Source organism: Dreissena polymorpha, chromosome 10, assembly GCF_020536995.1.
Source record: "Dreissena polymorpha isolate Duluth1 chromosome 10, UMN_Dpol_1.0, whole genome shotgun sequence".
In the NCBI taxonomy this organism is placed as follows: Eukaryota; Metazoa; Mollusca; class Bivalvia; order Myida; family Dreissenidae; genus Dreissena; species Dreissena polymorpha.
In genome coordinates this window covers 53,698,553-53,770,641 of record NC_068364.1, presented here as the reverse complement: position 1 = coordinate 53,770,641, position 72,089 = coordinate 53,698,553, and the positions used below count along the sequence as shown (strand labels likewise).

The 72,089-nt window shown below is 33.4% G+C and overlaps 1 protein-coding gene across 9 annotated transcripts; it reads right to left on the bottom strand.

Annotated features, from left to right (window-relative positions):
• Window positions 1–14,172: 14,172 nt before the first annotated feature.
• On the bottom strand, window positions 14,173–47,523 carry LOC127848059 (neurogenic locus notch homolog protein 2-like). 9 transcript variants are annotated; one of them, XM_052380346.1, is made up of 17 exons: window positions 47,415–47,522; window positions 47,142–47,174; window positions 46,964–46,984; window positions 45,449–45,532; window positions 41,534–41,704; window positions 40,508–40,570; window positions 39,094–39,180; window positions 26,090–26,338; window positions 25,308–25,559; window positions 22,887–23,045; window positions 22,056–22,418; window positions 20,204–20,284; window positions 19,713–19,823; window positions 17,837–17,947; window positions 16,139–16,171; window positions 15,170–15,302; window positions 14,173–14,445 (listed from the first exon to the last, which is right to left on the bottom strand). In XM_052380346.1, exons 1-17 carry the CDS (start codon window positions 47,428–47,430, stop codon window positions 14,256–14,258), a joined length of 2,157 nt encoding a protein of 718 aa, XP_052236306.1. In that variant the 5' UTR covers window positions 47,431–47,522; the 3' UTR covers window positions 14,173–14,255. The 9 variants fall into 9 exon arrangements, with proteins under 9 accessions (XP_052236306.1, XP_052236308.1, XP_052236309.1 ...); XM_052380348.1 differs by having other exon boundaries at window positions 40,508–40,567; XM_052380349.1 differs by having other exon boundaries at window positions 41,534–41,698.
• Window positions 47,524–72,089: the final 24,566 nt, after the last annotated feature.

Here is a 72,089-nt window from a genome sequence, read left to right as displayed (position 1 = left end):
ATTCATGTGTATTTAGGAATTTGCATGAGTATTCAGTTTAAACATATTTTATTCAAACGAGAATGCATATACATATATACGAGCATACAACAATTGTTTACAAACAAGTTTGATTTGGATAAGAACGGAAGACTACGTCTTATTGAGTTCTTCTCCATAAAGGTTATTTTAGTTGCATGTTTTAAGCGAACATAATTAGTTTACTAATAAGTCGAATAAAAATGGAATAAGTGCGATAAGAGGAGAAAATAGTAGAGTAGATAAGGAGAAGACTTAGTTAGAGAAAGTGAGTAATAGAGACGTTCTGAGGCAAAACTATGTTTCAAATCGTTTGCTATTGATGATATATGTGTGTACTGCATCAGCAATTTTGGTATTAGTTGTATAGTCCAGAATGCTATCTCCATATAATATCGTTTGGACAGAGGGGACAGAATACATTGATATGGTGTTCATGAGTCCTGCACGGATATTACTATAGAGCTGACATTCAAGGAAATAGTGAGAAGGTGACTCTCTTTGTCCGCATCACGAGTATTTACTAAGGATGCAACAGGTTAACTGGTTATCCTACCGATACGACCAGTTAACCGGTAACATTTTTGGGAAAAGGTTAACCTGAGAAACTAATGTAAATACATTTTTTCTTGGAATATGTTTTTCTTTTTTTTAATGCAACTCGTACGATTTTACGTTTTGCGCGGCAAGCTGCCAATTTGCGCTGGCGACTAGTAAGAACAACATGCCGCACCGTCGATGGTAGTAAATAACGTGTCAACAAACAAGCAAATAAAGTAACAAGAAACCGTCGGAGACGGGTGATGCTCCCCAAAGTTTTTTTTGTCACAATATTGCACTATATATTCAGATAAAAGGAAACGTCTTTAGGTCACAGTAGTTTGGGGGACAATATTTTTTTATAGAAAATTTCAAAGGGCCATAACTCTGTGAAAAATCATCCGACCAGAACCCGCTGATATTATGCACATCTCCTCTTGGTAGTGAAGCTTCCCATAAAGTTTCATTGAATTTAGGTCATTAGTTGCTGAGAAATAGCCCGGACAAAAATTGCGCACGGATGGACAGACGAAGCGGTGACTATATGCTCCCCGCAAAATAAATGTTGGGGGAGCATAATAAAGCAGTACCTTTGTGGTAACAAACAGGGGGTACCTTTTGATAATTGGAACGTGTTTTTTTAACTCGCGAACATTTAACTAGCGAACTGCGGGGAGTGGGAGCTATAAGCGAAGACGCAATTGATACTTTTATCGAACTTGCAATGACATTCAAGTAAATGAATTTATATGTGTAAATAAAGTATTTATCAGTAATAGTTTGATACAAAATTGCATTCGTAGTTAAAATCTTGTCGAATTTACTTGTTTTTGTTTTATCAGAAATTAAAATGATTGTTAGTAATTTACGTTATCCACGATGCCACCACTACCGTCTGAGGCAAGTTTTGTTTAAGAAAGCAAATAATTAAACTAATTTAATAAAAACATATTTTTAATAAAATGAAACTAGAATAAACCAAGAAACACACCATTTGTGAGCGATACGACGCGAACGTTATGTAAGCAGCCCAAATATAAGTTAATAACACGTGAACATGAACATAATGTTATTCTGTATTTTTTACTCATCATATTCTTTTACGCAGGAAAAAAATAGATAGCAAACATTAACAAAGTTATTAAAATAAATGTGTATTTTATAAAGAAACAGACATGTTATCAACGTCAAAGACTTAAATTACTTTCGCTTCTATATTTAAAGAATACAGGAATGAGCGGTATGAAATTGTTTATGTATACATGTACTTTGACAATTTAACTGCTTAAGGTGTTTTTGTTAACCGGTTACTGCAAAAGGTTAACCGGTTAATGATTTGTGTAACCTCTTGCATCCCTAATATTTACACAAATACACATCTTATCTGGACCAACTAAGTAAAATAACTTCTTTAGTTCAAATTACAATAGCTCTGCCAAAAGCTCATATTAAAGTCACCTTTAAAAATCCACATTTGCACAAGAAAGCACCAATGTAATGTGTAATAATCAATTTATCTACCAGTTTTGATTATTTATCATTATAATTATTGGATTTCTTTAAAAACTATTTTTCAAGAAAATTTGATATAAATGTGCAGAACCTGATCCCGCCGCATCCTGCAAGAGCGGTGCGTGTGATCAGCCATGATGATGTCAGCTTTTTGACCGATTCCTTCATATCTAACCCTATTGTGCAGATTGTAACGCTGGTTGGAATGGTGGGCTTAGAAGATGACACCAGTAATTTTGGATCGTGAAGGTGGAAGCAAGGTTGAAGTCCTGGGTGGCATGACATTTTAAGTGTGCGTCTGTTAATAAGGAATGGCTGGAAATTTGAGAGCAATTCACTCTCTGTGGAAATATTATGCAGACATAACATTCGAATTTGGGTCTGTAAATAAAAAAAAAATGCGAGGGATTTGCTTATTAGTTGAAGTGTTATGAATTTTGGTATGCAGGCATAACTTCTTGAGTTTGGGTTTTAAAATAAGGAAGAATTGGAAACTTGAGAGCAGTGCACTTTCTGTTGAAATGTTTTTTCATTTTGATATGCCAGAGTAACATTTGAGTTTGTGTCTGTAAATAAGAAATTATTCGAAATGCAAGAGATTTGCTTATTAGTTGAAGTGTTATGCATTTTGTTACGCTGGCATAACATTTTTAGTTTGGCTCTGTAAATAAGAAATGATTTTAAATTTGAAAGCAATCCACTTTCTGTTGAAAAAATTATTTATTTTCTTACGCTGGCATAACATTTAAAGTTGTGTTCTGTAAATAAGAAATCATTTGAAATGCAAGTAATTCACTTTTGAGTTGAAATGTTTGGAATTTTGTTATGCTGGCATAATATTTTAAGTTTTGGTCTGTAAATAAGAATCATTACAAATGCAAGCGATTCACTTTTGAGATGAAATGTTTAGAATTGTGTTACGCTGGCATAACATTTTAAGTTTTGGTATGTAAATATAATCATTAGAAATGAAATCGATTCACTTTTGAGATGAAATGTTTGGAAATTTGTTACGCTGGCATAACATTTTTAGTTTGGCTCTGTAAATAAGGTATGATTGGAAACTCTAGACCAATGCACTTTCTGTTGAAATATTATTTATTTTGTTACGCTTGCATAACATTTAAAGTTTTGGTATGTAAATAAGAAATGACTCGAAATGCAAGTGATTCACTTTGGAGTTGAAATGTTGGAATTGTGTTACGCTGGCGTAAACTTTTTAGTTTTGGTCTGTAAATAAGTTTCATTTGAAATGCAAGCGATTCACTTTGGAGTTGAAATGTTTGGAATTTTGTTACTCTGGCATAACATTTTAAGTTTTTGTATGTAAATAAGAAATGATATGAAATGCAAGTGATACACTTTGGAATTGAAATGTTTGGAATTTTGTTACGCTGGCATAACATTTTGAGTGTTGGTCTGTAAATAAGAAATGATTTTAAATGCAAGCGATTCACTTTGGAGTTGAAACGTTTAGAATTTTGTTACGCTGGCATAACATTTAAAGTTTCGGTCTGAAAATAAGAAATCATTTGAAATGCAAGTGATTAACTTTCGAGGTGAAATATTCGGAATTTTGTTACGCTGGCATAACATTTTAAGTTTTAGTCTGTGAATAAGAAATGATATGAAATGCAAGTGATTCACTTTGTAGTTGAAATGTTGGAATTTTGTTATGCTGGCATAACATTTTAAGTTTTGGTCTGTAAATAAGAATCATTTGAAATGCAAGAGATTCTCTCTGGAGTTGAAATGTTTGGAATTTTGTTACGCTGGCATAACATTTTACATTTTGGTCTGTAAATAATAAATGATATGAAATGCAAGTGATTCGCTTTGGAGTTGAAATGTTTGGAATTGTGTTACGCTGGCATAACATTTACAGTTTTGATCTGTAAAAAAGATATCATTCGCTGGCATAACATTTTAAGTTTTGTTCTGTAAATAAGAAATGATTTTAAATGCAAGCGATTCACTTTTGAGTTGAAATGTGATGAATTTTGTTAAGCTGGCGTTACATACTTTTCATTTTCAATAAATTAGCATGTCGAAATTATCACAAAAAATGGATTTTTTAAATATAAAAAACCAGTTAAACACCCCTTTAAATTGGGATTCGTGGACATTGCCTTTTTAAACTAGACACAGTTAAATATGATTTGGAATCTCTATTAAGACTGATAGCGATTTTCAGAGGCACGATAACCTGACCTACTTTCGCTTTCACATTTCACTCATTAAAGAAGTGCTACCCACAATTCCTTTCGCGTAAGTACACAGGTCAGTAAGACCGGTGTGTACACAATGCAATACATATGGTGAACATACACATAAGCGTGGAGCATTCAGTTCCCGACCACCCGTCTTTACACGCTCATGACACGCTAATCTTGCAATGAGGTCCGACCCAATCGTTGTAACAGACGCATTGGTGGTTGTGCTGTTCGCCGTGGATACAAGGCGATTCATTTCAAATGGCGCCATTCCAGCCCTGGTCGCACTCGCAATACTAAGCGTGCGGATGATAATGGCCATGGACGCAGATATTTTGATCACATTTTGCACCATCCCAGCCGGAATCGCATTCGCAAGAGTTGGTTTTGTCAAAAGTACCATGGTAACAAAGTGATTTGTCGCATTTTTACAGTTCCAGCCTGACTGGCAATCACAGTTATTTGATTTAGAATGAAAAGTGCAAAAGTCGCAAACTTACATGTCGCATTTTGTACCTGTCCATTTAGAGTTACATTCGCAGTACTTCGCATGGACGTGATAATGACCTTTGACGCACAGGGATTCGTTACATCGGATACCGTACAAGCCATCCGGGAACTTGCAATATTCGTTGTGAGATTGATATGTTCCGATGACGCAATAGTGCTCGTCGCAGTTAGGACCTGTCTACCCTGCATTACACTGTATTGGTTGCACCGTCAAAACGCCAATGGTCGCAATTTTGAATAAGCAAACACACATTATGATCCGATTTTCGACTTTAAACGTACACCTAGTTTAAAAAGTACAATACACGTTTTAAAACTAATACGCGATTGTGGAATAAATACAGCAATTTATATAGCATACATTTAGACAATTACGCTACTCCTAACAATAATAAGTATCATATTAGACAGTTACTATGTTTTGCAAAATATCATATATTAATTATAATGTTTTACCGTTTGCACCTGCAGCCGTCATGGTTACAGTAGACAATAAAGGAACGGAAACTGAACTGCAAAAAATAATCGTTTAATCATAGCATTACAATAACAGAGATTAATTAAACATGTACTATAAATATACAAAGCGGATGAGTTTTGATAATGAATATCTCGTTACATTTTGATCGGTTTAACGATTAGATCAATGGACATTGTATTAGGTTTTGAAGTACTTTGCAATACACTCCTCGTAATTATATGAGTTTCTCAAGGCTTTTTTAAAGTTTAAAATGGTCAATATTAAAATATGTTACATGACATCAAAGTTAACCTATAACTTCAATGCGCACTTATAGTGTATATGTCTTACCCACAACACCATTCATGTTGATTGCACTTTCAGTATTTGACTGACAGTACGTAAGGCATTTGAACTTATATATTATTACGTTGCCGATAATCAATTCTATCTATATTCGTTCAGTACATGTTGTTATTACGGCAAAACAAACAGTGTTAGTTGCATGTAACATTATCAGATAACAGAGTCTATGTTACGTGTGCATCGTCTATCGCCATGATTACAATGGGTAGATAAATCACCATCTTAAACAATTATAATGAGCTCTATCTCAGCAAGATGACACGCCGTGTATAACAGCGTCAAATGTGTGTACTTTCTTATTGTTGCTTGATGTTCATCTTGTTTAATCTGAAATGTATGTTTTCTTATTTGCAAAATTAATACACTAAAATGAAGAAAAAGGTAGAATAAATTAAATACCTTACCATTAACATTTATTTTCTCGGAACGGATGTAAGGCTCAACGTTTATGTTTTTTCTTGTATACCTGTAATCAAAATTATATTAGTTTTATTTAAATTACAACTTAACTTCTTTTTTCTATCTTGAAACTTAATTGTCAACTTCGAGCCATCAAATACTGATTGAATTTAATACATATCGGCATCTTTAACGGTCATCATTTCTATGGCGTTCGTTTCACATTCAACACTTCTATTACAAATTAAAAATAAACTTGTCGTGGCAATTGTATAGTACCCTATGTAACCTGAAACAAATAGTATTACATTAACCGTAGCTTATATTTGAATAACCCGTATCGTGTTTGGCTTAGTTAAATTTCAAATCTTTACTGTTCTCACAGCCTTGCACTTTATGACTTAAACATAGAACATCACATAATTTAAAGGACACTTGTCATGGAACTGGGTTCGACACACGGTCACAGATTCCACGATCAGAGTAATCCCACTTATCAATGCTAAGAGGGTAAACTTTGCATTTAATATACCATGCATGACACATTAAAAATACTACGCACATACGATGCATATAAAGCGTTCGTTTGATGATGTTAAGGGTCTTTTAAATAAAGCCATCACAATAATTATACAAACACGCAAACAATTCATGTTGAGCATGCGCACGGCTCTAGTACTAAAAGTGTTTGAACTCATCAAGAATTGTTTTGCGCGCTTTTTAAAACAGGATAACATTTATAGCATGTAATCTACACTTACGTATGCGCATTTGTAAAATGATTCGTCACAGCATATACGTCGATGACAGAAACCGGAAGTTTGAATATCAAGTCGCGAAATTTGAAGATAAACTAAAAGTAACGACTTTGTTCTGAATCAGGTTAACAGTAAGGTTAGAGAGCTAGAGAAACAGAGAAATAATTTACAAGACGAAATTGTGTATTTACAATAATAGCCCATGAGGAACAATTTGGTGTTCGGTTGCATACCGGAAACACGCAACGGCACGTTTGAAGATGCGGAAATCACGATACGGACACTCTTTCAAAAGAAAATGCAGCTTGCCAGGAAAGAGGCAGCCTCAATTCATTTTGAGCGTGTGCACCGGTCATCTAGGTCGCAGACGCTTGGAAAAACTATAAACATTATTAGCAAGTGTGCTTTCTTTAAAGAGAGGGAAAATGTGAAGAAGAGATGAAATGAACTGGAAGGCACGGGTTATCGTGTTTTTGAACAATTCCCTCAGGAAGTCTTGCAAAAAAGGCAATTGGTGCCAAAAAAGGAAGGAGGCGAGGCGGCTGGGTAAACGGGCTTACCTGACCAACGACACCCTCTACATAGACGGAACTCCGGTGCGAGCGTAGGAGCACGACGGTGGTGATGTTAAGATCCCTTCATGGAATATTTACGGACTTACGGATTGTAAAACGTAATGTTCTAATTGTGTTAATATTTTAAGCAATCACAATGTTAGTTTCCTGTATGAATCATAGACAAATAGTAATAGCGATATAACTTTAAGTGGATATTTACCTTTTAACTTTAAAAAAAATATAAATACATATAAAAGCTCGAATAAATAGTGGTGGCATTGTTTTGTATAGTTAATCTGAATTATCTGAGGGTATTGAAATTGTAACAAATCACTATGTTACAATAATTTGGCTTAAACTTTACCACACTTTGTTTAATATCTCAAACGATATGTATATATTTGCAACCTATTTATGGGGTAGGAGTCTCCAGTTTGCAATATACTTAACGTTGATCTCTTTGAAATTTTAGAAAACGATATTACTTACTATTCTTCACTTGGTAAAATTTTTGTTGTAGGCGACCTAAATCGCAGAGTTGGAAATAAATATGATTGCTCAAGACATAATAAACACTTTATATGATGACGATGATTATTGCCCTTAATTAGGTCCTCAGTAGATAATGTACTTGATATATGTAAAGCTACATGCTTACGCATTATTAAAGGCAGAATTGGCAATAGCTGTAAGCATACTTTTTATTCTCATAACGGTACGTATTTCATTGATTATTTGTTGACAAAAGAAATCAGCTTTTCAACTATATCGGATTTTGCCGTCATGATTTGAACGAATTTAGTGATCACGCCCCGTAAGATATCGCCTTGCTGTGTAATACTGTACCATCAGAGTATAAGTCCTACACTGATGTCAATTATAAATGGGACGATGTTTTACGCGAGCAATTTCGCTCAGGGATTATGTCTATGCTACCTAATAAACCTAGTTTAATATTATTGTGCAACATATAGGTTGTTCATGTCGAGCATCAATCAATGACGTTTTTGAATAGTTTTACTGATACCATTCGAAATGTTGCTGATCCGTTATTTTCGAAAATCCGTGTTTATTGAACAAACCATAGTTTATATGTAAATACCTATATAAAGCATGCGGAATGGTTAGATCGCGAGTGCGTTATGCACGAAATTTGTACCACGCCGCTTTACGTGTTTTTAACTCGTGTAAAACAGATATAATAAGAAATTGTTTATGTTCATATAAGACATACTATGCATATTTAATTCGCAAGAAGAAATCCTGTCGTTTAAGACACAAAATGTTGAAAATTGAAAATTTAAGGAAGCACAAAGTAAGGGCCTTTAGGCGATTTTTCAAATACACAAATAGCGACATAAATAGTAAAATATCTTCAGAAGAATTTAAAAGGTTTTTTAAGATTCTTAGTAACAATATGTCTGATTTTTGTAATACTGAAGCAGAAGATTTCTGTTTAAATAATGATTTATACCAAGAAAATTACGCATTTCCTGAACTTAACGTAACTATATATGTTGAAGAAGTTAAGTATGCAATTAAACATTTAAAGTGTAATAAATCATCTGGCAGTGATTGTATTTTGAATGATTATTTTATTGAATGTGGTGATATTCGATTTGCCCATTTGTGTGACTTATTTAACGGTATCATGATATCGGACTTTTTTCCCGATAAGTAGACAGAAGGGGTTAAATCCCTTTGCTTAAAAAGGGTATTGTAAATGATGTCATTAACGATAGAAGGATAACTCTAGTAAGTTGTTTTTCAAAAAAAAATCACGATTTTAAATTAGCGCATCGAAACTTTTTGCGATGAAAATACTATTATTTCCACTGCGGAGAATCATGTGATCACAAAAGTACATCGTACGCACAAAATGGCGGAAAAAGCTCTCGCTTAATGACGAAAATCAAGGTATTCTCATATTTTATAATATCAAAATAAATGATAATTATTCGCAGAGTACCCGCTTAGTCGCCTTATGTACTCTGGTAATTGTCTTTTTTTAGATTTCTAAAAGTTTCTCAAACAGTCAGGAACAATAAACAATTAAAATTGCACATCGTCTGAACATACTTTTGTGATCACGTGATTCCCCGCAGTGATTTCGGATGCGCAGTTCGGACTTCGGATATTCGAATGTTGATGCGATTTTTATACTGATATCAATTGTTCAAAATTCAAATGAAAATAAACGTTTGTATGATATAAACGTCGATATGTTAAAATGTTTTGATAGTATATTCTGAAATGCATTATGGTTGAAAATATTTAAGTCTTGTATTTAAGGCAATTTGCTTAGAAAAGTTAAGAATATGTATGCACATGTCAAGTCTCATGTTAAATCATGTTCATCTTATTCTGATTATTTTAGTTATGCTATTGGACTGAGGCAAAAGTAGTTGATGTCGCCGAGTTTGTTTTCTTTATTTGTTGAATACCTTGAACATAGATTGCACTTCCTGAAAATTTAATGTAAAAATGCAAAAACAAAAATAATGTTTTTTCGGAAGAGGAAGTAAAACATAACGAAAAATGGACATACAATGGTAATAATATTGAAGTTGTTGACAACTTTAATTATTTAGGCACGGTGTTTAATTATATTATACATTTTAAACTGCCACAGGAACATTTGGTTGGTAAAGCCCTTAAAGCCATGAATACATTATTGTTTAACTGCAACGAATTTGACATAAAACAAAAAAATATTTTGCCAGTTGTTTGACGCGTTTGTTAGTTCCATATTAAATTATGCTTCAGCAGTATCGGGCTTCACGAAGTCAGCACGCATACATATACAATTTGCAAACAATTGCTACTAGTGAAAAAAACATGTAATGTTGTTGTAGATGGACAATTAGGAAGATATCAATTGTAGGTAGACAGATTTATTAAAATTGTTAAATATTGGTTTAAGGTTCTTAACAACGAGAATATCATAATGCAAATTGTGTACAAACAAGCCTTGAGAAATTGTTATAAAGGTTATACAAACTAGGTCTCAAATGTAAAGAACATGTTAAATAATTTTGGATTTAGTAATGTTTTTGAAATTCCAAGCATTGTATAAGTTAATAGTTTTATAAGCGAGTTGAAATGTAGACTTGTTTACAATTTTAAACGGGAGTGGTACTGTAAAATAAATAATAGCTCTGTTTTAATGATGTGCAACGTTATTTAAAGCTGTTTGGATTATGAAGCAAATGTAGACTTTTTGTAAGATTAAGAGTCTCTGCGCATCCGTTGAGAATCAACGAAATGAACGTTGTTGTTTATGTTGAAATGCCTTGGATGTAGAAGATTAATATCATTTTAAATGTATATGTCATTGTTATACTGCTTTACTAAAAATATATAAACCGTATATATTATGTTAACCCATATATATATATATATATATATATATATATATATATATATATATATATATATATATATATATATATATATATATATATATATAAATTCTAAAAGTTATAAGTTTTATGCGAAAAATAAGTTGTTTATAATTTATGTAAATATATCAAAGAAGCTCTTGTTATAAGAAATACGATTCAAAATAAAACTGGTCAATACATTTCATTATCGCCTTTATAGTGTATAAGTATTTGTATTCGCAAATGTGTATTCTATGTTATTTAATATTATGTTGTTTTACTAATTTGCGTAACCGAAAATAATTTGCATTCTTTAGTATGTTTTTAGTGTGAAGACGATGTACTTGTGTATAAGTCTAAATAAACTGTCTGTATGTCTGTCTGTCTGTCTTTCATGCTTGTTTATCTCTTTCCAACATCGCCTAATTAAGGCCAGTTTAAAATGTCCAGATATAGTACACCGGTTTGTGACCAGATGGATGATTAACAAGATGACGTATAGAAGAACAATTATTTCAACATTAAGTGCGAATGCAATCGCTATCGTGTACAATGAAGACGTACCATAACTAGTAGTACGGTAGATGTATGTATAGCTTACATATGAGTTAGTTGTAACCAGCTTTATGATTTAACAAAAAGAGATATCAAAATACACGAACACTAACGATCACATTTAATTCAACAATGGCCCCAAAAAAACGAATCGAGCTTCAACTAATTTGTATATTAAGCGTTTGACTCGGTTCAAGACAGTTACTGCTGTCATATTGGCAGATCGTTTAATTGTGTGCTAAACTAAGTTTACATTGGTTTGTTCGCCAATTTACATCAGGTACAAACAAACACCGTTTAAATACAAAGGGATATGTATTGCAATCAAAAATAGATTAACTTCAAATGAATGTGCTAATGTGCAGATAATATGCCGTAAATACTGCTTAGCATTAGTACCAATTATTTTCTTTAAGTTCACTTTGATAAGAATAACATAAATAATTAACGTGTACTACTTTAGTATATACTTAAGTATATATTGTCAACAGTCGCTGAGTCGCTGCTTCCGTTGCAATCTCGCCTTTATGGTGACGTCAGTGACGTCGCACTGACGAGAACACTGTCCGAAATATTGGCATTAGGTACGAATACAGAGCAGAACTGTTCGATAAGATCGACGAAGGACTGTTTACCATAGAAGCCATCGCCGTTTTGTAGACCTCACATTCAATAGTCATGTGCCGAGGTTGATGGTCGCCGGATATACCGTTGGTCTGCATGATTGAGAAAACGCGTTTTTGCACTTAAACACATCTTTGAAGAAAACACACTATTAAAGCTAGTATGCGCACATGCGTTTTAAATATAAATTAAACTATTAAGGCATCTCGATTTAAACTTTAAAATCTACTTGAGGCACCAAGACCGCTGTTTCCGGTGCATTCTTACTTTCATGTTGACGCATTGAAATCACTTTGCATTCAGCTATCGGATAGTTTTCTTCAGTAGTTAGGGTCACAAGAAATTTCAAGAAATGTATCAGAGATATACACAAAACTTACATTAAAAATGGCCAATAATAATGAATATATAGCTGCGCTATTCTAGAATGATCCGAATTTCACTAACTGAAATTATGGCCTCTGAATGAAAAATTGGCGTTAAGTTATTGCCTTATTCGGATGCCTGTATTTCGGACACTCGTTTTCGGATATGTTATTTTAAATATGTATTGTGGGTTGTTAAGCTCGATTATGTTATATTGACGTATTATGTCACATTTATTTTTATATTGTATTCGACGATGCACGCTGAAAACAAGTAGTATGAAGACTATAATAAGGAAATAGTATTGCCTTACTCAAACATCAATTTGAATTTGCCAAGGAGTACTAAATGTCGATGGAAACCATGGTTTATGTAGGTTCAAAGTTAAAAAATATTTATTGCAGTATATGTCTACTTAGTATTATTTAATAATAACACAAATCCTTATTCAGTGTTCAACTGGTTCCTTATTCCTTATTCAAAACGAATAAGGAACTTGCATTTTCATACGAACAAAAAAAATTAAAATGAACCAAAGAGACCCAATAAATCAATGAAAATCATTGTAAATGTAGGTTGGCTATTAAAAAACATTAATTGCAGTTCATTTTAATATAATGTTTAGTATGAAATCGCCAGTTCCTTATTCGATTTGAATAAAACAGTAACCAGTTCCTCATTCCGTGTTCAATACGAATAAGGAACTCAGTTATCATTAAATGAAACATTATAAGGTTCTCCTTTGAGCCAAATCCTATGTCAATGTCATGTAACTTGTTAATGTGTTACTTTGTCATCAAAAATAAGTTTAAACCAAATGAGACATAGAAGATATGTACTGCACTTTTTGTTTTTGATACCCAACCTACATTAACGATGATTTTAATTGATTTACTGGTCTGTTTGGTTCATTGTAATAGTTTGTATGAAAGTGCCAGTTGCTTATTCGATTTTAATAAGGAATAAGGAACCAGTTCCTTATTTTGTATTCACACAAAATAAGGTACTAGGTTATCATTACTCAAAACTTAATAAAAAAATATTGCTATTAGTATTTTAAATATACAACCAATATTTAAATAATATAGTATATGTTGTTAACTTTGGATCAATTTCATTATTGTTAAAGTAAGCCAATGCCGGTTCCTATTTGGCTTGAATACGGAATACGGAACTGGTTCCTTATTCCTTATTTAGCCGCTGAAAAGGAACTGGATTATAAATAAAGACAAACATGTTTGAATGTACAAGATTGCACTTGCATATCACATACATGTAAAATAATAGTATGTGCTGGAGGTTTCGTGATGTGATGTTAGTATTCGAATGAGAAAATATCGGTTTGGTTTTAACAATAAATCCTATGCAATCGCGAAGAAGAAACATACATATGTAACTTAATACATAAAGTTAAATAATTTGAGTTATTTTGTTTTGATTTACTTCAGAAATATTTGCATTATTTTTCATTAAAACCCTATATCAAATATGTTACGCGTGAATAAGGAATACGGAACAGTTCCTTATTCCTTATTCGAATAAGGAATAACGAAATAGGAATAAAAAACAAACTTACTCTCTATTACATTTTTATGTGTGTTTGTAACACTTTTCTTTGATGTATATCAAGAGCAAATAATAATTACCGGTATGTACAAATTAGAATAGCAATAAAACTACGGATCTTAAAATACCCAACTATTTTCTGGTTCATCAAAATCCAATTTTGAAATAAGAGAATCGTAAGATTGTATTCAATGATCAACTAATTCTTTTTCTGCATACCATACCAGCTGAGTTAGAAGTAACGAAATCTTAACCGTTACAATAATAAATATTTTAAATTAACCCTCACCCAACACTCTTAAATCAGTCTTCAATGCTTAAATGCTGAACAAGACAAACAACACATAACAAACATAACATATCATTCTATGCTTTGAACAGGCAAACGATAAACATAAGCAACATTCGAGAACAAATTAGTTGCTTGTCTATTTCTTTGGATGCGTGTAGAGGGTGTCTTGGGCAGGCTTGATATCCATGTTACAGTTGTCTGTGGTGCAGCAGTAGGTACAGTGGATGTCCTTCATCGTGTTCTCGTTTGGTTTGTATTCCTGACAGTCTGGATCATCACTTGTGCTGTGCCACCAGTCGTTCTCACACTCGTCATAAGTGCCACATCTACAACATTGAAAACATCAATAACATAATTATCTGCAAAATGATAATTTCCCTTATATATTTCATATGGACAAAGATGTGTTCGACGAGTAACGTCATTGAACCGTGTGATGAATTGGTTTTCTATATGAATGCATATTATTAAAAATCATACTTCGAAACTATTTAAGCTGTGTAGTTGTAAATCAACCTCAAACTCTAGGAAATCTTTTGATCATTACTACAATGTCGTTTATATAAGGCAAGTGACCAATTGCTACACAATCAGACACAGGACAAACAAAACATGTCACACACAATCACAATCTGATAAAAAGCAGATCGAAGCGTTGGGACAATTAAGGCAAAACATATTTGTGGGGGTTTAAAATCGGTTTGTGGGTGCCCAAATCTACCAATGTGAACAGATTACAAACACGTTAATCCTTAATTTATTTTGATGTTCAGTTACTTAAAAGTATTTTTATCTAATGTAGGTGTCGATCCACAAAACGGACTAGGTTATTTTAGAGGGTTAAATGACTGCCCGTCTTTCAAACCATTTTGGACAATCTGCGTCGTTTGTGACTATTGATGCAGTAGTGGGAAATAATCAATATGAACAAGGTACCAAGAAGGTTTTATTAAAAGTATACAATACTGACTAGGTTATAGCAGAGGGTAATATAAATTGCCTTCTGTCGTGAACATAATTGCATTTTTAGCAGAGCGTTTTATTACTTGCCTTCTGTCAATCCATTTAGAGCCGTCTTCATTGTTTGTGACTTCATTGATGCAGTAGGAGTCAGGACACGTCTCCAATTTAGTGAGGACAAAGCACAGCTGCGGGTTGACCTTACACACTGTGCACTGGATAGCTGAAACATGATAGGTTAGTCATAGTTCATAGCATGAATAGTCATAATTGATACAATTAATAAGGAATATTTACACATTTACATATACGTGAAGTAATATTTTATGTATTATTCTAACATGACAATTGCTGATCTACATACAGGAACACAATTACATAATTTGAGCAATAATACTTCCCGCAAAAAAAACAACAGAACTTTCAAGCATTAGCACTGCATAATCATATATGGTTCTCATTTACACTGCGCAAGCATTGTTCAAATCATTTGCGATCCGAAATAATTGTCGCATTGTCGTTATTAAGATATACCAATTAGCAACTTTTTGTAATTCTGAGATTGTTTTACAACTCCAGCTCACGCCCTTCTGTTTTTTTGTATTTTTGCACTAGAACTTAATCGTTATTTATAAACCAATTGACGACATAAAATCAAAACATTTTTCTTTAACTTCATCTACAAACTGTTTCTCGTTTTCGTCATGGTAACTGACAGATATATGTGGTAAATAGTCTGCTAATCAAATTGAAATAATGACAGTTCATGTATCTCCATACAGACATACTTTAATTTCAATTCGTGTACACAAATACGATCAAAGTAATGCACCACCAGTGTTAGTGAACAAAGCACCAATAGTAAAATTTCTTTTGACCATTTTCGATTATAAAAACGTGCATGTGGATCGAAAGGCCATCCTTTGGTTTAATAATTGCTACATTAAATATAGGCTAAAACCCTTTTGATGAGGAACGAAATATCTGCACTGTCAGCTTTCTATACACCGCTAATTGAATATAACAATTCATCAAATGGCAAACTATGTTAAGACGTACGTTGTGGAGCCGCTGTTGGTCGGACGGCAGTGCCTGGAAAACATAAACGAGGATATCCTGATGAGTCAATGAGTGAACATGATTCAGTAAACCATTATACAAAGTGTATTTGCTGATGTGATGCCGATTGTATTCATGAGAAAATAATAAACAATTAAATACCATTGGTGCGATAAGTTTTACGAGTAAAAAGCGTAACGTTAAACTAAGACAGTTACAAGCAAGTAAACAACGGGCTGTTCAATGCTACTGGTTCGATGGTGTTAACAAGTAAACAACGTTCAATACCATTCCACTTGTGCGATAGTGTTTAACGATGCAACAAGCAGCATGTTATCGCTACTGGTACGATGGTTTTAACACGTTAACAACGTACAGTACACGTGCTGCTAGTGAAATAATGTTAGCGATAAAATAGATGCAGTTCCATGTTTCTGGTGTGATGGTGTAAAAACTTAAACAATGTTCAGTTCCTTACTACTAAATAAGACATGATGGTCATGAGTAAACACCATACAGTTCCAAACTACAACGACTGGTGCAATGTTGTAAATGATTTAACAAAGAACAGTTCACTCGTACTAGTTCGATCTTTTTAATTATTTAGTGAACACGGTACAATTCCATTCTACTAGTGTGGTGATTTTAATGAGAAACCAATACATAATTCCACCCAACTGGTTAAATAGTGTTAATTAGTAAACAACGCTCAGTTTCATGCTATGGTACATTAGTGTTTATTGTCAAGGTACAGTTCCAAAGACTGGTGCGAATATGTTAATTTCTTTCCATTCTACCGGTGCGACATTGTTAAGTTTTCATGATACAGTTCCATACTACTGGTGTTCTTGTGGTAAAGAGTAACAGTTTTAATCAGAAAAAGTTTATAAGTAAAATCGTAAAGTTTAAGCATACTGGCTTTGGTGTCGATGAGTAAACAAATACAATAACATGCTGGTAGTGCGGTAATGCTAGCAAGCAAACAATGTTCAGCTCCATGCTACGTGTGCGAAAGTTTTAATGAGTATACAGCCTACCGTTCCATACTACTGATTCGATGGTATTTATGAGTAAACAACCTATAGTTTCGTACTACTGATGCACAACTGATGCAATTGTATAAATAAGCAAACAGCCCACAGTTCAATTATGGCTATCCGATCGTAGAATTGAGTAAACAGACTCCAGTTCCATTCTAGTGATGCAATGGTGTTAATGAGTAAACAACGTACATGTCCATATCAGTGATGCGGTAATGCAAATGAGTAAACAGCATACAGTTCAATGCTAAACAAGGCGCAGTTGCATATTTCTCCTGCGATCATATGATTTAGTAAATAACGGTAAATGCAATATAAGTGATGGAATGTGGTGTTGTATTAAAATCAACTGAAGCAATTGTGTAAATGAGTAAGGAATGTAAAGTTCCATACTACTGATACGGAGGTCTTGATGAGTTAATATAATGTTCAAGAGTAAACACGGTGCAATTCCATATCATCGATGCGAATTTGTTTATAAGTTTATAAGTAAACATTCTACAATCAAAACCACTTGTATAATGGTGTAAATGATTTAAAATAGTACAGTTCTATTCTACTAGTGTGGTTTAATAAGTAAACAACGCAATGCTCGATGAAACTGGTTTGATTTCAACTTTAAATTTGGCTCTGCAAAATGAGTATTCATTTAAATGACCTGTAGTCGTTTCCGATTGACCGCTGAATCCTGTTGTAATAGTTGTTGGTGGTAATGTTGAAGTCGCGGGTTGGCTACTCATAGTTGAACTTGTAACAGTTGATAAACTCCCTGTAAAGTGAAAGTTTCTTTTGTTTTCAGAGTGATAAACAACTGGTTTAGTGGCAAAAGACAAAACATATTTTTACGTAAAGTATTTTGCGTATTTTAAAATATTTGCTAAATAATTTTACTTGAAACCACATATGCGACAAACAGAAAAAGACTAACGAAATGATGGCTTTGTTATGTCCCATTCAAACGTTGTATGTGTGGATATGAATAAATAATGGCTCAACGCTGTGTTAACTTGTGCGGTCTAGGGGGTAAAAATTGGTTTCGGCTCAATTATTGTCATGGTTAATACATTTTCAATGATTAGACATGACCGAGGAAGGAACAGTCAATGGACTGTACATGTGAGATCACTTGTAGGTGTTTGCTATGTGACGATGGCGTTGCTTAAACCTGTTGTAGAAGTTGCTATAGATGATGTTGTACTGTTGGGTGGACTACTCGTAGTTGAAATCATACTAGTTGACGAATAATCTGTGAAGTGTGTACTGTTTGAGAGTGATGAACAAGAGTTTTAGTGGCAAGAGACAAACAAACGTGAACTCGTGTTACTTTAGTAATACGATTATTTGTTCAGATTAATGGTACTTTTAAACTCAGATAACCCAGCTTAAAGACCAAACAAAACGGCGGTTCCTTTATGACCTCTTCCAAATATTTGATTGTGGGATTTCTAATTAATAATGGCTCGACGCATGGTTACTTTTCCGGCAAAAGGGGTACTCTTTAAGTGCGGCTGAATTTTCAAGCAAAGTTAATACATATTTTCATGGAAAAAACTTACCTAGATAAAAAGAGTTAAAGTGCTGTACCATTCTACTAGTGTGACAATATAAACGAGTAAATAAAGCGCATGTCCATGCTTCTTGTGCAACGGACTTAACTTGTTGATGAGTAAACAAATACGATAACATGTTGGTAGTGCGATAATGCTAGGAAGAAAAACAACGTTCAGCTCCATGCTACTGGTGCGATGGTTTTAATGAGTATACAGCCTACCGTTCCATACTACTGATTCGATGGTATTTCTGAGTAAACAACCTACAGTTTTGTACTACTGATGCACAACTGATGCAATAGTATATATAAGCAAACATCCCACAGTTCCATATTGGTTATCCGATCGTAAAATTGAGTAAACCACCCTCAGTTCCATTCTAGCGATGACATGGTATTAATGATTAAACAACGTACATATCCATACCAATGATGCGGTAATGCAAATGAGTAAACAACATACAGTTCAATGCTATTAGGGCGATAATGTTAACGAGTAAACAAGGCGAAGCTGCATATTTCTCCTGCAATCATAGGATTTAGTAAACAACGGTATGTTCAATACAGTGATGAAATGTGATGTACTATTAAATTCAACACAAAGTTCAATGCAACTGGTGCAATTGTGTAAATGAGTAAGGAATGTAAAGTTCCATACTACTGATTCGACGGTCTACATTAGTAAATATAATGTTAAAACGTAAACAAAATGCACTTCCATACTTTCGATACAAATTTGTTTATGATTAAACATCCTACAATCAAAATCACTTGTATAATGGTGTAAATGATCTAATATAGTACAGTTCTATTGTACTAGTGTGATTTTGTTAATAAGTAAATAACGCACAGTTCGATGAAACTGGTTTGATTTAAACGTTATTCTATGCTCTGCAAAATGAGTATTTATTTAAATAAGTATGCTTTCAAAGACTGTTGTTAACATAAATATGTACTGCGCTTCAAAATATTCTTGCATTATCACCTGTAGTCGTTTCCGATAGGCCGATATATCCTCTTGTAGTAGTTGTTGGTGGAAATGTTGAAGTCGTGGGTGGACTACTCATAGTTGAACTTCTAACAGTTGATAAAATCCCTGTAAAGTGAGAGCTTTATTGTTTTCAGAGTGATTAATAAGTGGTTAAGTGGCAAAAGACAAACACTATTTTTACGTCAAATATGTATTTGCTTAAGAATTTTACTTGAAACCACATATGCGACAAACAGAAAAAACTAACGAAATGATGGCTTCGTTATGACCCATTCAAACGTTGTTTGTGTGGATACGACTAGATAATGGCTCAACGTTGTGTTAACTTGTGCGGTCTAGTGGGTAAAAATTGGCTTCGGCTCAATTCTTATCATTGTAAATACATTTTCAATGATTAGACATGACCGAGGAAGGAACAGTCAATGGACTGTACTAGTGCCGATTTTTTGTAGGTGTTTGCGATGTGACGATTGCGTTGCTTAAACCTGTTGTAGAAGTTGCTATAGATGGTGTTGACCTGTTGGGTGGAGTACTCGTAGTTGAAATCGTACCAGTTGACGAATATCCTGTAAAGTGTAAAGTGTGGTCTGTTTTCAGAGTGATGAACAAGAGTTTTAGTGGCAAGAGACAACAAACGTGAACTCGTGTTACTTTAGTAATACGATTATTTGTTCAGATTAATTGTTCTTTTAAACTCAAAAGACCAACTTACAGACCAAACACAACGGTTGTTCCGTTATGGCCCCTTTCAAATCTTTGATTGTTGGATTTGTAATTAAACATGGCTCGACGCATGGTTTATATTGCGGCAAAGGGGGTAAACTTAAAGTGCGGCTGAATTTTCAAGCATAGTTAATACATATGTTTATGGATAACCCTTACCTAGAAAGATATAGTCAATGAGCTGTACCATTCTACTAGTGTGACAATATTAACGAGTAAACAAAGCGCATTTCCATGCTAACGCTAACGAATACATATATATCTATACTACTAACGCGATTGTGTTTATGACTTAACATTGTAAAGTTCCATGACAGTGGTGTTAATGACTTAACAGTGTGCGATTCCAAACAAATGATGCGATGGTGTTAATGACTTTACAGAGTGTATTTCCCTACTACTGATGCATTGGTTTTAATCACTAATCATAGTACAGTTCCGTGCTACTATTGCAATTGTGTTTATAACATAGCATTCTACAGTTACATACTGCTAGTGCGATGGTGTTCATGACCCAATATTGTAAAGTCACTTACAATTGACGCGATGGTGTTAATCACTCAACACTGTTAAGTTACATACAACTGATGCGATGGTGTTCATGACGCAACATTGTTAAGTCACATACAACTGCTGCGATGGTGGTAATGGCCTCACATTGTACAATCCATAATTTTGGTATGATGGTGTTAATAAGTAAACATTGTACAACTCCATTATGTTGATGCGACGCTGTTTATGACTAAATATTACACAGGTCCGTGCTACTAGTGCGATCGTGTTTATGAGTTAACAAACAAACTGCAATTTGATCGTCAGTATACAATGTTTGATAAAGATTCAGGACAATTTATTTCGAACATATTATATTAAATAACATAACAGCGAATGACATGTTACAAATTTATAACAACAGACTAACGATGTGTATGGTTAAACGAATTCGAGCGTTGATGCGTATATCAAATTGAATTATAGATCACCATTAATTTATAAAATGCTAGAAAACGCCCATTGTAACATACTTAATCCGAATATCGCATCTGATATAGCTTTTGTTTATTCCAAAATTAGTCCATTACAAACACAAACAGTAGACGTTGTTGCATTGTTGACTGGGCTACTCGTAAATGAAAATATATAAGTTGGAGAACTACCTGTAAAGTAAGAATTATTACTGTCTCTATGGTGATTAACAGGCGATTTAGTGACAAGAGAAAAACGTTAACTCGGTGCAGTGTTTTTAGTTATGAGCATAATTTGCTCTAGATGATTTGTAATTTTAATCAACTGACAACCCAACCAAAATGGTGGTTCCGTTATGGCCCCTTCAAATTTTGTTTGCGGGGAAACAAATACATTATATTTAGATATCTGGATAATTTTATCGGCGTATGTGTTGAAATATTTGACCAACGCTTAATTTTTAAAGATAAAATATGACCGGGAAAGAAGAGTCCAAGAACTATCCTTAAAATAATCATTAATTGTTTTAATATTGCGGTATGGCTCTTTACGAATGTGTTAAACACGGATAATCAAATCAATCTTAAAGATATTTAATCATGCAAACCATTATTTTCAGTATGCCTCGCATGTATCACATCTAATCACCTGCAGTAACTTGTGTTGTTGATGTTGGTATTTGAGTAGCTGTTGTTGTGGTCACTGATACTGCTGATGTAATTGTTGGCGTAAGTCCTGTCTTCGAAGCAATTGTAGTGTTTGGTGTTATTGCTTCTGTCATGTTTGGTTCAATGATTCCTGGTGACCCTGCTGATGATGTAACTGTTGATGTTGTTGTTGTTGTGCAGTGATCAGGTATACACGTTTGGTCCACTTCTATTTCAGACCCACAGTATCTACCACCGCAGTAAGGCATGGGGTTATTACACTGACGAACTCTCACCCTGTATGCGTCCAAACAAATGCCACTGCACACCGACCAGACTGTCCAAGAACCGATGCCGCCATTGACTTAAACCCAATCCATTTAGATATGAAACACTGTTAAGCCATTTAATCGATTTAACGTTTAATACATGATAAAAAATCAATGTCATTCCTCCATGAAACCAATTTGGTTTTCAACGTTTTTTCATTACATATTAGAAAACGACAATGACACCGAAATAGTACAAATGGGCTTTCGAAAATAAGTATAGTGTGCATGAAGCCGAATACATATTAGGGTGTTTTATTATGAGTAACGGTGGCCTCGACCATTACCCGACTTACCCCAAATGCAATCACAAAACAAATATTTATGCGCAACACTCATCAACCAAGACAACACCTCGATTTAAACTCAAATTATTGCGTGTAGACCGGATTCTTGTTCTCTAACGTTGACAATGACCAGACTGGTCCCCAAAACATGTTAAAATGGCATTGGATCAGACTTTCATGGACATCTTATACTCGGTACAAAGTATGTTTAGGTACCTGGACAGCAGTCCGTTTCCACGCTATGTCCGGTACAATTGGCGCCACCAAACTGTTGAGAAGGTTTGGAACAGGTGCGTGTTCTAGACTTGGTCGTGTTAACAAGAGAGTCAGCAGGACAGTCGGACCAGGCAGACCAGTCGGACCAACCACCATCCACTGAAAAGCAAATGATTTACCATGACACTGTGGTTATACTTTTTGTTGATACTAATCAATGGAAGCATACATACAGCCTACAAGGTAAAATGTGACGCAGCCCTCATATTGTGATGTCTTGAAACCAGAATTAATCTTAGCATCGGACTAAATTGTATGGTATTGAAGGAAAAACAACGCCTGTATTGTGATAGAAATATTGCATTGATTCTTATATTTTGTATATAGATAATAATCTGAAATGTTTAACAAAATATATTTTTCTATCAGTAAAGGGCGGGAAACCGACTGCACCGACTATGTTTAAATAATTATTGATACAATTGTATTGGTTACTTCTTCTGGCACAATTGGATAAAAATCAATTTTATTTATTATAGAATCATACATTTATTGTATGATGTGTGTAATTCGAATTATCAACTAGATGTATTGTTTTGTTGTTTACACTTCCGTTTTCATTATTCACGCGTAACATATTTGATATAGGGTTTAAAAGAAAAATAATGCAAAACTTTCTAAATCAAAAATAAATAACTCGAATACATTTACTTTATGTATTACGTAACATATTAATGTTTATTTTGCGCTTGCATATGATTTATTGTTTCAATTTGGACCGGAATTTTCTAGTTCGTTTTGATTTATAACTTCACATAAACAAAACCTAGAGCATTTAACAATATGTTGACTTTATGTGATGTAAAAGAGCAATCAGGTACATTGAAACATGTTTGTTTTTATTTATAGTACAGGTCTTATTTGCGGCTAAATAAGGAAAAAGTTACCAGTTGCTAATTTTTTATTCAAGCCAAATATGGAACTGACAGTTTCTTACTTTAACATCAATGAAATTGATCCAAAGTGAACCAAACACACACACATACATACATATTATATATATATATATATATATATATATATATATATATATATATATATATATATATATATATATATACATATATATTGTATATTTAAATCCTTTTGCAATACTTTCTTCTTAGTTTTAAGTGATGATTATCCAGTTCCTTATTCAGTTTGAATAGAAATAAGGAACTGGTTCCTTATTCCTTATTCAGATCGAATAAAAAACTTGAATTTTCTTTCTATAAATTATACATCAAAATGACCCAACGGGACAAATAGTTCTACGAAAATCATTGATGTTGTTATCATAGTTTGTGTTGTAGTTGTTGTGACTAAAAAAATTCTGGGAACAAATATCAAGAAAAAAAGACTTATCTGTATCGTTCCATATATACATATATAACGAGACCTTTATCATTAACATTGATTATATATCAAAATTAATATTGTTTAAGTAAAAAAATAATCATAGAATACGTGTAACGGAGGCGTGCATGTTAATATTAAGATATCGTTCAAGTAAATTATAAATAAGACTCAATCATTTGTCACAGCTTGAACCCGGCCAGTCACTGTCGCAGTCAGGGAGGAAAGGATCATGAAGGCATTGTTGACCATTATTGCAACTTATTGGACATTGTTCGCCATCAAAGCCAGTTTAACATAAACAGCTTTTTGGATTTTTTTCATTTGGGCTGCCATACTTGCAGTTGATTTCGCAATGTATGCCACGCCATCCATGGTTGTGTACACTTTGGTAAATATATAATATTTTACAAACTAAAATTATAAATTCGGATGAAAATATGGCCCTTTCACGATTTGACATGTTCCAAAGAACTGTTTGAAGATGACAATTACAAGAGGGCTTGACCTTTTAAGATACAAGCGGTGCACGTGTGTTATATTTACTTTGGCAGGGAGTTGATCAACTTTGTAATAACCCACAACACGTTTTTCGAAAACAAAGTGTGTTCCGAGCCATCCTGAATTTCAGGGACAGCCATTTTAGTATGGATGATTATGTTAACCATTTCAACAAGCAAAATAACATCTTTTTCATGTCAATTCCTGATAACATTATCAGCGTTAGGTGTGTGAGTGACTCTGATTGTCGCTAGTATATTGCACAGTGAGCTCAAGATTTTCCAAGGTTACATATCATTCTAATGTCCAGGTTTGTTTAAATAACAAACATAACAAAACTGATCATATTTCTCTTTTCCTGACATCTAGAAACTAAATTTGTAAGTCTCATCGGAATAAATATTACAGTAAAACCGTTTTAACTTAGTTTGCCTGTCCGTTTTCAAGCAGGAAAAATCAACATATTGATATTTTTAGGAAATAATTTCAAATTATAAGAAGTTCAATATAAAACGAAACAAATACCCATATAATCACAATGATCCCCAGTCCACCCCGAGTCACATTGGCATTTTTGGTGGTCAGACTGATTATAGATGCCATGGTTACAGTCGATGTCACACAGTAATCCTGCCCATCTGGGTTGACAATGGCAACTTGTGGGGTCACTAGTACTCTGGGTGCCATTGTTTTGACAGTGTTTTTCACAGTTTGCGCCAGCATAGTGCACTTTGCAAGCACATTTGTGGCCGTCCAAATGCCCATGGGTGCCACAATCTGTAAGTATTGTGATACACATGTAGACGTCTTAATTAATTCACACAAGATGTATATGCGTGCATTTTAATTCTTTATTATAATATACGCAACTGTATGAAACATACACCATGGTATACAAGTGAAAACACGTAGACGTGTGATAACGAAAAAAAAAATCAATATATATTGCCTCTTTTTATAACTTAGCATTTAGTAATTTAAAAAGACTTAATGTCTGTAATATATTTTTTTCTTTAAAAAAACTATCGAAATGTAATCATTTAATTATACCACGATATGAACACATATAAATGTATTTAATTACTCCACTATTAATTATGGCTTGCATGAAATGCAGCATAATGTCAAATGTTATCACAATGTAAAATCATTTTCATCTATTGAACAGATATTTAAGTGTGCGCATGTGGGGTGCATGTTACGGGATGGCGAACGTGTATTGAGAAGAAATGCAATATGCAGCTATGTGGCGTATGTGTTTGTTACATTTAAATAGAATATACGGCATGTTTGTACTTTTTACACACCAGGCTGGTCACAGCTTATTCCCGTCCATCCGTTGTTACACCGACAGCCATTGTGTTCGGTATGATCCTGTGCTCCATTGGTGCAGTGGATGTCACACGTTATGCCAGCCCATTGGAGTCCACAATGGCATCTCAAAGGGTATTTTGGACTCTGTATTCCGTGATTCTTGCAATGGATTTCGCAATGCGCTCCAGTCAAGCCATTGGGGCAAACACATTGGCTTCCGTTCCAGTTTCCGTTGCCGCAACCTGTATTTACTACGTTTTCTGAGCGTGCTTGTGTGAATTATCGCCGAATCACGAAATGTTGGTGTTTTGATAGCAAGTGCATGTTTTATTCATTCTTTACTGTTTTGGACTTGACAATTAATCTCATATTTATTTATAATTAAATAATTAAAGTAAGAAATATACTAAAGTGATTGACATAATGGACGATCTGCACTTGTATTATTACCCAATTTGTATACGACAATATGCAAAATTGAACATATACAATATTATTTTTGTATTGTCTATCTGACACTCGCCAATCGTGTAGCTCTTGTGTTTGTATAACTATTATACTACATACACAACTATAAAAATATGGCCGAAGTTGGATGCTATTAGCCGAGTTGTTGTCTCTGTTGAGAGAAAATAAGTCGAACAGGTAGTCAGGGTAAAATATAACATATCATGTTTGTCCTTTATTAAACGTGTAATCGAAATTAGTACGACTTCATTTTTTTGCCCTACTCCCACCGGATACATATGTCAACAAGGTTTTACTGGAATGCACATCTTGACCAGATCAGAAAAAACTACACACAGTACAGGTCATTTAAAACAAATGGTAATCTGGTATATCACGAGCAAGTCCGTCAATTTTATTAATTGACATCCAAACAAACACTAAATTTCACATTAAACAATTCTATTTTGGTCAATAAGCGGACACACTTATTGCTTCAATCGATGTACAAAACGTCAATTTATTATTCAATTACTGGAAAAGTTTATGTTTGCACGCATATAATTCATATAAGGTACTTCCGTTGTTTTTTTTTCAAATTAAACACAGTGTTGTATTCCATAATATTTTTATTTAAAATTGTAATATTAAATATGAATTGACTTGTAAAGGCATAGTGTATCACGCACATATGAAACGCAGCTGCAAACACAGGCAACTAGATTAATTAATCGAAATTAATTTCAGCTCTAGTCTCTACGAAAGTCAGTAATCTTTCTAATGCAGTCATAATGGTTTCAAAATATAAAAACATATAAACACTAGTTTCAACAGCAACTAGAAGCTCTGCCTCATGAGATTCATTCAACGATAATAATCAGATTTCAATGCAGAATTAAGCCATCGCCAGAGCGTTAAGGGCAATACTTGCCATCTTTTCTTACAGACAAGATTCCATCGTGAAACCTTATGAAAACAAAACATTAATAATGTGGGTCCATATATATATATATATATATATATATATATATATATATATATATATATATATATATATGTGTGTGTGTGTGTGTGTGTGTCATGGCATTACACGCTTACTTTATATATTAAACAATATTAGATAATTGTTGGATAATCGATGATTGAATTTTTATGCAGAACATGTGGACACATGACAGTATGTATTATTGTCCACATAACTGTATTACATAATTGTAAAACATTATTTAAAGTAGAAATATTGTTTTTATAACCAAACATGCTATGCTATAAATAAATATATTATAAAACGATTGAAATTGCCAAGAAAAATGACAAACAATATGTTGATTCTAAAAAACGATGATTTTGTTTTCCGTAAACCACTTTGGTTTTTCCGCTATCCATTAAGGTTGTGACGTCAGCCTGACACAACGAGCATTGTTACAACCCGTTTTGCAATAAACCCGTTTTGCAATAAAATTATTGCAAAACGGGTTGGAGTGTCTTATTGCAATTTTTTTTTAAACAACCCGTTTTGCAATAAACCCGTTTTGCAATAAAATTATTGCAAAACGGGTTGGAGTGTTTTATTGCATTTTTTTTAACAACCCGTTTTGCAATAAACCCGTTTTGCAATAAAATCACCACACATTTATTTGCAATAATTTCATTGCAAAACGGGTTGGAGTGTCTTATTGCAATGAGAATTTTGTATAACAACCCGTTTTGCAATAAACCCGTTTTGCAATAAAATCATCACTCTTGTATTTATTCAAATGGATTGGAATAGTTAAAAGTGATGTTCAAATTTTGTATTTAAATAATATTGTTTTAAAATAGACAAAACTGTGAGTTAAAACTTAAAATTAAAAAGCATGGAAGGTGGTGAATTTCGAGATTTAATACGATAAAACAAAACAGAATGTGTGTCGAAACGTGTTGAAGTGTCTTCATGCAACGTCAGTTGTGAGTTACAAACCGTTTCGCAATACAATCATCACATATATACTATTTGTTTCAAATTGATTTGAAACGGCATAAAGTAAGTTTAAAATGTCGCCTGCAAGGTAAATATGATAAAACTAGGCTGAATGTATATATTTATGAAGTGATTTTCACCAATTGGGGAATTAAATTAAGACAACCCAGAAGTGCAATAATTTTATTGCAAAACGGGTTGGAGTGTTTTATTGCAATTTGTAATTTGTATAACAACCCGTTTTGCAATAAACCCGTTTTGCAATAATTTTATTGTAAATCGGGTTGGAGCGTCTTATTGCAATTTGAATTTTTTATAACAACCCGTTTTGCAATAAACCCGTTTTGCAATAATACAATGACACGTGTATTAATTAATTCAAATTGATTGTAAACATTAAAAAGGAAATTTAAAATATCGTTTTTTTTTTATTTCCAAATATGGACAAAACTGTTAGTTTCCACTAAAAAGTAAAAAGCATTGAAGGCGATGCATTTCGAGATTGAATGCGATAAAACAATACAAAATGTAAATAGAAAGTGTTTCAACCTATTTAGTACTGAAGTGAAGATAACGCCGAAATGCAATAATTTACTGAAAACACGTGTTGAAGTGTCTTCATGCAATGTGAGTTGTGTGTAACAAACCGTTTCGCAATAAAATCATCACATATATACTATTTGTTTCAAATTGATTTGAAACGGTATGAAGGAAGTTTAAAATGTCGTCTGCAAGGTTAATATGATAAAACTAAGCCGAATGTATATATGAAGTGATTTTCACCAATTGGGGAATTAAATGAAGACAACCCAGAAGTGCAATAATTTTATTGCAAAACGGGTTGGAGTGTTTTATTGCAATTTGTAATTTGTATAACAACCCGTTTTGCAATAAACCCGTTTTGCAATAATTTTATTGCAAAACGGGTTGGAGCGTCTTATTGCAATTTGATTTTTTTATAACAACCCGTTTTGCAATAAACCCGTTTTGCAATAATATTATTGCAAAACGGGTTGGAGTGTCTTATTGCAATTTTTTTTTTACAACCCGTTTTGCAATAAACCCGTTTTGCAAACAAATTATTGCAAAACGGGTTGGAGTGTTTTATTGCATTTTTTTTAACAACCCGTTTTGCAATAAACCCGTTTTGCAATAAAATCACCACACATTTATTTGCAAAAATTTATTGTAAAACGGGCTGGAGTGTCTTATTGCAATTTGTAATTTGTATAACAACCCGTTTTGCTATAAAATCATCACACATGTATTATTTAATTCAAATTATTTTGAAACTCTGAAATGAACATTTCAAATGTCGTATGTACGGATTTAAGTTAAACACATATTAAGACCAGGTTGTAAGATTTGCCCAAATAATAAAATACATGGCAAGATATTAAATGCAGCAGAAAATATGATAAAACAACACAATATTTTTATAGAAAATGATTTCCAAAAAAATGGGAATTATGCGAAGAAAACCCATAATTCAATTTGTTTATTGTAGTGTGTTTTTGCAATGTGATTTTTTTTTATAACAACGCGGTTTTCAGGAATATCATTACATATATACTAATTGATTCAAATTGATCAGAAAATGTATTCAGGAAGTTCCAAATGTATACGGACACTGTGAATGAACAAAAACTGTAACGAGGCCCCAAAAGTCAACGTCAGTAGGCGTTTTACGAAGGATAACAGCCACACCAGGTAGGTTTTTGTCAATATCTCTGCTGATTGTCCTCTGGTTTTCATACGACCTGGTGCAGGCAATAAAGCATGCATAAAGCTTGCGATCGGTATATCACGTGTGGTGTGTGTTGCTTTGGTTTTCGAGAACACTTCGACACAAATTTTCATTGTAGAAGCAAACGTATTTAAACACACAAAGAGTCGGTGTTTACAAAAATAAACGATCACATAACTATCTATTTGTTACCGGACGAACATATATTACCGAGTTTTTCGAAAATATGTTTCGGATAATAAATATACGTTTAAAGAGTAGAATCTAATATGGCAAACGTCAGTAGTACATTTTAGAATGGCAAACGTCAGTAGCCAAACAATGCAAACGGCAGTAGACGAATATATATGCAGGCGGTCCTTCCACCTTTTAGACACACCCATAAATATGTTAACTAATATAATGACATTTACTTTAACAAGTATTATATTTCTGTTCAAAACAGTAAGATTTAGAAGCTTGATAGTATTTATTACCACGCACACATAAGAACTGCAACTGTGTTGTATAAATAAATACGTACGAAAAGTGAAACAGTTCCTTTGGAATTGGACGTTTATGAACGAATATGGTAAATGATATGGTGCGAGCGCGACACGCGTGTGTGTGTTGTTCATGTTAATTTCCCAAGAGCAATCGTCAGCTGAATAGTAAATGTATGTATACATTACATTTTACTTGCGACTTTTTGAAGTTTAAAATCTTATTATTCATTTCGAATTGCTAATTGTAACACGAAATAATTACCCCGTAAAAGTTATATTCTTAAAAGCTATTTAAGGTCTATATCTTCGAATACTGTGTTTACATTATACATTAGCTGTGTAAAAATTCCTAACATGATGCATACCGTTTGTGTTTAGTCGGTATATTTAACATGTAATTCAGTTATGTCACATGTGTGTCGTTTTTGTGGGGATGCCCTCAAAACCAAGTGGGGGTTAAAACTGCACGAGGACAGGCACCTCGGCTTGTCAAAATATTCATGATGTGAGAAGCAATTAAGAAGAAAAGAGGATCTCACCAGAAACATGTGAGTATTTGTTAAAGCCCCATTACTGCTCAAAATCAACGAACATTTCGTACAAATTTTCGGAAAATAAAGTTAAACAATTTAAAATCAGTGTTCCTTCTAGCAATTGCCGAAATTTCCACGCCCGATGTGGTCTGGTAACATAGATTTCTGTAGATACAAAATGCCCGTTTTTATGTTTTTGTGGCACAATTAATTCCATTTTAATTTCCCGCAAATATATCTATTCATGCGACACACGAACACTAAAATGGTACCACGTTAGTGTTCATGTGTCGTTTGAATAGATACCGTAAAATGGAAATAATTATGCAAAAAAAAACAACAACAACGAGCATTTTGTATCTACAAACATCTAAGTTACCTACAGAATCCGGATAGTGCCATCTACAATCTCGCCCTTCTTTCATCAAGGGCGACACACGACACTCGAAGCGATACACGATATTTTGCACGACACACGATATTTTGCGCGATACTCAAAGCGACACACGGTATTTTGCGCCACACACGATATTTTGCGCGATACACGAAGCGACACGCGATATTTACCACGATATATCGCCTTTTGGGCAACCTACACAAGGGTGATATTTAGTGGTACATTCTCGCGCGTCGCTTCGTGTATCGCGCAAAATATCGTGTGTCGCGCAAAATATCGTGTGTCGCTTTGAGTATCGCGCAAAATATCTTGTGTCGCGCAAAATATCGTGTATCGCTTCGTGTGTCGTTTGTCGCCCTTGATGAAAGAAGGGCGAGATTATAGATGGCACTATCCGGATTCCGTAGTTACCAGACCACATCTGGCGTTGAAAATTTGGCAATTGCTATAAGGAACTATGATTTTTAATTGTTAACCTTTATTTTGAGAAATATTGTACGAAATTTTAATTGATTTTGAGTAGTAATGGGGCTTTAAGTAAACGACAAAATGCATTAACTGACATTTTTAATAAGTATCGGAACATATTCATGTTCACACCAATTCATTTATAATGTCATTAACGGGACTCTGTCACTTCTCTGAAATGAAGAATATAATATTAGTAAATAATAAATTTGTATAATGAGACTATTTCGTGTGAAAAGTATCAAGGCATTTTAAGATGAAATAGTTAACACTATTATTCTGTTGGTAAATTTATACTGTTTTATATTATGTATACGATTAACAGTAGCGCAGAAATCGGTATTTGATATTTCTTCATTTGAGCTCGAATTCGTGAGCTTGATCCCCGCTTTTGGTTTAAATTAACATATCGGCTGGAAGACGATCACTCCGTCCACTTTATCACGTGATATTGCGGTCAGAAAACAGACAAGCTAACACCGAAGTGACGTATATTCTCAGAGATTACGCGACATTCTGGATGATTGTAATAAAAATGTTATCCCTTATAACAGTGGTTTAATTGTTTTGTATCATTTATTGCTTTGAAAATGCACATTTTTTTTTTAAATAACATTAGCTATATATAATGGGTATTTCAGTAAGTTAAACACGCTCATAGACGCTTGCGCTGGTACCGAAATCCCCCCATGTTACTAGGTTTAATGGTGGTATTATTAATAAATAACACCTATGCAATTGTATTTACCGATGTTATTTACGAAAAATATAAACAGAACATTGTATGCACATGCATCTGACACGAACAAGCGTTTTATAACTGGGATTTCGGCCGCGTTTTTTTTGCTGTGAGTGAAAAATAATTTATTTATTGGATATTAATTGGATATTAATTTTATGTTTTGGATTTTCATTTATAAATATACACTTTTTGTATACTTTTTGCCATTAGGAATATAACCCAATTACCAATCTACAATAATGAAAATGCCCACGAAATCCCTGTCTATGATTATCACATGGGTTGAAACATTGTACTCAGACCAAGGCACAGTAGAAGTGCTCTCACTATAGTTTGACAACTTAAAGCCGTCAGTTATTATTTACAAACATAAAATTATACATGTGAAGATTTCCCTGACCTTCTAGCCCATGTGCGTCTCTCCTGTTTCAGCCTTCCATCACCAGATATATATCATGCATGTTCAATGTGAATCTAAATTTAGTTTTAGTGCAGATTCGTTCATACGACACAAAGACACATTTTTTTTACGGATCATTTTAATTTCCTCCAACGATATCTATCATACGACACACGAACACTAACTCCGATCCTAATAAAAACACAGTTCCGCTCGGCTTAGAGGACTGGGACAGCCATGTAAAATATCGAATATAATATAATTTTTTTATAAACAACTGTAAGCAAGATGAGTTGCAGATAATTGGTCAGTTACCACATTTTCACTAACTCTGTTGACCTGTTAATTCTTTTCAGCTCAATTCAACAGTGAAAAATGCGTCTAATATCACTTTAAACTGAGAATTTATATAAAATGTGTAAAAAACTTGTTATACATATATTTCAATATAAATTAAAATAAAAGTTAAGAAGAACATGTGTCGAAAAATGCGAAATAAGCCAGATAATTAATTCTGAAATCGAAAAAGGCTTCCAGACGAATTCGCCGGCATATATATCATGCATGTACAATGTGAATCTAAATTTAGTTTTAATGCAGATTCGTTCATACGACACAAAGACGCAATTTTGTTTCCCAGCAAATACGAGTAAAAGTGTCGGCATCGGCTTTAACCAGCGCTAACTTGTCTTTGCTGCATATTATGAAATTCGTCTTCAATGTATAATTTTTCTTGTCTATTTTGTGTGTTATTGTAACATATTTTTCGGCGTAAGCTGCATAAGCCAGCTTTTCACCCTAGCCTGACCTTTGTAAGTGTCCAATAAAATTCCAATAAAATTTCCCGCGGCTAGTTACGAATGAATACACTTCATTTATTCCATTGGCTGATTTGAGTATACCACCAGAACATTGGAAACATATCCGCGTCTTTGTAACACTGTTTTACTGTATGAAACAATTTTATCTCGAATGAAAAGGCTTAATAGATAGAACAGTTTTACACTCAATTCTCGACATCAATACAGTTTGTGCGTACACCTTTTATTTTCAGAGTATTACCAGCGCAAGAGCGTTTATACTTAAAAGGCTATGTTCTCATATTTAGTACTTACTTCCTTATTCCTGTCAACATGTTAACATGTAAAAGTATAAAGAGCAATGGAAGCGAGGCCTCACTTTAAAGCATTGCATTTCAACCCGCGAGGTATATCGGGTCAATTCGCGGACATTCAGAGTTTATATACAGGTCATCACCGGAGTTGGCGGCCAGTAAAATAATCGTTATATAATAAAGACGCTATCCGTGAACTAGGTGACCTGGAATTTTCTTTAGACCAGAAATATGTTAAATGAAGATATTCAGCAATATAATTATGGTATGTAAATAATAGATTCTTAATGTGTTTTCAACAATACAATGATAAATATTATTGTTGATAAATTTAACAATAATTATTCGTCCATATTGCCTAATGTACTAAAGTGATATTATGAGCATGTAACAGTTAATAGGTGTCTATCGCAACCGTTGATTATTTTTGATGTTTCTACTTCATATACACTTATATTAATTAATGCAGCATCATCATACTAAAACAATATACCAGAAAGAGAAAAATAATGCATTTGAATATCAACCGTACTTTCGTTTGACAACTGATCATGCGTTTACGAGTTGAACCTAAATTTAGTTATAGTGCAGATTTGTTCATACGACATTTTAAACTTACTTTATGCCGTTTCAAAGAAATTTGAAAAAAATAGTATATATGTGATGATTTTATTGCGAAACGGTTTGTTACACACAACTCACATTGCATGAAGATACTTCAACACGTTTTTTCAGTAAATTATTGCATTTCGGCGTTATCTTCACTTCAGTACTAAATAGGTTGAAACACTTTCTATTTACATTTTGTATTGTTTTATCGCATTCAATCTCGAAATGCATCGCCTTCAATGCTTTTTACTTTTTAGTGGAAACTAACAGTTTTGTCCATATTTGGAAATAAAAAAAAAACGATATTTTAAATTTCCTTTTTAATGTTTACAATCAATTTGAATTAATTAATACACGTGTCATTGTATTATTGCAAAACGGGTTTATTGCAAAACGGGTTGTTATAAAAAATTCAAATTGCAATAAGACGCTCCAACCCGATTTGCAATAAAATTATTGCAAAACGGGTTTATTGCAAAACGGGTTGTTATACAAATTACAAATTGCAATAAAACACTCCAACCCGTTTTGCAATAAAATTATTGCACTTCTGGGTTGTCTTAATTTAATTCCCCAATTGGTGAAAATCACTTCATAAATATATACATTCAGCCTAGTTTTATCATATTTACCTTGAAGGCGACATTTTAAACTTACTTTATGCCGTTTCAAAGAAATTTGAAAAAAATAGTATATATGTGATGATTTTATTGCGAAACGGTTTGTTACACACAACTCACATTGCATGAAGACACTTCAACACGTTTTTTCAGTAAATTATTGCATTTCGGCGTTATCTTCACTTCAGTACTAAATAGGTTGAAACACTTTCTATTTACATTTTGTATTGTTTTATCGCATTCAATCTCGAAATGCATCGCCTTCAATGCTTTTTACTTTTTAGTGGAAACTAACAGTTTTGTCCATATTTGGAAATTAAAAAAAAACGATATTTTAAATTTCCTTTTTAATGTTTACAATCAATTTGAATTAATTAATACACGTGTCATTGTATTATTGCAAAACGGGTTTATTGCAAAACGGGTTATTATAAAAAATTCAAATTGCAATAAGACGCTCCAACCCGATTTGCAATAAATTATTGCAAAACGGGTTTATTGCAAAACGGGTTGTTATACAAATTACAAATTGCAATAAAACACTCCAACCCGTTTTGCAATAAAATTATTGCACTTCTGGGTTGTCTTAATTTAATTCCCCAATTGGTGAAAATCACTTCATAAATATATACATTCAGCCTAGTTTTATCATATTTACCTTGCAGGCGACATTTTAAACTTACTTTATGCCGTTTCAAATCAATTTGAAACAAATAGTATATATGTGATGATTGTATTGCGAAACGGTTTGTAACTCACAACTGACGTTGCATGAAGACACTTCAACACGTTTCGACACACATTCTGTTGTGTTTTATCGTATTAAATCTCGAAATTCACCACCTTCCATGCTTTTTAATTTTAAGTTTTAACTCACAGTTTTGTCTATTTTAAAACAATATTATTTAAATACAAAATTTGAACATCACTTTTAACTATTCCAATCCATTTGAATAAATACAAGAGTGATGATTTTATTGCAAAACGGGTTTATTGCAAAACGGGTTGTTATACAAAATTCTCATTGCAATAAGACACTCCAACCCGTTTTGCAATGAAATTATTGCAAATAAATGTGTGGTGATTTTATTGCAAAACGGGTTTATTGCAAAACGGGTTGTTAAAAAAAATGCAATAAAACACTCCAACCCGTTTTGCAATAATTTTATTGCAAAACGGGTTTATTGCAAAACGGGTTGTTTAAAAAAAAAATTGCAATAAGACACTCCAACCCGTTTTGCAATAATTTTATTGCAAAACGGGTTTATTGCAAAACGGGTTGTAACAGAGCATGACACGGAAACGTGTCCATTGTGATTTCGGATTGGAACTTGAACTTTTGCGCTGACCGTCAACTTTGACAATCACAATCGTGTTGTTTGTTTTTGTTAGTTGTTTGTTAAAGTTTATTAGAAGGGTATGTTGTAATTAGCTTTTGCGTTTCACACGTTATTCGACATGGTCCATTGAGTTGCTTTCGGGTCCATAGAGCGTCATGACAAAACTTCAAAATACACACAGCGGATTCCATAGCTTAAAATGCTTTTTATATTTTCTGAAATTGCGCGACAATATTCTATATGTATACATATATCTAGAAGCACGGAATCGCATTATCGTTATGCCTTTATATTGATTAAAGATACGGATTATTCAACATTCCAATATTTTTTTATTAGCATATACCCATCGATTGTTTGGTAACACACATAAATCCATTCAGAATTTTAGCAATCATCCGTTCTATGTCGATAATTATGAACCGTTCAACGTAGTCATATTCAACACGATCGTACTGAAGAATTACAATTAATCAAATCAATAATGAATTGTGTTACGTTTCCGGCATGTGAGGTAAATATTTGTTTTACCCCTACGTATTCCCTACACGATGGTCATATTCAGAAACGGCAAAGTATTTGTTTTAGACATTTTTAAAAATCTGACCGACAATCGCTAAATTTCGTCTCATACGTGTATGGTTCAAATTACAATTCTCCATAATCTTTTCATGTATCATATTCCATTTTAATTGATTTCTCTTACAAAAGTTTCGAGAAATTTAGCATCCAAAGCCCTATCATGTCAGTTCGTTATTGAGGGCGAATGGGCACGGGTCCAACCTACGCCTCAACCAGTTTGTATGAACATGGCGAGTAGATCATATTGTTATATTCGTTTTGGCTAAAAACACCGTCATTAAATAGAAGGAGGTGCCAAAACGTTTAATATGCACTAAAATCGATAAATAAAGGGTTTTAAGGGGTTTAATAGTATGGCATTTCACCTTTAAATTGTATCGTGTATGTAACATATTTCAAATTGCGTAGTTGACAGAAAACGAAGTAGACACATTTTTTATCAACTGTTTTGACTACGGCGCTTAAATTAAATACGAAAGTTGGCGAAAATATTCAAATTTTGCGAAAATGATCGCAAAATGAACATGGTATACCAATATTCCAAAAGTAAATGTAGGCCGTCAAGGGATAACACGTGTTAGTGGTAGTAAACATTTAAAACAAAATGAATGTCAAAATTATAGTTAAAAGCCAGAGTTGCGCTTTGAGGAGTTTGCGATGTTGGTTCTTTTGAACACTTAATGTTCAACTATAAAAAAGTCAGCACTGTCACAATGGATTTTTTTGGGGGATCTGGATATCAAGTAAAGGCTTGAAATATTGCACCAGGTGAAAATATTGAATGATTTTATGCAAATTGCTTTTAATATAAAGAAGTAAAACTCGAGCTGCTGGAGCAGTATTGAATTCTCATTATATACAATTAGTTGGTCCTTTATTTAAGGCAAGTGACCAATTGCCAAAACAGTACAAAACGGCACAAAACAGCACAAAACAGCACAACACAAAAACAACATACATAACACATAAAATAAAAATTTGGGGTCACAGCCTTAGAACCATCAATGCAAAGCATTGGGGGTTTAAACCGGTTTTAGAGCGCTCAACCTCACACTTGACCCAGCAATATTCGTGTACATTTAATTGTAAATAAAATTTAACCTCATAGCATTGCAACTCAAATTAAACAATATAAAGTGAATTAAAAAGCATTCATTTTAATTACCATTTAATTACTCAATGGTAGGAAAGAGACCAGAGCAACAGAGTTACAACTTTTTGAGGAACGATGAAACAAGTGTCAACTAAATTCCTTCTTTATAGAACAAGATTTAAGAAGAATTTTAAGCCTTTTTAGTAAATACAATCGTGTTAAATGTTTAATACTAATTGTTAAATTCATTTGCAAACATCTTATCTTTCTTAATGGTGTCTCAAACATCCGACCCTAATCTTCTCTTGTCAAGCGCAACCACTTACGTATACACATATCTAAACATATATTGGGATATATATAGGAATATCAAACTGTTACAATAAAAATAATACATATTTATCATAACTTTGACCACTGTGAAACGCCCAGTATCTATTCAAAAGAAATATATGTGTACTTGGATGCTCGCAGTGTGTACCGTTCCATCCATGGTTGCACACACAGTGGTGAGCGTGATGGTCAAGGTGCCCATGTCCGCTGCATTCTAAGCGTAAAACAACAACACCGATTAACAAACTTAAATAAATATTCTCGACAGACGTACACTGTATTCAATACTTGCAACTAGTCAATCGTCTTAACAGAATCACTTTTTAAATATGAGGCCAAACGCATACTTTGATTGTGAATTAATACTGACATTCGTATTACCATGACACGAAAGGGATGTAAACAAATAGTATGTGTTCGATCTTAAGCATATAATTTTAAATATAACAACACAATTAGTAAGAATAAACGCATATGTTTGAAATAACCATTTTATTAAATGCATATTTCAGTTTGCAGAATTTATAAACAACCTAAAAAGTAAGCAATACACAAAGCATTAAATTTAGATGAGCAATGAAACAGATAATTTAACTTGATGTGCGCATGTCACATGTTTAACTATAATGCCGTATAGAGGGCGACTTTTAAACAATCCTTTGAATTTTACATACACTGATATCGTGAATGATTGATAACGTATAAATGAGTGTGTATATTTTCCGCGCAACTGAATAACGTTGCCAAAAAATGTATACGTTTGCGGATAAACAAACAAAGGCCGTAATACCCTTTGGTAAGCAGCAAGGTAACTCTGTCTTCATCACAATGTCTGTGTATCTGTTTGTGTTTGTCTGTCAGTTTGTCTGTGTGTCTGTATTCTGTCTGTAGGTTTGTATGTCTATATGTATATATCTATATGTATATGCATGTACGTACGTAATTTTATTTTTTTTCTGCAAAGAGCATTCGAGATTATTGATTGACCGTGTTTTTGAAATTCTTAATTGTTTGCTTTCTACCCTAATTACAACTAAAACAGTTTACAAGAGACACATACTATCAGGATATTCGTATATTATTTTATGAAAAAGTAATATAATATTTGTCGTGTAAACAACATGAGTCAGGTGAAGTAGTATCTAGAAAAATGTACAGTTAATGGGCTGAGTTTATTTCTTCTTAAATCATAAAGTAAAAATACAGAGGAAATAAATAATATTTTATTAAATTAACTTGAAAATGACAACGTTTTTGCCTTCATGTCGTCTTTTATTTCCGCACGATTTTTCAAGGAACACCGTTTTAAATGCAAATAAAACATTTTTTTTATGTAGAATATAGATTTTTACAAAAAGTGATTATATTCAAGTATGTTTACTTGTAGCTACAAAAATGTAATTTTATCTAACCATTCGTGCTTTAAAATAGAGAATCTATCAACATCATTTAATTGCCTATCTGAATGTATATATTTACTAGATGATAATAAGTTTACATAGGCGTATGATGGTAACAAAGGCATGCACAGTAAAAATTACCTGCTGGAGTGGTTGGCGTTCGGGTCGTCGTATAGGTTGCTGTTGTTTTTGTAGTTGTAGCTGCTGAAAAGATTTTTTGTTTAATTTTCGGGAACACAAAATCAATAAAAATGAACCTGTATCGTCCCGTACATTGTTTTACTTAAATCTTAGCGTATGTGATATATAGAGTTATATTATGAGACCGTTGTCATTAACATTAATTATATATCAGAAGTCATAACTAGGTCAAACTAGTTTTATCATAGCATAAGTGTAACGGATGCGTATAGGTCAATATTACGATATAGTTGATATAGTTGAAGTCAAAATGTTCATGTTTATATCTATGACTTTTAATGAAGTGGTGTAGATATATCAGAAAACCATTAAATACATAAATACATACACACATACATATAGACAGATAAGTTTAATACAGACGGGTTTTCTGTAATATTTATTACAAGGGAATATTCACACTTAGATTCAACATTTGTGAAAAAGACGGATTGACATTGTGACAAATTATGGATTTGTATTTACATTTGACAAAACAGGTTTATATATTTTTTGTCAGACATCACAAAATCAAGGAATTTATATATTTTGTGAACAACTACAAATAATAAGCATGTTAGACAATAAATACCCTTATATTCACAATGATCACCAGTCCATCCCGAGATACATTTACATTTAGTGTGGTCACAAATGTTCAATAATGTACATCTATTAAATAGAGATGTTTAATAATAATAGGTCAAGATGGTAAGTCAAACATGTTGTTTAATTGAGGTCCACTTAATTTTTAGACTCATAAATGGTAAGAATTAAAAAAAAACTGCTAATGTGATAAGTTGTTTTTAAGAAAGTACCCATGTTTTTAAGATAGGGTATATGCAGTGTTATTTGAATTTAATGTTTTCGCATTAATTTTACATTTTACGCATATGCAAATGTTTTAAATGTGTTCGATTCGTTAACAAAGATCATATAATTTGTACTAAATTAACACACTTGCTTTGGTGTTAAACCTGTACATACCATTATGGTCACATTGTTTACCGGTCCAACCCGGGTCACAATGACATTTTGTCTGGTCATGCTCATCGTGGTGGCCATGGATACATAGTACATCACAAGTTGTGCCGGCATAACCGTGGTCACACACACAAATGCTGCCGCTCAAATGCCCATGGTGGCCGCAATCTGTAACTATGTAGTCGTACTATGAGTATAAAACATGTAATGCAATTTGAGTATCAGCGATTGGATAGTATATTCTCTTCCTTACCAAACAATGGTCAAATCTTAAGGTTGTTGTGTTGATAGCAAAGGCATGTTTTATCAATCTTTACCGTATTGTAATTAACCATTCATCTTGTATTTATTTATAATGAAATAATTGAAGTATGCTATATATTAAATGTATTGGCAAAGTAAATTATCTGTTCTAATATGATTATTTAATTTTACGTTAAAATAGGCAAATTCGAACATTAGCATAAGTATTATTAATTGTCTATCTGATAGGCACCACTCTTGTAGCTCTTATGGAGTATAACTATTATGCTATATGCACACATAGTAAAATATGGCCTTAGTGTGTATGTCATTAGCCTAGATGTTGTCTATCTTGAGAGTTATAATATTAAACACGTGTTTAAGGTAAAATAGTACACTTTCATGCTTGTCTTTTATTGAACGTGCAATCACAAATATTACGACTTAATTGTGTGTCCAATTTTACCGTACATCAAGCGGATACGTAGGCAAAAAAAAAAATCTGGAAAGAACATCCATACAAGATCAAAAAAAACAGTAAGTTCCTTTTTGTTTTAGCATATGACAATCTGACATATGACAATCTGGCGTATTCCAACAAGCCCGTTATTTTCATTAATTTCTATCCAAACATATAGAAAATCCCCATAAAATGTAATATCCCATTGATTTTGCTTTGATTAATAAGCGAACATACGTTGTACTTCAATATATTTAAAAGAAATAATTTATCATACAATTGACTTAAATATTTTAATAATCAAATTAGTTGAAACCCCACATCAAAATTACTGATTGAGAAGTGTGTGTTTGCACGAATATAATTGATGTATGCTACTCATATTTATTTTAACATTCAAAGCAGTGTTGTCTTCAATTATATTTTTATTTAAAAGTGTCATATTTAATAATATTACACCTCATAAATATTGGTTCTTCTATATCTATATGACCGGTTTCAGTCTGTAAAATGCGATAGAGGAATATATATATATGGACCGGTCACTATGTTTTGTATATGGACCGTTCGGGGTTACACACCACTAAATGTGCACTGTGTTGAAGCGTTTTATTAAACAGCATTGAAACTAATTCAGCATAAACAAGAGTAAAAAAAAACAACTTAATTTAGAATAAACGACACGCTGACCTCAATGTCAACGTTAACATCCAATGTTTTAACAATAAAGTCAAAACGATATTCACTTCCATTTTCTATTCTTTCATCCCCGTATCGAAACTTATTTTAAATCACACTATTTAATTTTATTCCTATCGAAGTTAACATTATGCATGATAAACACACAATCCGAAATACGTTTGGCATTCGTTCGAAGCCTTACACAAACAACTAACTGTTAAAAATCACCACGTCCGATATATCCTTAACATCCAGAGAATTTAGCTCCAACTGCAATGTTTCGTCAGAGAAACTACGTCACACGATATTCGTCATCGTTTGAGCATTCAGTTGCATGAAAAATAAAAGTACGGAAAGCCGGTACAACACTGTACAATGATACAGGGGACACTCTTCGGTGTAATATAAGAAATAGAAAACTCCAATTCGGTCCCAATGGCATTATAGTGACCAGCCAGGCAGCCAAAAACTGTACATGGACCTCAGCCTACGGCTTCGGACCATATACGGTTTGTGGCTGCCTGGCTGGTCAATATAATGCCATAAGGACCTCAGTGGGGTTTATTTCTTAATTAATGGACTTGTAGTGCCATAGTGTGTTACACACAAATGCAACTCATTAATCAGTTGCAAACACAGATAGCTTGATTTATTATTCGAAAGTAATTGTTGTTCTAGTCTCAACGAAAATCAGTTATCTTTCTTACACAGTTAAGTTGGTTGAATCTAAAAATAGAAACACTAGTCTTAACAGCATATAGTTATCTTGCCAATGAGAATCATTCAGCAATACTATTAAGATTTCAAGAATTAAGCAATCGCAAGAGCGTTAATGGCAATATTCGCAAAATTCTACTTACAAGTACCACTATCTTCAATGACGTGGTTCTATATGACGACTAATTCACACTTAAATATGTAGCTACTATTTGCATTAATATTATCTTCTTATCACGTATTTATAAATGTTTGTGCGCAATAAATATACATTTAAGCATTTATAAGTTTGGTACTGTCTGATTGATATTTCTTACCAATAAGGTACACAATAAATGGAAAATGCAAACTTAAAATGTGTCGAAAAACATACAACACAACGTGAACTTATACTTCTAGGGACAGAATCTCAATGTAGTACATTTCGCTTTAAACATATATAGTCATCAATTAAATACTTTTCATTATGTGAAAGTTTACGAATATGATCAAATGTTGCAAAAATGATTGAAACATGAATATGGTATACTAAAATTACATAATGGTCGCAGTGGTGTAGTGACTGTGCTGTCCGACTAGTGATCGAGAGGTCACGGGTTCGATCCTCACTGAGGAAGCATGCTTTAGATTTCCCCCATAGACACAAAATACTGGTTATAGTCCCGTGGAACGGACGATCAATCGTTTTAAAATAAGTGTTAGGTTTTCTATGCAATCGAGCTAAAACAAAAAGGTTTAAACTAAATATTTGTCGTCAAACATGGGATCAGACGTTTTAGTGGTAGTAAACGTGTTTAATGCAATGCCGAAATGATTATTAACTATGAACAATATTTAGATTGCTTTCTAGGCGCTTTTCTTAGATTAAGAGTCTCACCCGTTGAGAATCCAAACTGGCAGATACGCTCAGAATAACATACCACAGAATGAGCGTTATTGTTAATGTTGTTATAGCTTCGATTTAGTAGACGAATAAAAATGTATATGTATTTGCCGTTGTTACACTGAGATAAGAAAAAAACAATATTAGCCATATATTTTATATAAACCCATCTGCATATAATTTCCAAATGTTATAAGCTTCGTGTGACACATCAGTACTTTCGAATGTATGTACATATATGAAAGAAGCTTTTGTTATAAGAAATACGATTCTGAATAATGTGGTTAAAAATTCCATTACCGCTTCGATAGAATTAACGTATTATTACAATTGATTGTGTGTATTCATATTTATTTTCTTAAATAACCATTTTATGGTATGAAATGTTATGTTTATATGCTTATTTTCGTGACAGATATAATTTGTATATTTGAGTATGAAGACGATGTACTTGTGTACAAGTGTGAATAAACTGTCTGTTAGTTTGTCTGTCTATTTGTTATTAGCCAGAGTGGCGCTTTGCGGCGTTTGCGATGTTGGTTCTATGGCATTCAAAAAGTTCATGTCAACTATAAAATGGTCACCACTCTCACAACGGATTATTTTGAGATGTAATATCAAGATAAGACTTTAATCATTGCATGAGTTAACAACGGAATGAGTATATGCCCATTGCGTTTCGGCTTTTTTAAACACAATACTATCGTGTGATTTATTTCATTAGTTTGCTGATATCTTACCTTTCTCAATGGTGTCCAAAACCTCTGACCCATATCTACTATTGCCAACGAAACCACTCATGTGTATACATATCCTAACATCTTTTTGACAAAATACGAATGTCAGACTGTTTCAATTATAATAATACATATTAATCCAACACTTTGGCACTATCAAAATTTCGGTATCCTCAATGAAAGAACTATAGATTTACCTAATTCGCAGTTGTCGCCGCCCCATCCATGTTCGCACACACATTGGTGAGAGTGGTGATCCAAATGTCCATGCCCGCTGCATTCTAAGCGTAAAACAAAAACAACATCGTTAAACAAACTTATATAAATTTTAGACAGACAGACATACATTGTATTCGAGATTTGTAAATAGTCAATTTTTTTTAACAAACGCAATTTTATGGTGAATTAATACAGAGATTTGTATGATTATAACACAACAATGATTTATACAAATACCATGTGTACGATCTCATATATTCAATAATATGACAACATAATTTGCAATAAGAAACACATATGTTTGAAACTATCATTTTATAAAATGCATATTTAAGTTTGCAGAACGTATAACAACCTAAGTAAGTCATACACAAAGCATCAAATTTACTTGAGCAATGAATCATATAATTCAAATGGTGTGCGCATGTCATATTTTTAATTATCATGCCGTAAAATGAGCGACTATTGAACAATCATTTGAATTTTACATACGTGTATATCCTAAAGGACAGATAACGTATTAATAAGTGGGACGTTTACCGCACAACTTTATAACGTTGCCCCAAAAATAAAAATAACTCGTTGGATTAACAAAGTAGACTATGACGTTGATAATGGATTAAATCGTGCATATCCGCCTGATCGTATACGTTAGTGTATAAATATATATAGGCCATTTTACTCTTTGGTTAGCGGCAAGGTAAAATAAGATATCGCACTTAAATGTATTGACGGAATATAAAAATTAACGTCATTGCTGAGCATGATGGCACGTAAACAAAACACAATGTTGAAAAAGTGTGGATATTGTACTTAGTTAGTATGATTCGTAGCCATATTCTGATGATATTTCTAATGACTGTTAAAAAAGCCATTTAATTAATGCATTACTATACTACCATGTAACAATAAAGACGTTAACGAAGGTGTTTAACTTTCCAAAATAGTGATTTAACATTAAAGTTTAAAATTCAACATACAAATAGCTTATATAATACCTTGCCTACGACAACAGTTCGATACAGATGATACGCAATGCGCAGACTTGAGTACAAGCGCATGCAGAACTGGATGTATTATCCTGATTCATCAATGACTGCTCTCATAGTTTAACAAGTAAAAAGACAGGAGATGTGCCGTTCTTTAATGTTATTCATGCTATTAATATTTATTTAAAACACGAAATAATTACTTAAGCGCATACTATATTGCTATCTATCGCGTTTAGTTAACCCTTTTCTATAAAAGTAGTATCAAATACCATACTTTCTACTCGATAGGAAATGTAGTAGTTTAAAGTCGATATAAGTCGACGTTTTCCAATTTTTCAACAAACCTTGCGCACATTAATAGACAACTGTGGGCATCATCTATTGAAGGTTAATGCAACATATTTGCACATTGGCATTAATCTATCCTAAAACATAAACACTGCGATGAAAATAACTATAAATCTTGTGTGATTTTATCAGAACTCAAACGTGTATACATACCTCGAGCAATCGATATGTCAACTGCAACAAACAAACATACTAAAGGATAAAAAACACAGAATGCGACTCATACAGGACAAATATATCAAACGGAGTATGGAATCTGTAACACAAAATATTAAATTATGACGAATATTGTTTAAGTTTGTTTCAATAAATGTAAATATGTATTTCATACCAAGCACGGCACAGGTAATCGAGGCAAACACAACTAAAATAAATAACAAATTCAATAAATAAAAACAGCTATTGTAACGTCTGTTTAATACATTTTTAATTAATTTTTACTGGTACAACAATATTTCAAAGACACATCGATGTACAGTTTTAACAATTAAAATGTCTTACTGATATTAATTAAATTTATTAAAAAAATAAACTTAAATGATATGCCATGATTAAAAATCTAGTCCTGTGATAGGACATATCATAAGGAAAACACACATTTTACCTTGCAAACAACTCATTCTGCAGAGGGCAGGCAGGCTGTTTCTCGTTAAATCACACAAGTTAAAGATCACTTATTTAAGATAATGAACAGATGAAGGTCTATTTTAAGCAATCTTTGTCATGCAATTTCATGCCGACCTACATTTTACTAATTTCACTTAAAGCTAAGTGATATCCACTATTTAATTATGTACTTAATTTAGAACTTCATTTAGCATCGCTGGTTGTCTCACACATGTGTCATTACAAACGTTTTCCGCTTAGCTGCGTACACCTACGAAAATAAGTATTGCTTTACCAATGGAAATGTTTAGGAAAAAATGGAGAAAAGATCTATGATTGGCATATTATAATGTTCGTAAATCTGTAATTCTTAAGTTTCCTTGTTTACAGGGACTGTCAACCACGACGAGGAAGAAAAGAAAAGTTGTAAAATACCGTATTTGTTTTACAATTATTACTTTATATTGATTAAAACATCACGACTGGTTAATTACATTACTTGAAAAAAGTTGTTAAGTTTTCATATTTTCAGTATATTCGGTAATACATTTTACTGTCTACCAGGTAACTACTTGCTAACTATAAATAGCGCCAGTAGATTGATCATCATCGTCACGTGGTAAACCCAGGAATGCAAATTGTGCATGCGTAGTGAATTGTATATATTAAATATATCCAATGATCAATCTATTTGCGTTGCTTATAGTGTGTTTATCGGTATGTCACCTATTTTAGCGATGTACTTTCGATTTCACATCGCGAAATTGTATTTATAATTGGATATACTGAAAATATGAACTTTTGTCAAGTAATGTAATATACCAATCGTGATATTTTAATCAATTTAAACTAATAATTGTAAAAAATACGGTATTTGATAACTTTTCTTTTTTCGTCATTCGTGGTTAAATGTCCCTTTAAGCATGCGGCATTGAAAGCAAAATAGCATGATAGCGATAACAATTGGAGCGCATAAGAACCGCATATCGCCTAAATTACAGAAACAATTATAAATAGGTTTTACCTTAACCGAACAGCATATACAACAAAGAATTCATCCCGCTCTATGATGTTTGATGTATCGACTAACATATATATAAAAGGACAAACACATGTATTCTTTAAAGCACTCTTAACGAATTATATGCGGCTATATATTTGAAAAAGAATTGAAGCCATGTTTAGCATGTTACAATATATGGATACATTCTTAGGAGAAATGTTCACCGATGATGCTAAGTAATAAAACATTAAGATGTGTCCAATTGTGTTACGCTATCAATATTTATTGCGTAATTTTGGTCTTTGTTTGTACATTTATCACTAGATCTATACAACTGTAGAGGTCGCACGTTTCGCGTTTTGCGTGGGTACATTCGAAATTCATAGTAAAACCGTATTGCAGTTAACACTTTCGTTTCAATTGTAATATTGATAGAGAACATGGTAATAATGTAAGCAATAGGTAAATATCTAACAAGCGTCGACAATTATATTTATCTGGAAGCTAATGCAGGGGTATAAAGCTTTATAATTCCTCGATTTTGTTTCCAATGGTAAAACCTAAGTTCACCATATCTGCCTAACTTTTAACAGCCATGACATTGGAGCGTAAGTCATCCCGAAAATCGCTTTCATTTTGTATGTGCCCTTATGTGTATGTATGAAAAGTCTAGGTCCGTAAAATACGACAGAAGCAAATGAGAGAATACGGACCGGTCATTATTCACTAATCTGCGTGCTAGATATGGACCGAACGCGCTTTAACATTAAACGTGTCATGGATGTATAGTCGAAAACAAAAGTAACATCTATAAATGAGCAACAAGTATCCCTTTCACAATTCAATTAAAGTTCGTAATGTTATCATATATATATGACATCAAACGTTATCGTGAACGTTTAACTGTATGTTTTATGACCTTACATACATAAATTATACTAACACAACACGTCGCGCATGAATACTAATTAATGTTTCTCATTTGATGTTCCTTGGTTGTCTCAATACTGATATTATTATTTGATTTTGTGAATGTAAAATCAGTGTTAAGTCAGATCACGTGCGGTGGTAAATGGGAGACCAGTTGTTATAATGTAGTGATAGCCTGTAGGCGTATTTCGTATTGACCTCCCTTCACAACCATTTTTTATATTTGTCGTTTTCGATAATGGATATGTCCAAGTCGTTATCATGATGCATGTATATAACATCATAAAATAATAATGTATACATTATTAAACAACTTGAAACCATATAAATCTGGAAAATAATCGGCATTTGGTAGCAGAAAAAAAGACACACACTTGCGGATTCCAATGAAACACATAGAACATTGATTGATTTATAATGCGTAACATCCAACGTGATATACCTAAATCTTATATACGAACAAGCAATATATCATTAATGATTTCGTGGAATCTCCTGAGTATCCTCCTAACTATGCATATTCTGACAAGACTGCGCGGATTCTCAGGCAGGACTGGTGAGACTAAGTTGGCATCCGATTGCATAAGTCTCATTTTCGCATGACGCGGTGTCTTTAAAAATCTCGTTTGGTCTTGTAAATGGAACATCAAACACGCTACTTTCCGATAGAAAATTGAAGTCACATCGTGTTATTTATAGCAAACTTGCAAATATCGGTCGCCTATTCTGGCTTGCAGGAAAGGTTTTCAGACATACTGACCGCGTTCGTCACACATGTGTGGCTAGATAATTAATATGGTGTTATAAGAATAAGGCGTAAGTTATTTATAACTCACTCCGTCATCCCTTAATTATTTATCGACCCAATACTGACCCTGAAAGTCTTCGGGTCTGGTTATGATTAATTGTAATTGGGCAAAAATTAACATGGAAGAAAGTAGCCCGCATATCCCTACACTAATTAGTGTTACATCCATTACTACAAAGACACAGTGATTTTGTCAATGTTTCGAGGGATAAGGCTCTAATCTACGGAATACCGTTAGTGTCATCGTGGTTACACATTACAATCAAGAGGGCGACACTGCGATTGTGCGATAATACGATGGCGACAATGCGAAATTACGATGGCGACAATGCGATAGTACGATGGCGACAATTCGATAGTGCGATAGTACGAGGGCGACAATGCGATTGTCATCGTACCGTCGTCATCGTATTATCGCATTGTCGCCATCGTACTATCGCACTATCGCCATCGTATTGTCGCATTTTGTCGTCATTGTATTATCGCACTATCGCATTGTCGAAATGTCGCCATCGTTCTTTCGTATGTTCGACTATCGCCTTCCGGTATACACACTATTCTTATGACAGAAACACAATATATGACTTTATAAAGAAGTACTTTGAGGAAACCATACGATGTGCGCATGTTTACCGGAAGGCGATCCGAGCCAATGCGACAGTGCGACAATACGATGGCGACAGTGCGATAGTACGATGGCGACACTGCGATAATACGACGACGACAGTACGATAACGCGATAGTACGATGGCGACAATGCGATGATACGAAGGCGACATTACGATATAACTATCGCATTGTCGCCATCGTACTATCGCGTTGTCGTGCTGTCGTCATCGTTGTATTGCACTGTCGCCATCGTATTGTCGCACTGTCGCATTGTCGTCATCGTACTATCGCATTGTCGTCATCGTACTATTGAATTGTCGCCGTCGTTCTATCGCATTGTCGCCTTCGTACTATCGCATTGTCGCCATCGTACTATCGCACTATGGCATTGTCGCCCTCTGGATTTTAATATGTAACCACGATGACGATAATGGTATTCTGTACAAATCAGCCAGTGGAATGAATACAGTTTTTTCATTCTGGTCTGCTGGCGTTACTTAAAGGTCATTTAAGGTAAAAAGCTGGGATAAACAGCTTCGCTTTCAACGAAAAATGGAATTGCATAAATATTCGTAAACAACTAAGAATCGATTAAAAGTGAAGCGAAGAGCGAGAAAAAAATATTGTGGTTCTAATGCCCGCCTAATTAAAGGACTTTGGCGTTATTCACAGGAATAAGAAATACACAATCGATGGTTGTTGATTAATAAACAACGTTAAATCGAAAGTATAATAATAAAACATGAAACAAGAAAACCTGCCAAGTATTTGTAAGCGGGATATGACGTTCATAATAATGGTTTGCTGTTGTATTATGGAAGGGAAAGACCGCCAATAGTATAAATCACCAGTAATGTTTCATGTGTTGAATATTCAGCTGATATGTTTCATCTTGCAATTATAGATTATACATGCATGTCAAATAATATCCGTTTAAATAATTAATATTCGATACTTTATGTTAATTTTTAAGGTGGATACATCTCAAAATTTTATCTTGTTCATTGTCCAATTAAAACTGTTCAATGAATAAAAACTTAAATGTTCAAAATGTGAAATATACATTTACTTGTATTTTTAAATCGCATTCACAACGCATAATACTTTCAAATGTGCAACAGTAACTTTAACGAACTGTCAATTTTCACTATTAGCATGTAAACATGTCAAGATTGGTCAATACGTATCTGTACACATTAAAATGTTACAAGATAACATCTGCACAGTTGTAAATTCAACAATCTATACGCGGTAAATAATATTGGCGGTCTTTCCCTTCATATAACGCGGTGGACGCGTCAAAATTACTGTTCATCTTAGCCAGGAACCAATGCCTCGCTTTCGGGTCGGGAACCATCGTAAATGTAATATAATTTCATAGGTGTTTGGCGCATCGCCAAGTCACTTCAACACTATCAATCTGTCATAAAGCAACATTTTGTCTTCCTTTTGACCAAACAAAATTATGATAATATATATACCTACAAGGTAGGTATCTCTTGACACAGACAAATCACCTACATCAACTTGTTTAAGCCATTCATTGCCTCAATGGCGGTCAAAACTTACAACACAGATGGGTCCTTTTGTTTGCGTTATATACCGTCGAAATCGTTGTAAATCAGGGAATTGTTTATCGGCAATATCGAGTCCAGCTCAATGTCGATCAGACGCTCAAGGTAAATACGGTACTCGGTTTCAGGCATTCGGTATTTCTGAGGCGAGTAACCAATAGTTGGATAAATAGCGTAAGGTTAAGAACAGATCATCGTACAAGATTTAAATAAACATTCAAACATAACGATTATATTAGTGTTTGGTGTGGACAAAAAGACAAATCTGTGTTGTTTGTTGATAAACTCCTATTTGTTTATTGTACTAATGCGGATTATGTTCGGTACCTGGGGTATTTCGATACTTTTACTCTTGTAAAAATCGGCACTGATCGTGCGATCAGACGAGAGCCGACCTAGCAATTTCTACGAGTTCGAGAAGTGTTTTCTTGTAGTTTATGTTGGTAAGTAGCTGTTCTTGGTCATTTTTCGTCACGAGGCAACCTTTCCCAAGAAAATGGTACATAGTTTACGAAAATCGACCGCCATTGAGGCACTTAATGGCATAAAATGTTGATGTAGCTGATTTTCCTGTGTCATGACTCAAGAGATACCGACCTTGTATATGTCGCCATCGTAAAATCGCACTATCGCATTGTCGCCCTCTGTATTCTAATGTGTTACCACGATTGTCCTAACGGTATTCCGTAATTTACCGACATACCTAAATATATCGTTTCGATTTGATGGTTATTTTCATGGTAATTGTCAGTGCAAATCGATGCGATTTGTGAACATTCAAGTTTCCTACTGATCTACTTAAATAATAAACCCCATTCATCTGTGATTGATTAATATTAATGTATTTATATACGTAAGATCTGACAAAGTCCGTTTTATAAATATATGTGGAATATAAATCGGTACGACTTTGACGGCCATTGCAAATGTTCAATGTTCAGAATTTATGACGACGATCGCTTAAAGTATGAATATATTTAGCGATAAAGGCATACTGTACGATTTAATGTAAGCAGCCTTTTATAGACACACAACGGATCATGTGTTAAACTGTCTAATTCTTCTCGACAAATATCTGCTGTGGAAACGATTAACTGAAGGCATACTGATGTTAAATATTGTTTAAGGGTCACGATCTGCGATAATGGTAAGCTCTGCGTAACTACGACACAAAGAGACACAATTGTCAAGGCTTAATCAACTTCGAGGTCAACGCTGGTCTTTATATAAGTAGCACAGCTTTTGTTTATATTCAAGTTTAAAGTATCGCACGTTGTTGTACTTCTTTGTTGAACACATGTTTTGAAATAGATTGTAGGATGATGTTAGTGGACGAAATAATGTGCAATAACTGTTTGTTCACCATAGCCGACGCTTTAATAATATAGTACACAAATAGTAACATCGTCCTGAGGACAAACCATTTATACGACATACACCTAAACGCGTTTTGTAACAATTCAACGAAAATATAATTGCAATGCAAAATATGTACAATTAGCGATTATATGTATGTATTTCGTGTCTTACATACATGCATTTTGCAACGACTTTGTAATTAACTTATTATGGTTCATACCTTACAAAATCAACACATCTAGTATTTTTATTTTAATAATAAAATACAATTAAAACACATCCAGAAGTTCGTTGGTATGCTTAATTACATGAAGAATATCAGTGTGTGTTAAATGTATGGCTCTAGTGATAATACATATGCATGACTAATCAGGTGGCGGTTTTATCTATGGCTACAGTGTAGTTGACAGATAACATGGTTGAAATTGTTGTATCTATGCCTACAGTGTAGTTGACAGATACCATAGTTAAAAAGGTTTTATCTATGCCTACAGTGTAGCTGACCGATGACATAGTTGAAATTGTTTTATCTATGTCTACAATGTAGCTGACAGATGACATATTAGTTGAAATTGTTTTATCTTTGTCTACAAGGTAGCTGACAGATGACATAGTTGAAATTGTTTTATATATGCCTACAGTGTAGCCGACAGATGCTGTAGTTGAATATGTTTTATCTTTGACTACAGTGTAGCTGACAGAAGACATAGTTGAACTTGTTTTATCTATGTCTACAGTGTAGCTGACAGAAGACATAGTTAAAATTGTTTTATCTATGCCTACAGTGTAGTTGACAGATGAAATAGTTGCAATTGTTTTATCTGTGTCTACAGTGTAGCTGACAGATAACATAGTTGACATTGTTTTATATATGCCTAAAATAAAGCTGACAGATGACAAAGTTGAAATTGTTTTATCTATGCCTACAGTGTAGCAGACAGATGACATATTTGAAATTGTTTTATCTATGCCTACAGTGTAGCAGACAGATGACATATTTAAAATTCGACGCGGCTTTCGAGAGTGATTGATTTACACATCACAGATGCAAAGTGTATCTGTTGATTGAAATATTATATTGACATTGTGAAGTAATCTTGACTACGTGTGCAAAAAACACTCAATTGACATCGCAAATCAGTTTAATCATTGATGACACGGCCAGTAGGCGCGTATTTGTTTATGATGTTTGCAACTACAAAGTGGTATTCAATGTATGTCACCTGATCATCTGGTAACAATATTTCGACACATGATCAGGACAAAGTCGTCCTGTGTTGTATTAACGACGACTAAAACATGTGGGTTATTGACATATTGACATATTGACAAATGATTAGACTTCATACTCTGGACATATATATGGAATACTTGCTGGTGAACCTGCATTACATAAACTGAAAGTCAGACTTGAATATAGTTTAAATGTATACATGCAATGCAAGTTGATGATATACGTTTGTGCTTTAAAGCAATCGTCGTTTTTCTGCAACGTTCTAAATTGAGTAGAACTTTACAATGCTGTTTGCGCGAAATAAACGCCATTCGTTTATTGGTCAGAAAATGACAAACACTTTCACATATAACACAAATCACCACATACGACCCCCAAATCGATTTGAAATTTGAAGGTAGTCGTTGTATATTTTTTTAATGAACAAAGCGTTGTTGACAAACCTTGAATGCCAATAATATTCGTTTTATTATTCAATAAAAAAAAACTTCATACATACAATCAATTACACCAGCGTCCAATAACACTTTAGAAGTCCGATTGTAAATGACTTTACACAGGCGTTAGTAACACGAAACCTATTTCTCGGTCAGTCAAGTAGGTTGTATTATACTGATCATCATCACTCAGCCGATTATACCAGTTTGCGTAGGTGTAGTTGTATCCGAACGTTGCGGGGCGGTTGGGTGAATTGTTTCAACGAAAATCATCAAACTATTAAACATTATTTACAAACACATATATAAGCTTATCAACAGAGTTGTTCAAAAAAACGTCGGTTTATGTACCTTTTTTTCCCCTTTACTTAACCACATTTAGAATCTCGCTTTGCAAAAACTCACTATGGTGAAAACCTGGCGGACCAAAATACAACCGGATTTAAAACGGGCGAAAACTAACGATTTCGCGAGTATTGATTTTACACACTCTTTCTAACAATGTATATACTCGATTTGCAACATTTGCTTCGGACCATAATCATTATTAATTGTTATCTTTGAAACGAAATCGCTTTCGCCTTAATACAAGTATGTGTCATTCATAAGAAATGTACATATTGTATCATCTATTGTGCTCGTTGTTTGTGGAAGTCAATTGACTTAATATTCTCCATTTTATCACACATTAAGCATCCTGTTATATTTGTATTTAAGTTTGGAACTTGTGAATGTTTTCTAAACACATACAGGTTGCCAAAAAAAAAGAAACCAAGACATTTTATTGCCAAATGTAGGAACACAATTTATACTACCGTTACAAAGACGCCCCCACCAGCTATTGTTGCAAATAAAGAATATGTTTAGCAAATCTGTGTGTTGATAACCATGTCCACCTGTAGCAAAAGAATGACACCAACAGTTATATTAAATCAAAGCGGTACTATCAGCATGTGTTATGGCCCACTCGAAATAATTAAGGAGTGGATATGATATTTCTGATTTGTATACCTCACAATTTCTCGTGTTGAATTCTCATATACACAGCCCTAAATAATGTCAATATGCAACACATTAAAGCGTGATAAATCAGGTTATCGGGTTATCGGGTTGTACTTTGTTTTATTTAGCGCGTTGGGCTCAAAGATGAGCTTGTTTTTTTTTCGAAAATTCAGTTCAAATGTATAATCAGAAGACGCTAATTTAAATGTTGCTTTGAGCTTGAGTTGCATATTAGTTCTACACTTTTCACTTGTTTGCTATAATAGAATAAGTACCATATTCATCTTTTGGGGCTAAAGTAAATATTGCCCTCCACCTCATCGAAAAGTAATGTTCACCTCGGCCTTCAGCCTGGGTAGACAGCACTGTCCTGCTTTGGATGCAATATTTACTATAGCCCTCAACTTCGTGTGACTTTCAGATCATTACTTCTTCATATTCTTTTCACGATGGTGCTTATCGTAAAGATAAAACGTCACAACCATTTAAACAATAAACAAAACAAATTGTATAAATATATTTTTTAAATGTTAAACTAGCTTCAATATCAGTATTTGCACATGCATTGTTTGACCTTTCAAATACCTTAATTAGCCTCCCCAAATTTAAAACGACTGCTCGAAACACTTGAAAACGTAGCATCACGTGTATAAATTATTACGTGAAATACATATGGTGTACATGCACATTAGAGTGGAGTAATCACTTCCCGACCACCCTTCTTGACACGCGCATGACTCGTCCGGGACATTGTAGTTACCATGGAAACAACTGATGTTGAAATCAGTTCCGACCCAATCGTGGTAACACACGAATTGGTGGTTGTGATATTCGCGGTGGATACAAGGCGAGTCATTGCAAATGGCGCCATTCCAACCCTGGTAGCATTCGCAATACTAAGCGTGCGGGTGATAACGACAATGAACGCAGAGATTTTGATCACATTTTGCACCATCCCAGCCAGAATCGCATTCGCAAGTGTTGGTTTTGCCATGAATAGTACTATGGTAACACAGTGATTCGTCGCATGTTGTACCGTTCCAGCGTGATTGGCCCTCGCAGTAGTTTGGTTTAGAATGCAACATGCCGTGGTCGCAAACTTACACGTCGTATTTGGTACCTGTCCATCCAGAATTACATTCGCAGTACTTCGCATGGACGTGATAATGACCTTTACGCACAGGGATTCGTTACATCGCCGTACCAGCCATCCGGGCACTCGCAGTAGTCGTTGTGGGAATGGTATGTTCCGCGGACGCAATAGTGCTCGTCGCAGTTAGGACCTGTCCACCCTGCGTTACACTCGCAAGTATTAATTGCACTGTTGAAACACCCATGGTCGCAATTTTGAATAAGCAAACACAGTTTATGACCCTATTGTTTACTTTTAAACATACTAGCTCTTTCAATAGTATAGTACACGCTTAAAGACTAATACGCCATTGTGAAATAAAAACAGCATTGTATATGGCATACATTTAGACAACTGCTCTCCGCTTATCAATAAAAGGTATGAAAGTTGACAGTTACATTTTTTTGGAAAATATCATATATTAATTTAAATGTCTTACTGTTTGAAACTGCAGCCGTCAGGGTAAAAGTAGACAATAACAAATCGGTAAACTGAAATGCAGAAAATGATCCTATGCTCATTATATTACAATAGCATTGATACACTATATAAAAGCGGATCAAAAATCTCGTCAAAGTTTGACCAGTTTTTTAACGATTACTTCAATAGACATTTCGTTAAGTTCTGAAGTACATCAAAATACACTCCTCGCAATTATATGAGTTTATAAAGGATTGTGTTTAAGTTTTATTAAAATGGTCAATATTAAGATGTGTTACATGACATCAAAATATACCCTTAACTTCAATGCGCCCTTATAGTGTATATGTCTTACCCACAACACCATTTATGTTGATTTCACTTAAATAACAGTCCGAAAGGCATCTAAAACTATATATAATTGCGTTGCCGATAAACATTGTGATCCATTTCGTTCAGTGCACGTTTCTATAAGGGCAAACAAACAGATTTAGTTTCATGTAACATTATCAGTTAACAGACTCTATGTAATTCAATCAATACACTTGTGTATCGCATATCGCCATGATTGCATTATATAAATAATTCACCATCGGGGACAAGTATTATGAGCTCTCTTTCAACAATATGACAAGCCGAGTACAACGGCGTCAATATGTTTATTTCCTTATAGTTATTTGATGTTCATCTTGCTATCCCTGTAATTATACTTGCTTATTTGCAAATTTAATACAATTATGGGAAATCAGATCGGATAAATCAAATGCTCTGGTAATACAGATACAATTTCTCGGTACGGAGTATATATTTGAAATCAAAACAATTTTAGTTGTAAAACAAATGTCAACTTACAGCTATCAAAAACTGATTAACACTAATATATGTCGGCATCTTTAACGGTCATCATTTAGTTAAACAATCAACACTTATATTTCAAATTAACAGTAAAATGGTCGTGACAATTGTATAGTGCCCTATGTAAACTGAATCAAATATTACATTTACCGTAGCTTATATTCGAATAACCCGTATCGTGTTTGGCTTAGTTTAAAGTCATATCTGTACTGTTCTCACAGCATTGTACTTTATGACTTAAATATATAGCATCACATACTATAACGGACACTTGTCATGGTACTGGGTTCGACAAACAGTCGCAGATTCCACGATTAGAGTGATCCTACTTATCAGTGCAAAAGGGTAAACTCTGCTTTTAATGGACCATGCATAACTAGTTCACAACACTACGCACAGACGATTCATATAAAGCGTTCGTTTGATGATTTAAAGTTGTCTTTTAAATAAAGCCATCACAATAAATATACAAACACGCGAACAATTCATGTTGAGCATGAACACGGCTCTAGTTCTGAAAAATCTTTAGATCTGCAATGATTGTTGTGTGCGCTATTTTAAGCAGTGATCACATTTAAATCTATAGTTACGTATGCGCATTTGGAATATGACGTCTCATCATATATACGTGCTAGCTTACCTCTTTCTACCATCGCCTAAATAAAGTCAGTTTAAAATGTCCAGATATTTTAGTAGTAATGCAGTTTATGGCCAGATGGATGTTTAACAAGATGACATATAGAAGAACAATTATTTCAACCTTAAGTGCGAATGCACAAGCCATCGTGTACAATGAAGACGTACCAGAAATAGTGGTACAGTATTGTGATGTATAGTATAAAAAATGAGTAAGTTATATACTAGCTTTATGGTTTTACAAAAAAATAGCACCATACACTTACGGACACATTTGTGTCTTGTTCTGTGAAAATTGGGACGACACTTTCCGCTTTTATGGTATTTTCGTTTAAAGGAAATCTATTTTTACCAAAAATCCAGTTTAAGCGGAACGTCTCGTCGCTGATAAGCCTGTGTGGACTTCACAGGCTAATCTGGGACGAAACCTTACGAACATTCATTATGCCCAGTTTTCTCTGAACAAGACACATTTATTTCGACAATGAAAACCAATCGAGCTTCAACATTATTTTATATTGAGCATTTGACGCGGTTGAAGACAGTTCCTGCTGTCGAATTGTAATATGAGTATGTCAGTTCGTATATTTATGTGCGAAATTTAGTTTAGACTGGTTTGTTCGCCGATTTACATCAGGTAAAAAACACTGTTCCAAAAAGAGGTATATGCATTGCAATTAAAAATAGATTACTTTCAAATGTGTTAGCTACTATGCAGATAATATGGAGTAAATTCTTTCTAGCGATTAGTTGAGTGCCAACTATATTCTTTTAGTTCACTTTGATATGTGTAACATAAATTATTATCGTTTACTACTTAAGTATATATTGTTAACAGTTATGTTCATCTAACTGATAATAATAAAGGACATACAAATTATTTATACGCACATGGCTATTGTCATCGGATTATAAATTGTTTCAAACGAACACAATCGTTTTCGGAGTGTATAAAACAACCTTGTGACATTCCTAAACAAATTCAAACGCAGGTTTAATACAACCCACACGTCTAAAAAGGGTTAAATATTAATTAGATTTAAAATGCCTGATAATCGCCCATTACTTTTGGAACTGGTCAAACATGGGGATTAATGTAATATTTCGGTCCTGTATTTTGATAATTAAATTAAGTCCTTTGTATGCTTTATAGCCATTGCATAAATACATCATTTCAATAGCATTGTGTTTGCCTCATGTAGCATCAGCCGGTTCGCGAGGCAGTATGCATTTGTTTCTTTTCTTACCCGCACTTTTCATGGCGTCAAATTTGCAACTGTAGACATAATGAATAATAAATGACTACCCCGTTACGCCTTGTAAATGTAAATATACATCTATGACAATAAGTATTGACATTTGTAAGGTGCCAATATTGTATTGTTAGAAGAATAACCTAAATGTCACCAACGGAATGGTCTTCAAAATTTCAAAATGTTAAACACATGTTATATCTTTCTATAATGGCGATTATATTATAGTGTGCCTCGATAGATAATCGTTAGCATTTTACACATGTAGGTATATGTGCATGATTAAATACTATAACAGGGGAGTGAAAGTTAAATTAAAAAAGACTCCAGTTTTTATGACTTTATTTTGGCTATTATACACACTTGTTTGATTTGAAATTGTATTTAATAACTATTCTATGATTGCACTATGTGTCTCTTAAATAAAATATAACACTTTTATGTTACAAATGTATATACTGTAGGATCATCTAATTTCGTCAACACACATTATCGAAGATTCATAGCATCTGTCCTTGGTGTTTGTTCTTGAATTCATTGATGTTTATGCAATTGCTTGTGAAAGCAGTTAGACGGAAATCGGATATCTCGGTTCTTAGGATCCACGAAAATCTCCGATTTTTTTTTCAACAAATAAGTTTGGTTTCACCGTATATAAAAGATATGGTATAAACTACGTGTAACATATATGACTTTTTTATCAACTTAATTTTTCCAAAATATATACGCATATTTCTGATAAATGTACGCGAGGGCCCTTTAAAAGAATATCATGTGTTTACATAATACACATGATGTGGTAAATCTCGTTCAAATTGTTTATATCGCGCGTGTATATAATGCACATGATGTGGTAAATCTCGTTCAAAATGTGCATAATGTGTGTCACGTGTGTTGATAACGTACACGATGTATTTTCATCAAATCTTACGCAAAATGATAATTCCGGATTTTCGTAACTCCGTGTTGACAGAGTTGTGACAGCGGGACAGTATACCTACTTCCGGTGTCAATATAAACAATGGGAAAATATTACTTCTGCATCTTTGAATATCGTAATTTAATCAGCAGAGTCAGAAATTTTATTTAAAAAAAATATTACCAAAGGACTTATATACAAAAAGTACTGGGTAAGAGCAAATAGCCGGAAGAATTAGATTCCCTTGTTTAATATACACATTTGTTCGGACTAATTCCTTGGCTGTATCGTGCCAAACTCGATCCGTCGACCTTAAACATCTTCAAAAGAGAATATACGCCATCGAACAGTTTTGCAACAGCATGAAAAAAGCAGCGTTAATTAGAACTTCCCCTCCAAAACTTTACACCATTGTCTGTCTTAGATCATTATGATTTATAGCATTAATATGGAGAGACATTTTTATTTCAACATCTCAAAATCTTGTTTTGGGAGGACGATATGCCAATTTGCAAGTAAACAATCATTTTGATATTATTATATACTTTCGCGAACCACTTTCACAATCAACAATGTTGAAATTAGTAAAGTAATGAAATAGAGTGTTGTAAAACATTTCGTCTATTGTAATTAAATAAGGTAACTTCCAGTACCAACAGCCTTGCTATTGAGCTAGGTGTTAAGTGACGCGGTTAGAGTTTCTGGTAACCACTCCAAAGACCATGGTTGGAACCACGGTTGGAGCTCAGGGTAAATTTTCCCTTTACTATTATTAAAAATCTTTATTCTAATCACTATAATGGAATGTTTGAAACTTCATTGTGACAATGATGTTTTGTAGACACTTGAAATGTGTCAATATAAATTATTGTTAAAATATTATTAGTATGGACAAATCACCAAGTGAAACCCTTGCAATATCCAAATCGGACTCATTCCTTTTAGTCTCTAATCTTTGATGGCACGAGGAGTATATGGAATGAGTTATAATTAGGTATAAGAGTATGACCCAATGTATTTCAATTTTATTTGCCACCTGCATCCGCTTAAAATTTGTGAAGGTTAAAACTTGTCATTTGGTTAAGGGTTACAGCATTTTGCAACAATATGAACATGAACGTAACTTTGTTTAATGTGAGTGAATTTTGTTCCTCAGTAGAATATATCATACATACCAGCATAACATATAGCAATATTAATTTCTTGTAGTAGTTTTGCATTTTATATACAATGTATTTTATGTACCGCTTCTTGATTAGTACGGTACCTAAATATAATTGTCTTCATACATAATTGTACAATTCTTATTTTCAAGGATTGTACAAATAAGGTTGAATATAAGAATGTATAGAATTTATAAATAAAATGTTGCACATAAGAAAAGTAATGAGCACATGCTTAATAACATTGTGTTATATAAACTGATAATACAGATTGTACACAATACTTGTGAAATAAAGAATAGCAAGCATTTTGCAATTGTGCCACATTTGACTACTCAGAATGATTTTCTTACATCATTTTGATGCAAGTGTTACTGGCGCCATCTGATATAGTAAAATTGAACAAGAGTGCATAAACAATTATTCCAGTCAATATTTAAGAATTCTGAGTTCCATTGTTGTATGACAAACTGGAATTCACAGTTTTTAATAAATATTTTATAAGTATGTTTCTCTTCTTTAGGACTTTATTTCTATTTCTATGTAACTTGGTAGTATAGCATATATATGTCATTGGAATGTTTTTGGTGAAGATATTTTCTACAAACATTTTACCAGTATTTAATTGTGTTAAAAATCCTATAAATGAAACCTGTGAATAACAATTTCCTTCGCCTTAACTCTTTCCTCTTAAGCCATGTTATTGTTATGTATTTTTCAAAAGAACATATATCTATCATATTTAACCCACCTATGTTACATTCATATCATTTCCCCTGTAACAACACTGGGTTTAAGTCTAATTAAACATTTGATCACATTATTAAGTGCTCATGACATTGGTGATCCATATATTTCAAATGATACCTTTCAATTCTGAACAAACCACCGTTTTTTGAGTGCTAATTAAAATGGTGATTTATTAAAGTAGTAACGATAACAAGCAATCTAGGATTTCTTTAACAACATACCAGTAGTTAACTTGCCAAGACCCCTTTAACTTATTACCAAACAAGAAAGGGATTTTAGGAGGTTTGCAGATTATTCTAAACACTGTTCGATTGAGAGATAATCCTCATTTTGAGAATGGTCCCTTTTTACCACAATTGTTTCTTCCACATGAATGCTATTTCTTCTGTGTTTGTTAAGTTAATAGTTTAAGAACATTATGTTCTAGACACGTATTACTGTTGCTTTTCAGACATCATTTGAACCAAATTGCTTAATGAAAACGTTAATCATAAAAAGCAATGACTTCTTTTATTACAATGTTTACAATAAAAACTAAAGCTCAGATAGAATTGAAACTAATAGGGAAATCTATATTTTTTTTAAGTTATTCTGTATATATGACAAATAATAATTAAGAATAAACTAATTATCACGCTGGTAATGCGGATACTTTGATAACAGAGCTCATGGAGTCATTGTCGACCTGAAATGGTCCACAAGTCACCCGGGGGTGACTAGAAGCCGATTCATGTCACCCCGGTGACATGAAGCCGATTCTGGTCACCCCGGCGTGAAGTAACCCCAGGGTAACATGGCTCGGCTTCTAGTCACCCCGGGTTACTTGTGGGCCATTTCAGGACGACAATAACCCATTGAGCGATAACAGATGACCTTTCGATAACAGAGAACAACAAAAACCAAGCGCAAGAGGTAAGTTCCTCAGCGTTATTTTAAGTTATATCATAACGATTATTGTTTTTAGACAAGGCACATGGTCGAGTTTATAAATGGTGTATCCTTTACTATAGGGAAGAAAAAATTCACAGAATAACGTTTTATTTTCCCCCAAAAAATAGAACAATCGGTCGAAAACAGCATGAACTGAATGAACAATAAACATTCCAACAAAATAAAACTACTTAGAAATATAGCAAGAAAGTGTTTGATATACCAGCATGTAGAGTAAGTATTGTGCTTCAAATACTGAAATTTTGATAGTATTCAATGAAATATAAACGAAGATAGGGTATATAATGATAGGTGGTATTCATGAAGTTGCAGACACTTCACTGACTATAACAGCGAATTCTACATTTCTGATTCACTACAAAGAGTGTGTTATATCTGGTTAAAAGTTTCGACTGATCGGGAACAGCAGAACCATTGTCATTGAGATGATGGTTGAAAGAGGTGTCCATGAAAATTAGGCATTCGACACTTTAAACATTTGAATGTTCTCAAAAACGTTAGTAAACTAAAATGTAACATGCTGTAGCATAAATGGATATATTGAACTTATATTTCGAAAAGTGAGCACGCTCTTGGTTTGTTTCCAAGAATGTTTATTTTGTTGAAATATGTACTGATCATCCAATTCATGCTGATTCTCGATATCATTTTACTATAACCCACCGTTTTTCTTTGAATTGTTTTCTTAGCAATACGAAGTGCTATACCATTTATCGACCAAGCAATGGCCCGTGTCTGAAAACCGAATAAACAGAACATAAATGCGATAAAAAGCTGAATAAATCTCCTCTCGCGCGTTGCTTTTGTTGTTATCTGTTATCGAATTGTCATCTGTTATCAAAGTATCCGCATACCCGGCGTGATTCCAAAGATTAATTAAAAAATATGCAAGCAATTTAATTTCATATGTTTTAATCATTAACAGTCAAATGCCTTATTATTATAATATTAAATTACTGGAAATAAAAACAGAATCTTAAAGCAATCAGACGATTAAGGACCTTGCTAAATAGATCAGCTCTATATTTTGGGGCACACAATCTTTGATCTCAAAGGATTGCTGTATTGAAGAAGAACACTGTCAATTAGCTTGGTCAGTGTACATTGCAAATAAACAACACAACACTGAACTATGACCAAATACAACACTCTCGCATAGTCTTCTAGAGAAAATATTTAAACTACAAACAAATAAAACAGCATAAATTTTCATCGAAAATCAAGAAATTTACACTTAACTGATATGAACATTCCTGTAAAAACAAATGTTTCTAGAAACTGATAGTCAATAATTGTGACAGTGACAAGAAAAATATCAATCAGTTCATAAACTTAACAGACATTAATACTGATTATGAATCAATGAAATACTTCCCAACAACGGAGTGAATGTTGGGTTTCAATTTAAAAATGCAACAGGCACAGTTTTAATAGCAGAACGCTATTATCAGAGTTTATAAACTTTCCCTGAAGCAAAGTTAAGAGTCGCGAAATTATATGGCAATGCAGAATAAAAATACGAATGTCAACAAACTATAATTGTTAGTACATCACTCAATCAATATATAAGTGTATACCTAAATTTGAATTGAAATGAACAGTAAATATTTCGATTTCAGCGATCTGAGGTGCAGAACTTGTTTTCGTTTGATTTGTTTACCTGGTATACCCGATACCGTCCCGAACGAACGACAGCTCTAGTTTGCTCTTAATTACGAATGGACCCAATGTAAATATCCCACGTTTAATTAATGCACGTGATGCAATAAATTTTACTTAATATGTAAATATAAGGTGTTATATATAATGCATGTGATGCAGTAAATCCACAAAAATATCCATACATGCGTTTGCATAATGCGCATGATATGTAAAACTCACATCCATGTAATTATCAGATATTCATACCATGAATACGATGCGGTATATATATTGACCCATTACTGGAGAAGATTTCCGAAAAAGATATGTAGCTAAATCGTTTACGATATACATGTATTTTGATTTGCCACAAGAAGATTAAAGAAATACACAATTTAATTGAACACACAATGACACAAAAGTGCTTAGAACATGCACCATTGCTGTTTCAAAGGCGAATGTTCATACTGCTTTATGACAGAGTGAAATAGTTTTAATAGTATTTTCGCTCTTCTGTATATTTTGCCCTGACTGAAGAATATGTAATCATGTTGATTGTTTTAAGTGTGCCCATTGCAGATTGAACGATACACGCGATGTATCGCATTGTGGTTCATAACAGAGATGATGGTGAGCGTATACATGACGATTGTCTGATTTCAATTTTCGCTCAACGTTATAGACATCTCTATATCATATAGAAATGACCATTAATTGATCATGATGTATCTACAATATAAAGAAGTGAAACTCCAGCCGCTGGAGCAGTATTGCATTCTCATTATATACAATTAGTTGGTCCTTTATTTAAGGCAAGTGACAAATTGCCAAAACAGTACGAAACAGCACAATACGAAACAACATACATACATAGAAAAATAAAGCTTGGATCACCGTCTTGGAACGGTCAATGCAAACAATTGGGGTTTAAACCGGTTTTAGAGCGTTCAGCCGCACACTTGGTCCAGCAATATTCATGATACATATAAGTGTATATTCAATTTAATATCATTACATTGCAATCAAATTAATCAATAATAAAATGGAATTAAAACGCATTATTTTAATTACCATTTAAAAACTTAATGGTAGGAAGGAGACCAAAGCAACAAGTTGTTGAAGAACGATGAAATGAAATTACAAACACGTGTCAACTACATCCATTCTTTTATTTATTTTTTAAAGAGTATAGCATCATAGAGTTAATATTTCAGATCATCATCGTAAAATACAGTAAGAAGCAGCATTAATGGGTGTTCAAGACCCATATTACATAGTTTGGTTGTTTACGTGACTTCTAAAAAATACATCAAACAAGAAACGCCCGTCAGAAAGAACATATTAATAAAGTGTAACGATAAAAACTCGATGACCTATGCATGAAGCCGAAAGCAGTTGAGTGGATAGGATGACATAATTTGGAAGCGCATTACGTAGTATCTACGAGTGTTTTGGATGCACTAGCCTGCGCAACGTTGAAGAATGAAAAGAAAAGCAAAACTATAAGTAACAATTAAACGAAACTATTTATTACATATAATGTTGACATGTTTTAACTTATTAATTATTGTGAAGCGAAGTGACAGGTTTAGTTTTGTTTAGGATGAAGTAAAAACAACACAGGAGCAAGGTTATTCTTTCTGAGAAGATCACTTATTTCATTTGGTATATTAATATATTTCCGACGATTTGTATTCCTATGATCTTGGTTGATATTATCTGAAAGCGAAATATATTCGTCGTGTATATTCTATTTTAACATTCTAATACTGTAATTAACGTCTTTAAGCGTGGTTGCTTACCAATGTGACATTCTGAATTGTATGCATGTACTGTCGCCGACATTTGATGTTCTATGTAAATTGATATTTGTAAAAAGCCATTTATAGAAAAGCATTTTGGAAAATAGAAACTATACAGCAATTCCTTTTTGTTAGTATTTACATATTATATACTTTTTCTTACATCGTAATTAAGGACTTTTAACTCCATACTAATTTTGATTATCCTCCTGAGATATTCGTAAGGTATGGCTTTTTACGAACGTATATGTGTTAACAAACGGCCAATACAACCGCATGGGGTTTGCTGGAATATTGCGCAATTTGTAATATATATGTTTTCTAATGTCACCGCGTCTGGTTTATGTTAACTTTAAAAAAGTCAACAAATTATATTGATGAAGTTCGGGTAATAGTGATGATTGAAGTATTGCATCATGATTTCACTTGACTGTTGAATATATGTATAGCAGTAGTTTATAAATACTACAGTCCGATGGCCTTAAGAGAAAACTTCTCTTTCTACAAAAATCATATAATAAGGGTTAACTTACACTTGTTTGCAACTAATTCGAATCTTTACTGGAAGATAATCATAGCGACTTATCTTCTTCAAAGTACTAAACATGCATTAAATTGAACCAACTATCTATTTAACATTTGTATTAATATATGTTTAAAATTAATTAAACATAAAACAAACAAGTATCATACTAGTTATAAAGAATGTGAAACAGATATTCACATTTTAACAAACCACACTTGAATGTTACAATCAGATTAAAAATATTAAATATCAATCGATGCTGTAAATTTAATTATATAACACAATTTAAGGAAATTAATAAACTCTATTGATTTATTCGTGAGTTTTGAAATGATAGCATATCAGTGTGTTAGGTATGGATGACTTGCGTCAAACGGTTTTAAGTGTTAGCACAAATTGTGCTATGCGGTTCCTAAACTAAAACAAGCTTGTGTACAAAGTGGCTGTGCCATATTTTATTCAAACAAATTATCATTTCGGTCGATGTTAATTGTAAAACAACTGTATCGTGTGACACTGATTAAGAGCGCAAATCGCTGATTAATTGTATTGACCTTAAGCGAGTTAAAGCCAAACACATAAAACGAGGTGTTAAAATGTGTGACCGCGACAGAACAAACACTTCGTAACCTTAAGATAATTCATATAGTATATCACCATGAACAAATGGGTCCTTCTTCTCGACTTCGAGCTTACCTGGCATTCTAGCCGAGCAAGTTCGAGTTAACAGAACAAAACAGAACAGCTCATTACTTACAACTAAGTAGACAAGGTGTACAACATAACAAAACGAGATCTAACAATATTGTCCGGTTCAAGTTGGGATCAGTTATAACATTCATAATGTAAACATATAATAGTAGTTGTAGATAGTGTTACTATAATATAAGATACACAGGGCAGGTGGCTGTTTGTCTTGATATAGTTTCAAATACACATGGAAAAAGTTGACTTTTTATATACTGCATTTTATCCAGTTTGCTGTATGTCATCATGGAACACAAAGTAAAGTACTTTTTTCTATCATGTCAAGAGTAAACCACGTTGTTATTTCTTTTTGATTCACCGCCATGGAATGTGATGGCGGCGTATTGTAATACTATTATATGTCCAGAAAATGAGTGTAGACGTTAAAACTTATTGCAAATGTAACTAGTTGGTTTTTCAATGGTTTAACATTTTCAAATGTGAACAAGTTTAGATCTGTATTAATATGGGACAAAAACCCATATGTTTCATGAAGATAATGTTTGCATTTCTTAGTGCTTATGACTATGAATTGTTGTTTTTGCTTGACAAAGATATATCGGTATGTCATTTATTTGCAAATAGCCATCTATTTGAATGTTATATGTTATGTTACGTTTGCACATTTTATTTTATTCTTAGATATATAGAGAATATTATGTGAGTGTCGGATATAGATCAAGTTTATCATGCGAGGCTGAGAAACATGTAGTGCGAGACTTGCCGAGCGCTACAAAGTTTCGAGCCGAGCATTATAAACTTGATCTCTATCCGACACTCACATAATATTCTATTTATCATATTAGTATGTGGTCGTTTATCTTTTAAAAAAGAGTACAAATACTTTAAAATTCAAAGAAACAGCGCTGGTTTCCCAAGTTGACGCCGAAGTGTTTGTTTACTTCAACGTCATCATTTGCTATGACGTCACATTGAAGCATATAGTGATCTTAAGATAGAGCTCGGGAAACCATGGCCTAAAATATCGTTAGAATAAAGCTTAAGTTTATACGATCGTTGTAATACTATCGATTTTCATCTGGTAAAAGGATGAATTAAAATATAATTGTTCTTAGATATTTTTTAATTATAATTGTCCTAAGATTTATAAAATTATGCCTTTATTGTATAAAAGTATGTTTACTTCATTTGACCTCAAGGGATTTTGTTGTATGTTGTATTGCATCCCGCAGCAATTAGGTATTTTATCAAGATTAAAGAGTAGCAATTCAAGAGTTAACATAGTCATACTTTTACATTTCAACATCCTTACGCAAACTGCAACAATAACACATATTTAAGCGAAGTATTTACTTGTCTTCAAACAGTTCATTATGACGTTTAATTAAATTACAATATAATATATTCTGTTCAGTTCGTTTTTAAAGTATATAAGTTTTCAATTTACTTTGAAACTTACACGTGTTCCTGACCAAAAACAAACGATAATTGAATTCACAGTTTGACTATACATGTTGCTTATGAACGGTTTACGCGAAAAAGGCAATTTAAAAGTCGTATATGAATACAAAAAAAACAGAAACAACTAAATAAAAACACCTCGACACAATTGCCATGTGTCCGTCGGCTGTTCAAGAATTGTACTTTTGTTTTATGTTTCTACTTTTGTACAGAGAATATACAAAAAACTCGTTGGCGTTTGTCATATACTAATGATAGATACCGTTTACGTTGATGACCTATATGAACTGGCAGCGATTCAAAGTGCGGTTGCAAATCCAATATAATATGTTACATTTATATTCAAACATTAACACACCAAAGAAACCGGCGCCGAACAGATACATACACATTTTTAATTCTTGTTTTGTTTTCAAAGAAGCAATCTTCTAAGTACCGTTAAACTACACAGTTAACTCAGAGAAAAAAAACATTGAATAAACAGACCATTTGTTGGTTTACGTTAGGTTTTGAATTTTAATTCAATCAGCACATAATTCATCCGACCATTCGTGAAATCAAATATACAGAAGCACACAAAAATCATCGAAATCTCTTGGTACCAGTGTTATCTGTTATTAATTAAATACACCGCAAATGCTCTCTGTCTATTATCAATAGCTGCCATCAGCGAATAGATATTCGGAACAACCAACTATAGTGGCGCCGAAAAATCCACACGAACGGTTATTAGTCTCATGAGATATTCATAAAATATATTTTCTGAAACGTAATTATATTTGGTCAATATCATAAAATTAATACCAAGGATTTTTTATAGTTTTCTTGATTGCATGTCATTATTATGCAAATATTAGTCTTTTCTTTCTTCCGTTGTATATAAAAGGATGCGAGTGTATCTATTGTAGCTTAAACGGTATTTTTGTGAAGGAGGTCTAGCAAAATTCCAGTTTATTCAGCAACTACAATCTCTGATAAGCCCATGCGGACTGCGTTGGTTAATATAAGACGACATTTCACGCTAAATCTGTAAGTTTGAATTGCGCGGCTCAAATTCTTAATATGTATAAGGTACTAAAATAAACCACATGAGACATGGAAGATATCACTACAACACATACATAACAGATTTAAATTGGATTTAAGTTAGGACCTGTCCACCCTGCGTTACACTTGCACGAATCAGTCGCACGATTTAAATACTCATGGTAGCAATCCGGAATAAGCAAATATACGATATTATGATCATATTTTGGAATCGACAAAATCTACTAGTTGCGATTTTATGACAGTCCCGATAAAACTGAAAAGCGCATCAGCGAATAGAGCGGCTCACGGTCTTTTGAAAGTATTTTAAATGACACACATTTGCTGAATAACACTATTTTTATTAATCCTATGTGTAACAATTTACACTATGTGTCGCAAAATATCACAAAGTGCAAATGTCTAACCGTTTGGTCAGGCTTCAGTAAAGGAAACAGCAAATAGAAAAGGAAT

Excerpts from the sequence above, each read along its gene's own strand:
- LOC127848059 (XM_052380346.1), bottom strand. Across the intron at positions 40,571-41,533 it reads TAAACAATGTGACCATAATG|CAGCTACAACTACAAAAACA; the intron begins GTATGTACAGGT and ends AAATCTTTTCAG. Across the intron at positions 15,303-16,138 it reads ACCAACAGCGGCTCCACAAC|CTATCCAGTGCACAGTGTGT; the intron begins GTACGTCTTAAC and ends ATCATGTTTCAG.